Source organism: Bidens hawaiensis, unplaced genomic scaffold (genome assembly GCF_021521415.1).
Source record: "Bidens hawaiensis isolate Kalapana, Puna unplaced genomic scaffold, B.hawaiensis_p1.1 tig00006295_1, whole genome shotgun sequence".
NCBI classification, from domain to species: Eukaryota; Viridiplantae; Streptophyta; class Magnoliopsida; order Asterales; family Asteraceae; genus Bidens; species Bidens hawaiensis.
The window spans coordinates 120,416-192,504 of NW_027491420.1; the positions used below are offsets into that span (position 1 = coordinate 120,416).

The 72,089-nt window shown below is 40.4% G+C and overlaps 4 protein-coding genes across 5 annotated transcripts; 1 reads left to right on the forward strand and 3 right to left on the reverse strand.

Annotated features, from left to right (window-relative positions):
- Nucleotides 1-7,503: 7,503 nt before the first annotated feature.
- Nucleotides 7,504-9,169, forward strand: LOC143631960 (uncharacterized). The gene is made up of 2 exons (XM_077100570.1): nucleotides 7,504-8,298; nucleotides 8,853-9,169. The coding sequence occupies exons 1-2, from the start codon at nucleotides 7,504-7,506 to the stop codon at nucleotides 8,928-8,930; spliced, it is 873 nt and encodes a 290-aa protein (XP_076956685.1). The 3' UTR covers nucleotides 8,931-9,169.
- On the reverse strand, nucleotides 9,158-16,718 carry LOC143631956 (uncharacterized). 2 transcript variants are annotated; one of them, XR_013153462.1, is made up of 6 exons: nucleotides 16,508-16,718; nucleotides 16,314-16,436; nucleotides 11,708-11,745; nucleotides 10,632-11,631; nucleotides 10,433-10,485; nucleotides 9,158-9,458 (listed from the first exon to the last, which is right to left on the reverse strand). XR_013153462.1 is itself a non-coding variant. In XM_077100567.1 (4 exons), the coding sequence occupies exons 1-4, from the start codon at nucleotides 16,679-16,681 to the stop codon at nucleotides 10,674-10,676; spliced, it is 1,293 nt and encodes a 430-aa protein (XP_076956682.1). In that variant the 5' UTR covers nucleotides 16,682-16,718; the 3' UTR covers nucleotides 10,618-10,673. The 2 variants fall into 2 exon arrangements, 1 of the variants encoding a protein (XP_076956682.1); XM_077100567.1 differs by lacking the exons at nucleotides 9,158-9,458; nucleotides 10,433-10,485 and having other exon boundaries at nucleotides 10,618-11,631.
- A 3,754-nt stretch (nucleotides 16,719-20,472) lies between these two features.
- On the reverse strand, nucleotides 20,473-36,697 carry LOC143631962 (uncharacterized). Its single transcript, XM_077100571.1, has 7 exons — nucleotides 36,635-36,697; nucleotides 36,354-36,554; nucleotides 36,160-36,282; nucleotides 33,315-33,352; nucleotides 33,119-33,238; nucleotides 21,199-21,772; nucleotides 20,473-20,478 (listed from the first exon to the last, which is right to left on the reverse strand). The coding sequence occupies exons 1-7, from the start codon at nucleotides 36,695-36,697 to the stop codon at nucleotides 20,473-20,475; spliced, it is 1,125 nt and encodes a 374-aa protein (XP_076956686.1).
- Nucleotides 36,698-39,577: 2,880 nt separating this feature from the next.
- On the reverse strand, nucleotides 39,578-40,823 carry LOC143631948 (transcription factor LAF1-like). The gene is made up of 3 exons (XM_077100561.1): nucleotides 40,625-40,823; nucleotides 40,245-40,374; nucleotides 39,578-40,067 (listed from the first exon to the last, which is right to left on the reverse strand). Exons 1-3 carry the CDS (start codon nucleotides 40,758-40,760, stop codon nucleotides 39,581-39,583), a joined length of 753 nt encoding a protein of 250 aa, XP_076956676.1. The 5' UTR covers nucleotides 40,761-40,823; the 3' UTR covers nucleotides 39,578-39,580.
- Between the last annotated feature and the right edge of the window lie 31,266 nt (nucleotides 40,824-72,089).

Below are 72,089 nucleotides of genomic sequence, written 5' to 3' on the forward strand. Positions count from 1 at the left end.
TATTCAAAACAATAGTTGTTTACATAAACACAATCAACAAAACAAAAAAATTAGAACAATTACTCGCAAGTTGTTTGTTATTTGTGCTTAACCGATGCAACCTTATATAGCCTAGGTAAACGGAGCAGGCGCTAGAATAAAACTAATCATCCAAAAGGTGTGAAGAGGTATGCACCCGCCCTAACATCGAGCGGGGCGGGTCAACCCACAAGATATAGACAAGAGGCTTGAAATCAAGATGTCATGAAGGCACAAAGCCAAAACCTATGCGCGTGGCGCATATCACATATGCCCACGCATCAAACATCTGCGCATGAAACATCTGCGCGTGAGAATAAAGAGAAGACCTCGCGCATCCTCAGGATATGCGCATATCACACATGCACATAATCAACCTCGTCCTTATCCAAATCAGGATAAGGACAACCCTGATTGTGCTCATCAGACAACCTTCCAGAAGGTATCCTTTAAGGAATAAAGAATATGCTGATGTTGACAGCTGCCAATGAAAGGTGGACAACTCAGCAAAACCCATGTGCTACCACGTGATTGCATATGGGTCAGGTGAAATACCTTGGTCAGAGAATAATCAATGAAAAAGCACCAGGTGTCCTAAGGACACGTGGCGCGAAGCAATAGGAGGAGGCCAAAAAAGGCCCTAATGGGACCTGAGCCCAATGATTGGAAACCCTAACACTATAAATACCACACCACCTCTACAAGGGGAGGTAAGCAAGAAAATACACTCTAAATCCTTACTCACTCTCAGATTACTATTATCTTCTCTTACAATCTCTTATTCTCACACCGGAGGGTTACCCCAAAGAGGACCCCTCTGTCCCTTTCTGAGGGGTAAGTTTACGGTGCTGCTCATTTTGTAGGTGGAAGAATTCATACTCCGGAGAACCATCGGTGATATAGCACACTCATACCCGAGGAAAGTTGATCGTCTACCAGTGAGCCGATCCACGTTTCTTCATTGGCGCCATCCGTGGGACAATGGCAATCTAACCACTATTTCATCAGTTCTCTCTAAAAACTTCACCATGGTTTCCGGTGTTCGAAACAGCGATCAAGTTCTGGAGGATAATGAGGTTGAGGGTGTTAATGAGGGACAGCAGTTTCTGAGGGCGCCGCGTGATTCTGCGCGCACCACCAGTAACCATCCCTTCATCACAACTCCTCATAGCCAGACTGAAACTCCTCCAGACGATCTCACATTCCAAAATCTGACTGGTGCAAAACAAAACGGACCAATGGGTCCGGAAGCTGAAACAAATGACCCTAAAGAATGGCTCATAAACGAACAACGGCGTTTAATGGACAAATACAACGAGCTGGTCAAACACAAAAAGTGAGCCGATCCACGTTTCTTCATTCAGGGAACAACAAAAAGGGCGCGCGCGCCAGAAGATGGTCACTCTGTTCACACTGAACACGCTGATTTTAGTGATGAAGAAGTGCACAGCATGAGGAAGACGCGAGATACTCATGCAGGAGGCTCACAGCTCCGCGCGCACATGAACATGGCGCCTGGAGCCAAAGCCGATCTGGATCTGTACACACCGTACAACCCACCAGCGAGAGGGCAAGTGGACGTAACCACACCGTACAGGCCAGCCATCTTGGTGAAACATTCAAAATTCACTGAGCGCATCGCGAAGGCTCCCATTCAACACAAAACCAAGATGCCAAGTGGGTTGGGCAAGTACGATGGTACAACAGATCCAGACGATTTCTTACAAGGTTTTTACAACACTGGAAACCTAGAAAGCTGGACGATGCCAACATGGTGTCACATGTTTGCTCGCTGCCTCACGGGCGCGGCGCGTGTCTGGTTCTAAAGCTTGCCGACTGGACAAATCGATGGGTTCAAAGAGCTATTGGAGAAGTTCCAGGCTCACTTCGTACAGCAGCGCAGACACACGCGCGACCCCGATGACATCATGCACTGCGTGCGCAGGAATGATGAAACAATTGAAGACTACATAACTCGTTTCAACCAGGAATCTCTTGCAATTGGAGGTATCACTGAGCAACTCTTGCGCGTGGCCTTTATACAAGGTGCGCGCAGTGATCAACTCCGCAGAGCTCTCGTGAGCAGAGATGGCATGCCAACCACTTGGGCCAAGCTAATGGAAGCATCGCGAGTCTTCGCGCGAAATGAAAAACAAATTGCCCAAGATAGAGCAAGAGACAGAGGGCATCAAGCAGAAGCACCGCGCAACAACGAAAGGAGGGGCAAACAAAACTCTGTATGGTCTAGGTTGCAACAAACCCGTTTTTCTCCCGCAGAAAAGCAGGCGCAACCAAGTTCACCCCAGCCCCAAAAAGACATTCGTAATCGCGGAGAGGGTGACAAGAGGTGTAACACCCCGACCAAAGGCGGATTATACATCGGGGCGCCACATATTGTTTCATTACTCGTGACACTATTGGGTGTCAATATTTAATAAATACACTCATTCGCGCACGCGCAAAGTAGACATAAGATAACATAAATCATCATAAATCAATATATTATAAATCATAATATTCGAACAGCAAAAACTCGTCTTGATACATTTTAATCTAGGTCCAAAATAAAGAAAACTTCCTATGTGTCCACAAGCTCCAAAACAGCTACTGCAAACCTGAACATGTGTTAAAATAAACGTCAAACACTTGCGTGTTGGTGAGAAATCAAGTTTAATAGTTAATACATAGATAACAATAAATCTGCGCGCAACATGTGTATGTCTGGTTTTCAACAAGGGTGTAATCTGATCGGGACCAACTCTAAGATTCATAAGACTGCCAGTGCTCACAATTGAGCTCACAAACAAGACAAACTGTGCATGTGTAAACAAAAGAGAAAATCATAAACGATAGTTCTCCCGTGTTCATCTAATGGTACCATGAAAACTGCGGAATAGACCGACAAGACGGTTAATGATCCACACATACAAATAAACAGCCAAGTCTACGTCCTCAACACATGGGATACTGCGCGACTAAAGCTCATAAACAAGTTTAAGACTCTAAGTTTGTATGAACACATGAACATCCCAAAACATTAAAAGCCAAAAAGGGATTAGGTACGAGATTACTCACTTGATAAACGATGCGGTGTAAGATAAAGCAAGAACCAACTTTTAACAAGCACAAGTTAACCTATAAATAAGATTATTGTTTTAACGATCTGTTTTAAGTCTTGATTATAAGTTAGCATAATTAATATATATATTACCGGAAAAACAGGGCAGAACAGGGAGGAAGACGGAGGCAGAGAGGGAGGCGGCAGAGAGCAAGGAAAACAGGAGAGATTAAGTGTTTTGTGTGTGTAGTGTTATGAAAATATTATTATTATTATTTATAGGGAAACCCTAGGAGACATGAATCCAGAAAAAGGGGAAAAGATCTTTAACAGGATCAAGCAAAAGATATCAAAAAGCATAAGAATCCAAAAGCAAAAGATATGGAAAGATATGGCAGCTGCAGAGGCAAGATAAAGCTGACAGGGAACAGTAAAAAGCATGGGCGGGTCAGATAAAGGTACTGGTCAAGCATGGCAAAAGCAGATCTCCAAAGATAATGTCAGTCACTTTTTCTGCCAACCAATGGGGTTGGTGCGCATGCTGCGCTGAAAGTAACTTTTCAGACATAAAGCAGATTAGGTCAACAGCACAACAGATAAGACAACACAAAAGCAAACGGCTAGATTAAACAGAAGAAAACTCAAAGGGTTTAGCGCGAGAAGGCTCGAGCGCGAAGGCAGACACAGAAGGTCAAGAGAGCGCGAGCGCGAAGGCGGACAGAAACAACCTTAACGCGTCGCGGAAAGAACTACATTTCCAAGCGCGTCGCGGGAAGAATCACATTTCTTAGCGCGCCGCGGGAGGAACTATAATTCTTCGCGCGTCGAGGGATGAACTACAATTCTTAGCGCGCTGCGAGAAGAGTTCGTCTCGCGTATCGCTGAAACAGGTGGTCTTCACGCAGGCTTCCTTGTAAGGGGTCTGGCGCGTGGAGCTGCGCAGACAACCTTAGGCGGGAAGGAACAAAGGACAAGCAAAGAGTTAGAAGGAAAAGAGGGAAACAAGGCGACAAGAGGGAAAAGAAGACGGAAAGAGAGAAGGAGAGGGACGGGACGGCGGAAAGAAAGAGAGAGAAAGAGGCGGGAAGGAAAAGTATATTATTAAAAGTAAAATATAAGTATAAATAAATATTAAATCATAAAAGAAAGAGATCGGGTCAGAGAAACGGGTACCTGGGTCGGGTCGGATCGGGGCAGATGTCACAAGAGGGAAGGCGGCAGAGAGCCTAACAGACCTCTACCAAGAATATGGACTCCTCTCACTAAAACGCCTTCACAAGTGTTAAGCACAGAGAATGTCCAGTTTAAAAGCCCCAAGCCACTACACTATAAGGGACCACCAAACAGTGGCAAGTATTGTGAGTTTCACAAGTCCACAGGGCACAACACCGATGCATGCCACCATTTGAAGGATGCGATTGAAAGAGATGTGAAATCAGGCAAGTTGGCTCACCTGGTGAAAAACCCAATACCAGAGAATGAACAACCAGATGGAGCCTCAGCCAGTAAAAAGTTCAAAAGAATCTGTGTAGCCGAGGGAGGAAGGCTGGGGCAAAGATCGAGAAAGAGAAGCGCGCAAGTCCAAGGAGATTGGCGCGAGCAACAGGTAATCTTCCCAAGAATCAGAGGAGGCCCGTCTATCAGCAGTCCTCTAGTCATCACTACACACATTGCTCATTATGAGGTGTCAAAAGTCCTGGTGGACACCGGCAGTGAATCAGACATCATGTATGAGCAATGTTTCAGGAAGTTGGATCCAGCAGATCAAGCAAGGCTCGAAATTGTGAATGCACCAATCTCGGGTGTTTCAAATGAAATTATTCACCCCCTAGGTCAGATACAATTTGAACTAACTATGGGGGATGAGAAACACAAGCGAGCTGAAATTGTCAACTTCTTGGTCTTGCCCACCACTTCATGCCACAATATGATCTTGGGTAGAGGAACGATTGCCCAATTCAACGCCATACCGTCACCAGCGCACGGCGCGTTGGGGTTCCCAACACCAACAGGTGTAACATTTGTATACCGAGATCATTTGTGCGCAGTGACAAGCATACCGCGGGAAGGGAGAATGAAACTTCCAATGGCAAACAACGCGCCAGAGGAATGGATTCTCAACCCAAAATTCCCAGAGCAAACAATCACAATTGGAGCTACGATATCAGACGACACAAGGTTGAGAATGAAAAGATTGCTCACAACGAATATGTCGGTCTTCGCGTGGCAACATTCTGATATGACTGGGGTTCCGCGAGACCTGGCGCAACATTCTCTCAACACGTTCAAGTCTGTAGAGCCAATTGCTCAAAAGAAGAGAGTCATGGGGAATGAGAAGGCAAAGGCCATGAATGAGCAAGTAGAGGATCTACTGCGCGCAAACATCATCCGCCCAATACGATACCAGACATGGGTAGCCAATCCTGTGATGGTAAAGAAGAGCAACGGGTCATGGAGGATGTGCATTGACTTCAAGGACCTCAACAAAGCATGTCCAAAAGATTGTTACCCCCTCCCAAACATTGACGCGAAGGTGGACTCTGTGGCGCCATTTAAGCTCAAATGTTTCCTGGATGCCTATAAGGGCTATCACCAAATTCAAATGGCACCACAAGATGAGGACAAGACTGCCTTCAGAACTGACAAGGGTGTTTTCTGTTACACAAAAATGCCCTTTGGTTTGAAGAATGCAGGAGTCACTTACCAAAGACTCATGGATGCGGTTTTCAACGAGCAAATTGGAAGAAACCTAGAAGTCTATGTGGATGATTTGGTGATTAAAAGCAGGGAGGAAAAACAAATGCTCAAAGACATCGAAGAAACCCTTTGGCGCCTAAAGGAAGTAAACATGAAGCTCAACCCGAGCAAATGCACATTCGGCGTAGAAGAAGGGAAGTTTCTAGGTGTAATGGTCACCAAGGATGGTTTCAAGGTGAACCCAGAGAAGGTGGAGGCTATCCTTGACATGCCCTCACCATCCACCATGAAAGAAGTTCAAAAGTTGAATGATAGATTGGTATCAATCAACAGGTTCCTGGCGAACCATGCAAGCAAATCTACCCCATTTGTTAACACATTGAGAAATTGCTTAAAGAAAAGCCAATTCAAGTGGACGCCTGAGGCCGAGCAAGCTTTCAATGAGATAAAAGAATGTCTGATAAATCTGCCCGCGCTCACAGCTCCACTTCCTGGTGAAACTTTAACGTTGTACCTGTCAGCAGGAGAGCGCGCCATTGGCGCAGTGTTGTTGGTGGATCGCAAGGGAATCCAAACACCAATCTATTATGTAAGTCGGGTGCTGACAGATCCTGAGACGCGCTACTCCATCATGGAAAAGTTAGTTTTATCACTAACGCATGCGTCGCGCAAGCTTCACAGATATTTCAATGGTCATCCTATTGAAGTCCTGACTGGTTACAACATCCAGCAAGTCTTGCGGCGTCCCGCGCTCTCAGGAAGGCTGACAAAATGGGCGCTGGAATTAGGAGAGCACACGATCGCCTATAAGCCCCGTCCAGCAATAAAGGGACAAGTCTTAGCTGATATCATCGCAGAAATCCCCGAAGGAAAAATTGAAGAGGCTCAGCGCGAAGTAGACCCTCCGCAGGCCAATAATGAAGAAAATGTTTGGAGATTATTCACTGATGGAGCTTCAAACAACAAGGGGTCCGGCGCAGGCCTCAAACTGGTGGATCCAGAAAATCATGAGTATACTTACGCAATCAGGTTGGATTTCAAGAGCACCAACAATGAAGCTGAGTATGAAGCCCTGCTGGCTGGCCTGCGCATCGCGCACAAGTTCGGAGTTACAAAGCTAGAGGCCCATGTTGATTCATACTTGGTAGCAGCACAGGTCAATGGCCTTTATGATGCCAAGGAGAACACTATGCCTCTGTATTTAGAGCAGGCAAAGAAGCTCACCGAGCAATTTGACTTCTTCAGAATCATACATATTCCGCGCAGTGAAAACAAGTCCGCCGACGCGCTGAGCAAGATGGCATCAACCAGCTTCGATCACTTTGGCAAAGATGTCAGGGTGGAAGTAATGAGCAACCCGTCGGTGGGAGCGAAGTCTGTCCTTGTAATTCATACGACACCTTCATCATGGATAACTCCATTAATGGAATTCTTGAAGGAGGGAAAGGTACCGGACGATCGCGCGCAGGCGAGGAAGATAAGACACAAGTCGCAGAACTACGAACTGCTTGATGGTACATTATATCGACGCTCTTATCTTGGACCGCTCATGAAATGCCTGGATGCCGAGGAAGCAAGCTATGTGATCAGAGAGATACACGAAGGAATCTGTGGAATACATGCTGGCCCGCGCATGGTGGTGGCCAAGGCAATGAACGCAGGTTACTATTGGCCAGGCATGTACTTGGACGCGTTAAAAGAGATCCAAAAATGCAAGGCGTGTCAGAGCTATGCGCCAAACACCATGCGGCCAAAGAACATCATTTGGTGATGAGATATCTGATGCCCGTTTGATGCTGAATCAAACTAGTTTAACCAAGACATCATTTGGTGAACGCAAGAAAGCGCATATGCCCATTGATAAGGGGGAAATTATTGACATTGATGGGATTTACTTTAGTAAAAATCAAAGATCTGATACCCGTATGGTGCTGGATCATCCTAGTTTGACCGAGACATCATTTGGTCAACGCAAGAAAGTGCATATGCCCATTAATAAGGGGGAAATTATTGACATTGATGATGATGCTATGTCATCTGAGTGGTTCAATTTGCCAACTTTTTCTCCAACTGTTGATATTAACTCTGATTTAGATTCATGTATTCCCGCCAAAAATATATGTGAATCTTTTAGGCAACGATTTATACAAAATTCACAAACAGATTTAATGAACAATTTCACACCACTATCAAAAGCCATATCTTCTGATCAACCACAAAATAATTCACCTTGGACTATAGATTTTCTTAACAGAATGAAGGAAAAGAGCAGGATGAGACAACAATCTATGCCAAACATACCATCTGCCCCGTGTTTTGGGTCCTTGGGGAATTCAGCAAAGTTTAGAAAGAGGAAAAGCCCGTCTATACTCGACTTCTACAGGTACACGAGTGGCAGTACTGTGAAAAGTATGGAACACAAAGCGCAAAAAGGTCATTTACAACCACCAAGTTCATCAAAAGTTGTACAGACAGCACCTTCCTTATCACAGACATGGACTCCAATTGATAAGAGGGCAAAAAGGGTGCGTTATCTGTACAGTCTGTACAGCCGTACTTCTATTTAATGGGTTGAAATTAGGGGTGTTTTTTGGTTTATTCGGTTTTGATTTTTTTATTTCCCTAACTGATAACCGAACTTATCTGAATTAGAAATGTGTCAACCGAACCAAATCCAACTGATTAAACCGATTTATTCAGTTCGGTTATTCGATTAAACCGGTTATTATTCGGTTTGTTTGATTGGATTTGATTATCTGTAAACAAGATTTGTGGAATCGGTAACCAAACTGAAACCTGAAAATTCACAATATGGTTCGGTTTTCTGATTTTTTCGGTTTTTTTTCACCCCCCTAGTTGAAATGGGTTTGGGTTGAAACAGGTTGGGTTGGGTTGAGGTGAATTTTTTTTTTCCAATTTTTTATTTTGTAATAATCAAATATGATATTATGATATTTTGATAGTAATATACTTTTTGATAAAATGCAGGGAGTTTATTAAAAATACACCTTGGATGGTCTGTGTGTGTGTGTGTGTGTGTATTAGATCTAACTAAAAGTTGTTTTTACTTATGTGACAGAAGTTAACTTTTGTCACCAATGGAAGCAAGGGCCAAAGCAAGTTGATCTGGAGTGATAAGGCTAATCAAACTCTGTAATGAAGATTCTAATCTTACATCATTGAGAATGAAGGACAGGTAAACCTGTTTAGATATCAGTTCATCATCTGAATATGTTGATTTTATTACAAGTTTAAACCTGTAACGGGTACTATTGATCGCTCACTGATTTTTCAACTTGATCATAAAAGAAATGTTGGTATGGCATAAACTGTTCCATGAGATGACATGTTTAAAACAAATAATGTTGAATTAAATCTGTTATTGAGTCCTTGACCTATCTTATTTCCTTGTCTAAACTGCTACAAATCTATGCATCTAGAATAGTGTTATTTCATCCTACCATTTCGCAGATTACGTATGGTCATTACAAGTTCTTGTCTTTCACTTTCCACCTCAGCAAATCTAAGACTTACTTCTGAATATTTTTCATGCATTTCTTTCAGCTCATTTTCCATGTGTTTGTTCCTTTCATCCATTGATGATATTTCACACAATAAGTTGTTCAGTTTTTGCTCCTCACTATATTTAAAAATGTGCATTGACTCATAGCATCTTCCTTCATTGCTGGAAAGCATAAAAGATCAAGAGTCTTTTAGTTTATATTTATGCAGTAAAATGAGTATGGATCAAAATGACTAACTTTGGTACGGGTCAAAACGAGCTGTGTTGGGTTAACACTTGTTGTCCAAAATTTGAACTTTTTTTTATATATACAATCAGCTATCAAATTCGAGCCGGGGGTCTCACCGGAAGCAGCCTCTCTATTCCTACAGGGTAGAGGTAAGGCTGTCTACATCTTACCCTCCTTAGACCCTACCATAGTTTTGCTATTGGTGGGATGTACTAAGTACGATGGTGAATCAACTATCAAATATGATTACAAAAATCATATTCTTTTATTAATAATCTAAAAATAAGCTAGTTGAATAAACGAGCCTGGGCCCGAGCTTGAGCTTTCACTTGTTGAGCTCAAGACGAGCCCATAATTTATATAATTTTTCTTTCATTATTGATCATATATTAATATAATAAATATTTATAGAAAATTATGATAAAAAGAACTAAATAATATATATTATGTTATATATAAAATTGTAGAGTGAACTACGATTGCGTGATTTGGCCAAAATAACCCTTTTAGTCCAAAGTAATATGGTTTCATTTTCGTTTCTATGAAAGTCAAACGTCTAACATTGCTAAATGGAGGAGCCTAGGTTGAGCTTTAAAAATAGAACTTGAAACGAGCTCGAGCTCGGTCAGGCCCGTTTATACTCTAGCCGAAATGGGCTGGGCCGGGTTAACACTTTTTGTCCAAAGTTTATATATAATTAACGTGTAAAATATGATTATAAAATTTGTATTATTTCAATAATAATCTAATCCTTTAAAGGTAATATACATTAGAAGTACACTTATGACAACTTTCAAGCAGTTTAACACTATGGGATAGATCATAACCCTATTACCCATTCTTTTAAGTGAACCGATTTATAAGTAAATGGGTCAAACACACATTTTTCAAAGTTAACTATGTGTACCTTTTGCTTTCATCATGCTTGCCATTGGTGACATCACAAGCTACTTTACTTTGCTGCATATTGAAGATCAATCACGAGGTGAGTTTAATACTAGTTATTCTGAATTTGTGCTATTCATGTAGAAAGATATATTTTTAAAGTAACTTCAATTTTTTTAAGAATATGTTCAATGCATGTCTGATATCTGATGGATATTTACCCTAACCAGGTTCTGATGTTTTTTCTCTAATTTAGAAACCTCTTATTGTAAATTACCCTTCTCGGATTCGATAACCGACAACTTTTCTTTCAATGCACAATAATCGCCTCTTACCATTTTCAGTTCCAACTTCAAAGTTCTAATCATAACATTCTTTTCACTCACCGAGCTTTTCCAACTCGTCGATTCCTTCTTTAACGAATTAAATTTCTCCAAATTATAGTTACATTCTCCATGTTCTTTAGAAGCTTCAATCTCTAATGCCATTTGATCAATTTGGTCACAAAGCTTCTGTGCTTCTTGCTTGTGTGCATCTTTTAACTTCTCAACCGCATCAGCATTGATCAACGTTGACTTTCTCAAAGCCTCTTCCGCTTGGTCAACCCTTTCCTCCTGGTCTATTTTGATTTTCAGTAGCTTTTGTACATCATCTTCAAACTCATGTCTTTGTTCCTCTAATTCTTTCTCTAATCTCTTAATCTGAAGTTCATATTCTTTAATTTTTGTTAAATACTTTGAATCCATATCATTATTTTCTTGCAGTAAATAGTTATAATCGAGTGACATATCTTCAATATGAATCTTTAACTCCTCCTTCTCTTTCCTTTCAACCTCTAATCGAGCATGCAAATCGTCAATATTTTTATTTAAACTCTTTTCATGATTTAACTCTTCCTTTATTTCACTCATTTTTCTCATCAAATCTTGTGATCTTTTACTCTCTTTAATGATTTGTTTACGAAGAGACTCTAATTCCAGCTCAGAGAATTCTGCTCGTCTTTTCAACATGTGTACTTCATTTTTTGATGATTCAGTGTAGTTGTAATCCGGGCTTTTTATTATATCAATCATGCTTCTGTCTGAACGAGAACCGAATGACCAGTCAGTGCTTGATCTTTGTTTGTTCACACGGTTTGAGTTCCCATTTTCAGTGCTGTCACTTGCTTGACTATTTGATCTGAATGATTCAGACAGTTGAGACTCGTTTTCTCCGAAAACCCTAAAATTCCCCTCAAATTTATTCAACATAAAATCGATGTTTAGATGAATAGATTGAGTAATTACACTACTTATACCTTGTTTCATCTGTTCTTTGCATCTTTTGAACGAAAACCTGTATCATGTTACATGTATTACAGTAGACGTGCACAAAAAAACCGGTTCCGGAACCTAACTGGTGGAACCGAACCGGAACCGGTTCCAGTTCCAACCCCGGTTGGAACAATACCCGGTTTGGGTATTTTTGTACCCGAAAATCGTACCCGGTTCTCCTATTTGTATGTCAGTACCAGTTCCAACCCGGTTCCTACCCGGTTCTTAATTGGAACCGGTTCGGTTCGTACCCGGAAAAACCGGTTCCGACGGGTTTTTTTTGAATGGTCAAACAAAAGTCAAACTAGCCGTTGGAACCGGTTCCAACGGTAATATAGCCGTTGGAACCGGTTTTTTAGACACCAATTAGCCGTTGGAACCGGTTCCAACGGTAATATAGCCGTTGGAACCGGTTTTTGAGACAATAGATCCGTTGGAACCGGTTCCAACGGTAATATAGCCGTTGGAACCGGTTTTTGATGCCCAAACCTATATATAACTTGTTTCCATTACTTGTTTCACCACCAAACTCAAAAACAAACTAAAATACTACTCCTTTAGCAAACCCGTTCATTTACCCGACCATCCAACTAAATATTATTATGGCACCCATCAAAAAAACTAACAACAAGGCTAAGAAGAGTGTTTTTGTTGCCCCCGTTCCTGTTACGGAGGACCCAAGGGTTGTTACGGTAGTCAACCATAACCGCAACCAAGACATATGGAAGAATTGGGATTTGATTGTGGATGACGAAGGTTATCAAAAGGCTCGTTGCAAACTATGTGGTTCAATATTAAAGCACGATTCCAACTCTACTTTGAGAAAGCACATCGAGAAGCCATATTGCAAGGCGTTGAAAGGGATTGGCGCGACCGATCAAATTGACTTGGGTAAAGATGGTATACTATTTCGTTACAACACGACTCAAGTTCAAGATAGAATGGCAAAGTTCGTTATTCAACGAGGTTTGCCGTTTAACCACTTTGATGACCCGGAGTTGACGTCGTTGATTCGCGAAACTCTACAACCGAGATACACACATGTAAGTCGTACTACCTTAAGACGTCATTGTATCAGGTTGTGGGAGTGTGCTAAAAAAGAGTTAATCGAGTCTTTTCATTCTTTAGAAGCCATGGTTAGTTTAACTACCGATGTTTGGTCGGCACCACACGGGTTGCCCGAATCATACATATGTGTCACCGCTCATTGGGTTGATCCGGTGACATGGCAATTGATAAAACGCACCATCGCTTTTGAAAACTTCCCGTTCCCACATACCGCCGAAAAATTGTTTGAATTACTTGATGAAGTTATAACGACTTACAACTTGAGAAATAAAATATTTTCGATTTCGTTTGACAACGCTTCAAACAATACTAAGGCGGCTGAAAAATTTATCATTAAATATTCACCACCTTGTTTCGGGGATTTTTTTCATGTCCGATGTGTTGCACATATCATCAACTTGGTTGTTCAAATAGGTCTTGACAATGAACACATTTGTGATGATTTAAAATACTTTAGACTTATGTTACAAGATGTCTTCAAAAGTGGTAAAAGAAGACATCTTGAATATAAGAACTATTGCAAGTCGGTTGAAAGAAAGTATTTGGGGCCGAATTGGGACGTTCCAACCCGTTGGAACTCAACTTGTCATATGTTAAAGTGTGCTTTTGCCCAACGCCAAACTTTACAAGCTTTTCATAACAATCTTGTTGAAGAACGCGAGGCCGATATGTTTCCGGAAAGTGTTTGGGTCCAAGTCGGTTATTTGTTGGAGTATCTTGATGTGTTCAAAAAGTCAACAACAAAATTATCGGGAGTCTATTACCCTACTAGTTGTTGGGTTTTGCAAGAATTGTACTATATGTCTTGTGTTTTTAAAAGCTTTGCGGAGAAGAACAAACTCTTCGAAAATATTGTTGCGGTGATGAAAGAAAAGTTCATAAAATATTTTGAAATCATACCGCCGGTCTTTACTTGTGCCGCCGCATTAAACCCCTATTGGAATGTTAATGGGGTTGAAACAACGATTGAGGAAATATTCGACAACTTAGGTATGCACGAGATTGACCCGAAGTTGTCGACGGAAGCGAAGGACAAGTTCAACAAAAACCTTCAAGACCTTTATGACCATTATTTTTAAATGTATGGTCCAAGCACGAGATCGTCTTTTGTGAAAAAAACAACTGGTAGGCCGTGCAATGACCCACTTATAAACTTGATGAATGGGATTCGTGAATCGGCATCTAAGAGGCAAAGAGGAAACACACCAAGTAGCGAACTTGGTCGATATAGTGGAGCAAACTATGTTGAGGGCGCAACGGTCGACGAAATTCGCAATATTGATTTGTTGGCTTGGTGGAAAGGTAAACAAAACGAATTTCCCATTCTATCCGCCATGGCTCGTGATTTGCTTGCCGTACAAGCCTCAACGGTTGCTTCCGAATCGGTTTTTTCTCTTAGTGGGAGGGTGTTATCTATGCGAAGAACAAAACTAACTCCTGAGTCTCTAGAGGTTTGCATTTGCCTAAAGGACCATTTGGATGCGGTGGATCGTGTACAACACAAGGCGAACTTTGAAGACGAAATACCAATAGAGCGTCATATTCATGATGAGGAGGCGGAGGACGGGGTTTCTTCCGATAACGAAGACGAGGGTGAAGACGAGAATGAAGACGAAGAAGAGTTGTAATTATTTGTTTTGGTAAAATTATTTGTAACTTGTTCAACTAATATTTAGTTTTGATTTGTTTTATTATAATTACTTTTTTTACTCATGATTAATTTTTGTTACTTTTTTAATAACGACGAACATTTTATTTATTTAAAAACTAACTATTACAAACATTATTAAAACATAAACGATACTAAACATAACAACTAAAACATAAAAAACAAAGTCCGTCGTTTTAATCCGGGAATACTTATTTTTGGGTTGTAGAGCCGGACGACTCTCCCACTTCCGTTTTTTTAGCTTCCAATCTTCTTTTCTCTCGACAATACTTATTCGTATGTTTTCGTAATGTCGAGTTAGACCCTGCTTTAAGAAACTTCGAGCAATATTTGCAACGTGCCAACTCATGTGAGTCGGTCATGAGACACAAATCGTAATGAACCCAAACATCGGGGCATCTTGTTGTTTCGATCACCATAACAACGTCATCATTGGTTGCCATTTGTTGTCGGTTTAAGGTTAATTGTGGTTTGGAGTGTGTTTTATAGTTTTGGAAGTGGTTTAACAAGTAAACAAACAAACCTTGCTATTCATAGTAAGAAAATAACCTATTTATAGTTAAAAAACCGGTTCCAACGGTCAAAAACGGCTATATAGCCGTTGGAACCGGTTCCTAACGGCTCTAATTTTTAAATTTCAAAAAAAACCGGTGGAACCGGTTTTTACGTAAAAACCGGTTCCGGTTCATACCCTACCCGGTTCTTAAAAGTTCGCATATCTGGGCATCGGTTCGGGTCGGGAACCGAACCGGTTCTTGATTGGAACCGGTGCCATTTTACAACCCGGTGTAAAAAAACCGGTTTGGAACCGGTTCGGGTTTTCCATTTGAACCCGATTTGTGCACCTCTATATTACAGTATTAGTAAATTTCTACAACATTCAAATCTGTTCATATAATATATTGACCCGTCAGCCTGTTTAAATTTAGAATAAAAAAGTAAAATAAATAATTCATAAGTTCAACTCTTTATGGCCTGTTTAACTCATTTGTTACAACCTGTTTACGACTCTCCAACCAATTGAACCTCTTTAAAACTTGATTTCAACTCATTTACAACCCGTCAACCCATTGGCAACACAGCGACCCATTTACAACCTCGTTTAGATAAATGGGTTTTGCGTGCGGGTTTGACATGTTTAATCCTTTCAATTAAACAGGTCGGCCGGTCAACCCGTTTAAATTTAGCTTAAAAAGGTAAAAAATAGAAAGAAAAAACTAATTTATAGAGTCAACTATTTATACAACTCGTATATAATCTGAAAACTAGTTTAACATATTTACAACTTTATTACAATCCATTTACCAACCTTTTTACAACATCGTTTAATAAACAGGTCGAGTTCTGGTTTGACATGTTTAAGTCATTCAATTAAATAGGTCGACCTCTTAACCCATTTAAATTTAGCTTAAAAGAGGTGAAAAAAACTAATTCATAAGGTCAACCCGTTACGACAGGTTTAACTCATTTATACAACTTGTTTACAATCATCTTAACCCATTTACAGACAAGTCAACCCATATTTACGACAAGCTATAACCCATTTACAACCTCATTTAGATAATCTAAATGGGTCGTGTTCGGATTTGACATGCTAAACACATTTAAGTAAAAAGGTCGACCCGTCAACTTGTTTTTAGAATAAAAGAAGTAAAAGAAATACTTTATAAGGTTAACCTCTTTAGGACGCGTTTAACTTATTTGCTATAGCCAGTGCACAACTCTCCAACTAGTTGAACTCATTTACAGCTTGATTACAACCCGTCAAGCCATTTGCAATACGCCAACTCGTTTACAACATCGTCAACCCGACTCGATCATAGTGGCAATAATAAGCGCAAAATAAAACTTACATGTAGAATTGCACCATTGTCTGAAGTTGTTAGTGGCAAAGAAAGCTGAATAGGTTCAGCAATATCCACAAAGTTAGCAAAATCAACTCCCACTTCTCCTACAAACCCTGATTTTGAAGATCCCTATGAGAATAAACCCACAAACACATCACAACAAAATTCAATAAACCCTTTTTCAGAAATAAATATATTACTGTTTCCACACTAAAGTAATAGATTTTGTTTTTGTAGGCTTCTGTCTTTTGATCCTTAACCAATTTAACCATCTCATAAACCTGTTCTTCCCATGTACAAGTCCCATCAATTACTGGAACTCTCTTCAGTTTGGCCACCGGTTTTCCGGTATCTGCCGGAATCAAAGCTAACATCAGACCTTTTCCTTTAATCTTTGGCACCTATAATCACCCACAGGTAAATTACGTATGATTTTCTGTTTTTGTGAATACATGCACATGAATAATAATATGATTAATACCTGTGTTGCTTGAAACATGATTTTGACCTTGTTTTGATTCTTCCGTCTTCCTGATTTGAACATTTTTCACTTGTTTACATCACGATCCACTTTTTCAGAGGGCCTTTCTTTCTGATTACAATTTGGCTTTTGGATCAAACTTTTTCATAAAATATATATACCTTTTGGGTTGATTTATAAGAATGGAATGTAGATTTAGGAGGATAATTTTAATCAGCAATTAATCATACCTGTTAATCTGTTATGGATGCTTTCCGACGATGAACCCTTAAAATCTAGCATGAAGTCTCGACTTAAGTGTTAATACACACACGTAACCTAGATTTATTATTAGCCTCTTATCGAATTAAGAAGTCATGCGATAATAGTATCATATATGTATTTCCGTTTGGTATCTATCAATTGAAAAATCTTAATTATATCTCTATGCGCTTTTTTTGTTTTAATATAACACGGATCGATAATAAGTAAACAAAAAAGTTAAATTTAATAATATCTATAATAACATATCTTATGGATTTATAAGATATAAATAATTTTCTAAAATACATAGACTAGTAAGAATATTTTGTATTTATATTTTAAAAGAAATCAAAATGGAAGGTTGTGAATCTATACTAGTTAAGAAAAATAAAAAGTTAACATCAATTCATCCTAGTTGAGTTGGTAAGTCACAAACATTTTAAAATAGTTAAAGCATTGTGTTTAATTCCCACCAACAACATATTTTTCATTTTATCATTCATTAAATATGGGTAAAGTTAAAATACAAATGGTAACAAAACTGAGAAGAGTGATACTGAATCTAATCTATTGATCTTATATTTGAATGGTGGAGATTAATTTAAGAATATAAATTAATGAAAATGGCATAAAGGTAATAATTCACTTTTGTTGACTTTTTTTTCCACATGCAAGGCACATGTCAATTCCCCCACCATTTTAAAACGTCAATAACTTTTTCATGCAACATTATTTTTTTTAAAAAAAAACTTCACCATAATAACAAGCGTTTTTTTATCTTTAATATGAGTACTATATTGTTATATAAAAATAAAAAAAATTAGTGAGTTTTTTATATTGTGTTATTAATTGTTTATTATGATTTTTAATTGGGTTTTTTCTATGCATTGTGTTATAGATTTTGGTCATTGTGTTATCAATTGATACTCATATTAAATAAGCAATATTAAAACAAAGATTACGTCATTGTGTCTTTTTGTTTATTATTGTGTCTTTGTGCTCATCATTTGTCTTACTACTTATCATTGTGTTTTAGTCCTTGTGTATTACGTTCATGTCCTTGTGTAATATGTAATTTTCATTGTGTTTTACGTTTCATGTCATTGTGTTATATGTATTCACCATTGTGTTTTACGTTTCAGGTAATTGTGTTATAATAACATTTTATTAGTCCATATAATAAAATAAGCCAAACATAATAAATTTAGGGTCGTAAAACCGGGTTTAGTACCATACCCCTACAAGCCCCCCCAAGTCCAGTGTTGCTCCTGGACGCGCAAGCGTCTAGGTGGAGCGCTGGACTTTATGAGGTGTGTTAGGCTATGAGGCGGTTTTTTCCCTGTTCTTTGGCCTTGTCTTTGAGTTTTGGGAGGTTTTCTTCATGATGGTGACGAGCTGTAAAAATAATGAAGCCTGCGCGCGAGGCGACTTATGGATCTATGAGAATAATGAAGCCTGCGCGCGTGGCGTCTTACAAGCTATAAGAATAATAAAGCTTGCGCGCGAGGCGTCTTACGAGCTATGAGAATAATAACAGCTTGCGCGCGAGGCGTCTTATGAGCTGTATGAATAATAACAGCTTGCGCGTGAGGCGTCTTATGAGCTGTATGAATAATAAAGCTTGCGCGCGTGGCGTCTTACGAGCTATAAGAATAATAGCAGCTTGCGCGCGAGGCGTCTTATGAGCTGTATGAATAATAACAGCTTGCGCGCGAGGCGTCTTATGAGCTGTATGAATAATAAAGCTTGCGCGCGTGGCGTCTTACGAGCTATAAGAATAATAGCAGCTTGCGCGCGAGGCGTCTTATGAGCTGTGTGAATAATAAAAGCTTGCGCGTGAGGCGTCTTACGAGTTATAAGGACAATAACAGCTTGCGCGCGAGGTGTCTTATGAGCTGTAATAATAGTGGAGCTTGCGCGTGAGGAGGCTTACGAGCTATAAGAATAATAACAGCTTGCGCGCGAGGCGTCTTATGAGCTGTATGAATGATAAAAGCTTGCGCGCGAGGCGTCTTACGAGCTATAAGAATAGTAACAGCTTGCGCGCGCGGCGTCTTATGAGCTGTATGAATAATAAAAGCTTGCGCGTGAGGCGTCTTACGAGCTAAAAGAATAATAACAGCTTGCGCGCGAGGCGTCTTATGAGCTGTATGAATAATAAAGCTTGCGCGCGTGGCGTCTTACGAGCTATAAGAATAGTAACAGCTTGCGCGCGAGGCGTCTTATGAGCTGTATGAATAATAAAAGCTTGCGCGTGAGGCGTCTTACGAGCTAAAAGAATAATAACAGCTTGCGCGCGAGGCGTCTTATGAGCTGTATGAATAATAAAGCTTGCGCGCGTGGCGTCTTACGAGCTATAAGAATAATAAAGCTTGCGCGCGAGGCGTCTTATGAGCTGTAAGAATAATAGCAGCTTGTGCGCGAGGCGTCTTATGAGCTGTGTGAATAATAAAAGCTTGCGCGTGAGGCGTCTTACGAGTTATAAGGACAATAACAGCTTGCGCGCGAGGTGTCTTATGAGCTGTAATAATAGTGGAGCTTGCGCGTGAGGCGGCTTACGAGCTACTTTATGTCCCGCGCCACGCGCAGATGTTGCATGCGCGTGCGCGTAGACTTTGGTTTTGTGTTATGCGCCACGCGCAGATGTTGCATGCGCGTGCGCGTAGGCTTTATGTTCCGCGCCGCGCGCAGATGTTGCATGCGCGTGCGCGTAGACTGTGATATGTGTGAGCATGTGATGCGTAAGCATGTGTAATATGCGTGAGCATATGTGATGCGTGAGCATGTGGTATGAGGATTCCCAACCCTTAAGTTTGGCGCGTGTCCATATGGGATATTATGAGGATTCCCATCCTTTAGGTTTGGCGCGTAGCCATATGGGATATTATGAGGATTCCCAAACCTTGAAGTTTTGACGCGTAGCAATATGGGATATTATGAGGATTCCCAACCTTTAAGTTTGGCGCGTAGCCATATGGGATATTATGAGGATTCCCAACCTTGAAGTTTGGCGCGTAGCCATATGGGATATTATGAGGATTCCCAACACGAAGTTTGGCGCGTAGCCATACGGGATATTATGAGGATTCCCAACCTTGAAGTTTGGCGCGTAGCCATACGGGATATATGAGGATTCCCAACCTTGAAGTTTGGCGCGTAGCCATATGGGATATTATGAGGATTCCCAACCTTGAAGTTTGGCGCGTAGCCATATGGGATATTATGAGGATTCCCAACCTTTAAGTTTGGCATGAGGCCTGATGCGCGCATGCACGGCGATGGAGTGGTGACTCGCGAGTGCGCGTGCATGGCGGAGGTCTCTTGCGCAAAACCCACATGGTGGTTTCCGCGGTGGCACATGCACGGCTGCGGAATGAGAACCCGCGGGCGCGCGTACATGGCGGCGGAAGTCCGGTAATTTTTGGATCTGTAATTTAAGAGTTAGACCTGCAATTTTAAACCTAAAATCCAGGTCTGTAATCTAGAACTAGATCTGTAAATCAGATCTGGATAGATCTGAAGCTCGGAGCAGATTTAAAACCATCACAGATCCGGAGACTTGATCATTCGAGTCCGGCAGTTTCTTTTCGCACAGATCTGGAAGCCTCTTTTAGATCTATGGATCTTTTTGAGCTTTAATAGAACAAGCCTTGAAGCCTTTTTCTGTAAACTTCCAGATCTGGGTTTTTCCTGGGAGAGATCTGACAGCCGAGATGAAGATCGGAGGGTAGTTCGTTGCCGTCCCACGGATGGCGCCAATGTCGAAGCATGAAATGAATCTGACCTGATCCATGACGATGTTTCTACGGTTTTTCGAGATGAACGAACCACATCTTGATCTTCTTCTTCGGCTGCTTGAGACCTGCAATGGTTTTTCGGGGGTGTGGAGGTGACTGCTAAGAAATCCTGAGGAATATCTTGTTTACAGACATAAAAAGTGGTGGTGGCTCTTATTGAGCATGACCCCTTAATAAGGAGGTGGAGACCTCCTTATATAGAGAGTCTCATGGCCACCATCATGGTACCCTAATGGGCCTAGCCCAGTTAGGGTTACCTCCACAAAACCCCCTCAGCCCAATAACATTGTATTAGTCCATATAATAAAATAAGCCAAACATAATAAATTTAGGGTCGTAAAACCGGGTTTAGTACTATACCCCTACATACATCATCTTCAAACTCATGTCTTTGTTCCTCTAATTCTTTTTCTAATCTCTTAATCTGAAGTTCATATTCTTTAATTTTTGTTAAATACTTTGAATCCATATCATTATTTTCTTGCAGTAAATAGTTATAATCGAGTGACATATCTTCAATATGAATCTTTAACTCCTCCTTCTCTTTCCTTTCAACCTCTAATCGATCATGCAAATCGTCAATATTTTTATTTAAACTCTTTTCATGATTTAACTCTTCCTTTATTTCACTCATTTTTCTCATCAAATCTTGTGATCTTTTACTCTCTTTAATGATTTGTTTACGAAGAGACTCTAATTCCAGCTCAGAGAATTCTGCTCGTCTTTTCAACATGTGTACTTCATTTTTTGATGATTCAGTGTAGTTGTAATCCGGGCTTTTTATTATATCAATCATGCTTCTGTCTGAACGAGAACCGAATGACCAGTCAGTGCTTGATCTTTGTTTGTTCACACGGTTTGAGTTCCCATTTTCAGTGCTGTCACTTGCTTGACTATTTGATCTGAATGATTCAGACAGTTGAGACTCGTTTTCTCCGAAAACCCTAAAATTCCCCTCAAATTTATTCAACATAAAATCGATGTTTAGATGAATAGATTGAGTAATTACACTACTTATACCTTGTTTCATGGAACAAAAGGCAAACGTTTGACAAGCAAAACGTCCATGGAACAAAAAGGGCGCGCGCGCCGGAAGATGGTCATTCCATTCACACTGCACACACTGAGTTCAGTGATGAAGAAGTGCACAGCATGAGGAAGACGCGAGATACTCATGCAGGAGGCTCACAGCTCCGCGCGCCTGTGAACATGGCGCCTGGAGCCAGAGCCGATCTGGATCTGCACATGCCGTACAGCCCACCAGTTAGAGGGCAAGTGGACGTAACCACACCGTATAGACCAGCCATCTTGGTGAAACATTCAAAGTTCACTGCGCGCATCGCGCAGGCTCCCATCCAGCACAAAACCAAGATGCCAAGTGGTTTGGGTAAATATGACGGCACAACAGATCCAGACGATTTCTTGCAAGGTTTTTACAACACGGGAAACCTAGAGAGCTGGACGATGCCAACATGGTGTCACATGTTTGCTCGCTGCCTCACGGGCGCGGCGCGTGTATGGTTCGAGAGCTTGCCGACTGGGCAAATTGATGGGTTCGAGGAACTATTGGAAAAGTTCCAAGCCCACTTCGTACAGCAGCGCAGACACACGCGCGACCCTGATGACATCATGCACTGCGTGCGCAGGAATGATGAAACGATTGAAGACTACATCACACGTTTCAATCAGGAGTCTCTGGCAATCGGAGGTATAACTGAGCAACTCCTGCGCGTGGCCTTTATACAAGGCGCGCGCAGTGATCAACTCCGCCGAGCTCTCATAAGCAGAGATGGCATGCCCACCACGTGGGCCAAGTTAATGGAAGCATCGCGAGTTTTCGCGAGAAATGAAAAACAAATTGCCCAAGATAGGGCAAGAGAAAGAGCGCATCAAGCTGAGTCACCGCGCAGCAAAGAAAAGAGGGGCAAGCAGAACTCCGTATGGTCCAGGTTGCAACCAACCAGTTTTTCTTCCGCAGAAAAGCAGGCGCAACCAAGCTCACCCCAGCCCCAAAAAGATGTTCGTAATCGCGGGGAGGGTGACAAGAGGGAGGGTGGCAGAGATCCTAACAGACCTCTGCCAAGAATATGGACTCCCCTCACTAAAACGCCTTCACAGGTGTTAAGCACTGAGAATGTCCAATTCAAAAGCCCCAAGCCACTACACTACAAGGGACCATCAGACAGTGGCAAGTACTGTGAGTTTTACAAATCCACAGGACACAACACAGATGCATGCCACCACTTGAAGGATGCAATTGAGAAGGATGTGAAATCAGGCAAGCTGGCTCACCTGGTAAAAAACTCAAGACAAGAAAATGAACAACCAGAAGGAGCCTCTGCCAGCAAAAAGTATAAAAGAATCTGTGTAGCCGAGGGAGGAAGGCAAGGGCAAGTATCAAGAAAAAGAAGCGCGCAAATCCAAGGAGATTGGCGCGAGCAACAAGTCATCTTCCCAAGAATCAGGGGAGGCCCTTCCATCAGCAGTCCTCTTGTTATCACTACACACATTGCTCATTACGAAGTGTCAAAAGTCCTGGTGGACACTGGCAGCGAATCAGACATAATGTATGAGCAATGTTTCAGGAAACTGGATCCGGCAGACCAAGCAAGGCTTGAAATTGTGAATGCACCGATCTCTGGTGTTTCCAATGAAATCATTCATCCCCTAGGTCAAATACAATTTGAACTAACCATGGGGGATGAGAAACACAAGCGAGCCGAAGTTGTCAACTTCTTGGTTTTGCCCACCACTTCTTGCCACAATATGATCTTGGGTAGGGGAACGATTGCCCAATTTAACGCCATACCGTCGCCAGCGCACGGCGCGTTGGGGTTCCCAACACCAACAGGTGTAACTTTTGTATACCGGGATCATTTGTGCGCAGTGACAAGTACTCCGCGGGAGGGGAGAATGAAACTTCCAATGGCAGACAACGCGCCAGAGGAATGGATTCTCAACCCAAAATTCCCGGAGCAGAAGATCACAATTGGCGCAACGATATCAGACGACATGAGGGTGAGAATGAAAAGATTGCTCACAGCATATATGTCGGTCTTCGCGTGGCAACACTCTGATATGACTGGGGTTCCGCGAGACCTGGCTCAGCATTCTCTCAACACCTTCAAGTCTGTAGAGCCAATTGCTCAAAAGAAGAGAGTCATGGGGGATGAGAAAGCGAGGGCCATGAATGAGCAGGTTGAGGATTTACTGCGCGCAAACATCATCCGCCCGATACGATACCAGACATGGGTAGCCAATCCTGTGATGGTAAAGAAAAGTAACGGGTCATGGAGGATGTGCATTGACTTCAAGGACCTCAACAAAGCGTGCCCAAAGGATTGTTACCCCCTACCAAACATCGATGCAAAGGTGGACTCCGTGGCGCCATTCAAACTCAAATGTTTCCTGGATGCCTACAAGGGCTATCACCAGATTCAAATGGCACCACAAGATGAGGACAAGACCGCCTTCAGAACCGACAAGGGTGTTTTTTGTTACACAAAAATGCCCTTTGGTTTGAAGAATGCGGGCGCCACCTACCAAAGACTTATGGATGCCGTTTTCAGCGAACAAATCGGAAGAAACCTTGAAGTCTATGTGGATGATTTGGTGATCAAGAGCAGGGAGGAAAAGCAAATGCTCAAAGACATCGAAGAAACCCTTGGGCGCCTAAAGGAAGTTAACATGAAGCTCAATCCGAGCAAATGTACTTTCGGCGTACTAGAGGGAAAATTTCTAGGTGTAATGGTCACCAAGGATGGTTTCAAGGTGAACCCTGAGAAGGTGGAGGCCATCCTTGACATGCCCTCGCCATCCACCATGAAAGAAGTCCAGAAGCTGAATGGTAGATTGGTTTCAATCAACAGGTTCCTAGCGAACCATGCAAGCAAATCTACTCCATTTGTCAACACATTGAGGAATTGCTTAAAGAAAAGCCAATTCAAATGGACTCCTGAGGCCGAGCAAGCTTTCAGGGAGATAAAAGAATGTTTGATAAATCTGTCCGCGCTCACAGCTCCACTTCCTGGTGAAACTTTGACATTATACCTATCAGCAGGAGAGCGCGCCATCGGCACAGTATTATTGGTGGATCGCAAGGGAATCCAAACGCCAATATACTATGTGAGTCGGGTGCTGACAGATCCTGAGACGCGCTACTCCATCATGGAAAAGTTAGTTTTATCACTAACACACTCGTCGCGCAAGCTTCATAGATATTTCAATGGTCATCCCATTGAAGTTCTGACTGGTTACGACATCCAGCAGGTTTTGCGGCGCCCCGCGCTCTCAGGAAGGTTGACAAAGTGGGCGCTGGAATTAGGCGAGCACACGATCGCATATAAGCCCCGTCCAGCAATAAAGGGACAAGTCTTGGCTGATTTCATTGCCGAGGTCCCCGAAGGAAAAATTGAAGAGGCTCAGCGCGAGGTAGATCCTCCGCGAGCCAATGACGAAGAAAATGTGTGGAGATTGTTCACTGACGGAGCTTCAAACAACGAAGGGTCCGGCGCAGGCCTAAAACTGGTGGATCCAGAGAATCATGAATATACTTACGCCATCAGGTTGGACTTCAAAAGCACCAACAATGAGGCTGAATATGAAGCCCTGCTGGCTGGCCTGCGCATCGCGCAAAAATTCGGAGTTAAAAAGCTAGAGGCCCATGTTGATTCATACTTGGTAGCAGCACAGGTCAATGGCCTTTATGATGCCAAGGAGAACACCATGCCTCTATATCTAGAGCAGGTGAAAAAGCTCATCGAGCAATTTGACTGCTTCAGAATCGTTCATATTCCGCGCAGTGAAAACAAATCTGCAGACGCGCTTAGTAAGATGGCATCAACCAGTTTTGATCACTTTGGCAAAGATGTCAGGGTGGAAGTAATGAGCAACCCGTCGGTGGTAGCGAAGTCTGTCCTGGTAACTCATACAACCCCTTCATCATGGATAACTCCAATAATGGAATTCTTGAAGGAGGGAAAGGTACCAGATGATCGCGCGCAAGCGAGGAAGATAAGACACAAGGCGCAGAACTATGAACTGCTTGATGGTACATTATATCGACGCTCTTATCTTGGGCCGCTCATGAAATGCCTAGATGCTGAGGAAGCAAGCTATGTGATCAGAGAGATACATGAAGGAATCTGTGGAATACATGCTGGCCCGCGCATGGTGGTTGCGAAGGCAATGAGCGCAGGTTACTATTGGCCAGGCATGTACTTGGACGCTCTAAAAGAGATCCAAAAATGCAAAGCATGTCAGAGCTATGCGCCAAACACCATGCGGCCAAAGAACAACCTAATTCCAGTGACCTCTGCATGGCCTTTCCACAAATGGGCAATCGACATTGTGGGTCCCCTACCGCAAGCGCCAGGGCGAGTAAAATTTTTGGTAGTGGCAGTAGACTATTTTACAAAATGGGTCGAGGCCAAGCCACTAGCAAAAATCACAGCCGAAGCGATGAAGTAGTTTATCTGGAGCCACATCATATGCCGTTTTGGCTTGCCCATGGAAATTGTGAGCGATAATGGCAAGCAATTCACAGACAAGAAGATATCCAGCTGGCTCAAGGAATTGCGCATCAACCAAATCTTCACTTCGGTATATCACCCTCAGGGGAATGGCCAAGTGGAGCGCGCGAATCAAAGCTTGTTAAATGGGCTGGAGAAAAGGTTGGAGGGAGAATCCCATTCGTGGGTTGAAGAGCTACCTAATGTCCTGTGGGCACACAGGACATTAAGCAAAACCAGCAATGGCGAATCCCCGTTCAGCCTAACCTATGGAACAGAGGCAATGATTCCAGCAGAAATTGGATGCCCATCCCATAGAGTGCTCATGATGAACAAGACTGATAACGAGCGCGAAAGGAGGTTGGATCTCAACTTACTTGAAGGGCGCAGAGAGGCGGCTATTATCAGTGAAGCCAAGTACAAGAAAAAGCTGGAAAAATATTACAACCAGCGCGTGAAAGAATGCCACTTCAAGAAAAATGAGTTTGTCCTTCGAAACAATGAAGCTAGCCGCGCGATACCCTCGGGAAAAATGTCCCCCAATTGGGAGGGACCTTATCAAATCTCAGAAGAATTGGGGAAAGGCGCATATGCTTTAAAAGATTTGAATGGAAAGAAGATCCCGCGCGCATGGAACGCGGCACAGCTTAGAAAATGTTTCATGTAAATGTCAAGTTTGTAATCAAGGCTTTTTAAGCCATTATGAATAATGATACGCGCTATCTTCTATTAATGTGGATTCTATTACCTTTTGCATACATGTTTCACACTTCCCTTTATTAGTTTTGAGCAATATGACAACATTGTATTGACATCAAAACGAAATAAAACGAGGTAAAACATACATGCGCCAGCTTCAAGCTCAAACGCGTTAAGGAGTCTTAACTCTAAAGCGTCAGGGCCTGAGCCCAATTCTATTACCTTTCGCATACATGTTTCACACTTCCCTTTATTAATTTTGAGCAATATGATAACATTGTATTGATATCAAAACAAAATAAAACGAAGTAAAACATACATGCGCAAACGCGTTAAAGAGTCTTAACTCTAAAACGTCGGGGCCTTAGCCCAATAATGTGAGCCTTAGCTCAAATCACTCACAACATCCATCCTACATACTGCGCAGCCTGACCATAAAACACCTAAACACAACTAAGGCAAAGCAAATGCCAAAACATAGTTGTTAAGGTCTCAGGTTGGGGTCGCGCATAAAACTGTAATGGATATCTGAGTAACACATATTGACACGTAAAGGCTAAAAAACTCATAATTCCATAAACGCGCGACAACGTCGCGCAAAAGAGGAATAATGAAAGCGCCAAGACACGTGTCAACATAATCAAGATATGGCAAAATCACTTACAATATGACAAGGGTTAAGTATAATAAATTCCTTACAACCTTGTTCTTATTCCAACGTGCAAGCATATCTTATATTCGACAAGCAAACATGCGATATAAAGAGATGAATGCGAATGCGCAAGATGCGAAGAAGGGAAAAACAAAATTTCATTCCAAAGCATTGAAATTTACAAGTTTACAAGATGAGATACAAACTACAAAAAAAAAAAAAAAAAAAAAAAAAAAAAAAAAAAAAAAAAAACATGAAGGGCTTCTCAAGTCTCCACGTTGACATCAGCCTCTTCATCATCCTCATCATCGCCCTCGGCATCTGGCGCATCCTGCTCCTCGTCATCTCCAAACTGACCATAGTCAAGTTCTTCGTCTTGAAGGGAGTCTTCTAGCACAACAGTGTCAGGAGCGGATCCTTTGGCCACGCCAGAGCCGCTAGCAACGCCAGCATTCGCCGCGCCATCATCGCCGCCGCCAGCCCCCTCGCACTCGTCAAGTAATTTCTTTAGCGCGACGAGATCGGGCTGGTCAGCAAGCGCGGATATCTGCAAATCATAAGCGAAAATATGAGTACAAAGATACGAGAAAAATAAATCAAAGTAATCTCATTAAAGTTAAAATACCTGCGCAAGGATGGGAATGGGAGTATTCATATACTTCTCCCCCATCGCGGCCATGTCCGCGCAGGCAACGGAGCTCTGATAAGGGTACTCGGATGGGTTCTTCTTCAGCATGCCATATTCATAGTCATCCGTAAACCCTTCAGCTCGCCCCACCAAGCGCGCGGCAGCGTTGCAGTCCATCACAAGGGCTTGAAACTCGTCTGAGTATTTCATCGCGAAAGCGCAACGAGTCATGCCCTGTGAGACTAGCCAGTGGCGATCCTGCGCGAGGCCAGCAACAGACGTCTCGAGGGCAGGAACCTGAGAGTTTAATAACTCAACAGTTTCCTTAGTCTTTTTTAGCTCCTCTTTGTCGGACGCTGCTGCCGCCAAGATTTCTTCTTTTTCCGCCCGCGCAGCATCAAGTGCTTCCTGGCTAGACGCTGCTGTCGCCAGGGCTTCATCTTTATCGGCCTGCGCGGCCGCCAGCTCCCTCTTCAGGCGCGCAACCTCACTCTCCAGTGATGATTTTTCAGTGATAGACTGGACAAGAGCTTGGTCACGCGCCTCCGCCTCCAGCTCCAAGTCGCGCGCTCTGCGCGCGTACTTGGCCGCATCCGCCTCCGCCGCCTGCAGCTTCTCCCGCGCCGCCTGAAGCTCATGCCCGCGCTTCACGAAGGCGCTGTTGGCACTTGCTCTGTTCTCACTGAGCTCGGCTTGGAGCTTTTCAGCTCTCTCGCGAGCATCAGAAAGATGCCAAGCAGACACCTTAGCCTCTTGCTTGGCTTCCGCAAGAGCATCACGTACTTTTACGTAATCAGAGCGAAGCTCTTGGGAGGCAGCAATGAAGGCCGACCCAGCAAACATATGATCATTGAGCAGGTCGTCGCGAGCGCGGTCCTCCTGGAACCTCCTTTCAGATGGAGGCACAGCATGAGCCCAGAATTCCGCACACACCCCCATGGACTGAAATGTGCTATCTTCAGTAATATTCCATCTCGGGCGGTAAGTGTGATCGGCTTCCTGCAAAAACAAAAAAATTATCTAAGTCATCAAAACATTAAGATGGAAGTCCGCGCAGCGAAGCAAAAAAGAACCTATACCTGTGGGGATGAAGCAGAAAAGTCAGCGCCAGCCCCACGAGAAGGCTCCGCCGCGAAACCTCGTGGCGCTGCAGGGCTGGCGTGGGCGCCATCGGAGTCTTCAGCATGAACCTCCTCATCCTCCTCTGAAATAGGCCTCTTCTCTTGCGACCTAGAATCAAAATCGGTCTCGCGAGGAGGGCTGTGCGCAGGAGGAGGTGAGGGAGGTCTTGGCGCCGCCAGGTCGGCGCGCAAAACGGCCTCCTGCTCCTTAGTAATCCCAATGAGGGGAGATTCATCGCTTGCAGGAGCAGGAGCAGAGCCAACGGCGCTGGCGCCGGCGCCAGGAGTGCCGCCAGAAGCTTGTACGCCAGCTACGGCTTCTGTGAAAAAATCAACAAAAAGAAATGGTTCATGACTTGATCTAAAAGAAAGTCAGAAAATAAGAGCGAAATGCGTACCTTGGCGCAACTCCGTTCGCGAAGCGAACATCGCCATGAAGTCCATTCTACCCTTCTTTGAGGGTAAAACAGGGGACTTCGAAGCGACCTCCGGCGCAGCCTCGGCATCTCGTTGCGCGGTCGCCGGATCTACAAACATTTGAGTGAGCAAAGATTCATTAGTAATTCTATCTGAATCGCGCTCATAGAACCATAAAAGATAAGCAAAAGACAAGGAAAGTATACCTGTCGAGGGCGCAATACCGCTTCCCTTTTCCGCCGCGGGAAGGGAGGAGGTAGCGCCACCATACCTCAAGTGGACAGGAGGTCTGCCCACTTTTTGAGGCAGGGAAGCCAAGGAAACCTTGGTGGTAAATTCCTGGGTTTTCCCAAATCCCCCCGCCTGAGTAGGAGGATCCTGAACAACAGGGGCAACATCTTTTTTCTGTTTCTTACTGGCCCCTGCGCCAGTTTTCCCCTTAGCTTTACGCTTTAGTTGGGGCGCCTCCTCTTCCTCCTCCTCTTCCGCGAGCTCCAGCTCGTAATTTTCGAGCGCATCTACAATACACACAACAGAAGTGTTAGCAAAATTTGGTATTATAAGGGAAAATGCATAACTACAAAGGCTTACCAGGCGCATCGCTGTCGAAGACAAATCCCAGATCAACAGGGATGAACATGTCATCAAAGCGATCAGGGAAACCAACCTCCCCAGCGCCGAGCGCGACGGAACCACCCTCCATATGCTCATCATATGCGGCGTGGATATACTCCTTGGTGACTGCACACAACAACTCAAATGATATCACAAAAAAGGAATTATATTCGCGCAAAAGTAAAGCAATGAGATTAACTTACATAACCCGTCGACTTGGATAACGGGCTCAAGCGCGCTGTCCGCCCACCTCTTGCTCATACCAACCCCCACCAGCGCCTCCTCACAAATGTTCTTGGCGGGGGATGGTTCAGCGGTCAGCTTATTAACCCAGGCGCCAGTTGGGTTCTTGAGGACACCCACATCCGCAGGCGCAGAAGAGATCGAGCGCATGGCCATACGGATGGGGATTACACCAGCCCTTATGTAAAAAAACCTCTCAGACCAGTCATGAAGGCTCTTGAATGAAACAGTGGAGCACTTCACCTTCTGACTGCGAGGAATGAAGGAGAACCAAGAATCTTGGATCTTGGGCTTGTAAAAAAATTGAAAGCGCCGAGGGGTGGGCTCCTCGCGCTGGGATTTGCACATGAACTCAAAGTGAGTCATGCGCACAAGTCCAAACGGATGGACTTGGGATATATGAATCCCATAGAACTTAAGCAGTGCACCCACAAACCTTGTCATCGGGAGACGAAGGTTGCAGTGGGTGAAAAAATGGCTATATAGGGATATATAGCCGGCAGGCGGGTCCGCCGCCGTTTGCCCGGATCCAGGTAACATGCAGCCAAACAGGGGGGGAAAACCCTGAGAGGCGATGAGGCTGTCAAGATCCGCCTGCCTCAGTTTGCAGGGGATTTCATTCCACCTCTTCACGGCCTTGGTCCTCCCTACCTCCTCCGATGAGCCCTCAGCAGCCTTCTTCCCCTTGCCGGTCTTCTTCAATGTAGACATTACTAACGATTTTCTGCGGCAATGGGTGGGGGAGATTGTGTTGTCTGAACTATCAGACATACAATTGTAAAATCGAACAGGGGAAACTTCTGAAGAACAGATATTTGGAAGCAGAACAAAGGTAATCGGAAGACAAAGACAGAAAGAAAGAGCTCAAAATGATAAACAAGAAGATGAAGGATAAAAAAAAACTCTAAGGGCTGGCTTTTATAGGCCCAGGAGAGAGAAATATGGGTGCTGATCGGACTTCACGCGCCCCCACTCGCAGGTGTAAGCCAACGCGAGCGCGACACGTGTCCCTGACACTGTGTGAGGGGACACGAAAAGAAACTCTACAGCTGTTGCCAGAGTTCACGCGCCGCCACTCGCAGGAATGACCAATGCGAGCGCGACACGTGTTCCTGACACTCTGTGAGGGGACACGAAAGGCAACTGTAGCACCTCGAGCACACGAAAGGTCTGACACGTCTCCATCACGTACATAGACGATTCGTTTTCAACCAAAAGGATAGAATTCCGCGCAATGACAAGGAATAAGAAGAAAAAGACAAACCCCTACTAAAAGACCAAACAGTGAAGTCTAATATCTATCTTGCCTCGCTCGCGCGAGACAAGACACACATTAGACTGGGGGGCCTTGAAGAGGTATGTACCCGCCTCAACACCGAGCAAGGCGGGTCAACCCACAAGATATAGACAAGAAGCTTGAAATCAAGACATTATGAAGGCGCAAAGCCAAAACCTACGCGCATGGCGCATATCACATATGCTCACGCATATCACATATGTTCATGCATCACATGCTCAGGCATCATATGCCCAGGCACCACACATGCTCAGGCATCATATGCCCAGGCACACATATGCTCGCGCATCACATATGCTCACGCATATCACATATGCGCGCGGCGCATTAGCGCGCGGCGCATATCACATCTGCGCATGAAACATCTGCGCGTGAGAATAAAGAGAAGACCTCGCGCATCCTCAGGATTGGCGCATATCACACATGCACATAATCAACCTCGTCCTTATCCAAATCAGGATTAGGGCAACCTTGATTGTGCACGTCAGACAACCTTCCAGAAGGTATCTTTTTAAGGAATAAGAATATGCTGATGTTGACAGCTGCCAAATGAAGGGTGGACAACTCAGCATAAACCATGTGCTACCACGTGATTACAACCAATGAGAAAGCACCAGGTGTCCCAGAGGACACGTGGCGCAGAGCAGTTGGAGGAGGCCAACAAGGCTGAGCCCAATCAGTGGAAACCCTAGCACTATAAATACAGCATCAACTCCACAAGGAGAGACATTCATTCATTCACATTCAAGCAGATTCAATTACATTCACTCACAGACAGTTACAGTCAGTAACACTCACAATCACAGCAAATTACAGAGTATTCAGCTATTAAGCAATACTCTTCAGATTTCCTTACTCACACATTATTATCTTCTCCCACAAATACTTATTCTCACACCGGAGGGTTACCCCAAAGAGGACCCCTCTGTCCCTTTCTGAGGGGTAAGTTGACGGTGCTGTTCATTTTGTAGGTGGAAGAACACAGATCCAAGAAAACCATCGGTGAAATAGTATAATCACACCCGAGGAAAGTAGATCGTCTACCAGTGAGTCGATCCACGCTTCTTCAATATCAATCATGCTTCTGTCTGAACGAGAACCGAATGACCAGTCAGTGCTTGATCTTTGTTTGTTCACACGGTTTGAGTTCCCATTTTCAGTGCTGTCACTTGCTTGACTATTTGATCTGAATGATTCAGACAGTTGAGACTCGTTTTCTCCGAAAACCCTAAAATTCCCCTCAAATTTATTCAACATAAAATCGATGTTTAGATGAATAGATTGAGTAATTACACTACTTATACCTTGTTTCATCTGTTCTTTGCATCTTTTGAACGAAAACCTATATCATGTTACATGTATTACAGTAGACGTGCACAAAAAAACCGGTTCCGGAACCTAACTGGTGGAACCGAACCGGAACCGGTTCCAGTTCCAACCCGGTTGGAACAATACCCGGTTTGGGTATTTTTGTACCCGAAAATCGTACCCGGTTCTCCTATTTGTATGTCAGTACCAGTTCCAACCCGGTTCCTACCCGGTTCTTAATTGGAACCGGTTCGGTTCGGGCCGGGTTAACACTTTTGTCCAAAGTTTATATATAATTAACGTGTAAAATATGATTATAAAATTTGTATTATTTCAATAATAATCTAATCCTTTAAAGGTAATATACATTAGAAGTACACTTATGACAACTTTCAAGCAGTTTAACACTATGGGATAGATCATAACCCTATTACCCATTCTTTTAAGTGAACCGATTTATAAGTAAATGGGTCAAACACACATTTTTCAAAGTTAACTATGTGTACCTTTTGCTTTCATCATGCTTGCCATTGGTGACATCACAAGCTACTTTACTTTGCTGCATATTGAAGATCAATCACGAGGTGAGTTTAATACTAGTTATTCTGAATTTGTGCTATTCATGTAGAAAGATATATTTTTAAAGTAACTTCAATTTTTTTAAGAATATGTTCAATGCATGTCTGATATCTGATGGATATTTACCCTAACCAGGTTCTGATGTTTTTTCTCTAATTTAGAAACCTCTTATTGTAAATTACCCTTCTCGGATTCGATAACCGACAACTTTTCTTTCAATGCACAATAATCGCCTCTTACCATTTTCAGTTCCAACTTCAAAGTTCTAATCATAACATTCTTTTCACTCACCGAGCTTTTCCAACTCGTCGATTCCTTCTTTAACGAATTAAATTTCTCCAAATTATAGTTACATTCTCCATGTTCTTTAGAAGCTTCAATCTCTAATGCCATTTGATCAATTTGGTCACAAAGCTTCTGTGCTTCTTGCTTGTGTGCATCTTTTAACTTCTCAACCGCATCAGCATTGATCAACGTTGACTTTCTCAAAGCCTCTTCCGCTTGGTCAACCCTTTCCTCCTGGTCTATTTTGATTTTCAGTAGCTTTTGTACATCATCTTCAAACTCATGTCTTTGTTCCTCTAATTCTTTCTCTAATCTCTTAATCTGAAGTTCATATTCTTTAATTTTTGTTAAATACTTTGAATCCATATCATTATTTTCTTGCAGTAAATAGTTATAATCGAGTGACATATCTTCAATATGAATCTTTAACTCCTCCTTCTCTTTCCTTTCAACCTCTAATCGAGCATGCAAATCGTCAATATTTTTATTTAAACTCTTTTCATGATTTAACTCTTCCTTTATTTCACTCATTTTTCTCATCAAATCTTGTGATCTTTTACTCTCTTTAATGATTTGTTTACGAAGAGACTCTAATTCCAGCTCAGAGAATTCTGCTCGTCTTTTCAACATGTGTACTTCATTTTTTGATGATTCAGTGTAGTTGTAATCCGGGCTTTTTATTATATCAATCATGCTTCTGTCTGAACGAGAACCGAATGACCAGTCAGTGCTTGATCTTTGTTTGTTCACACGGCTTGAGTTCCCATTTTCAGTGCTGTCACTTGCTTGACTATTTGATCTGAATGATTCAGACAGTTGAGACTCGTTTTCTCCGAAAACCCTAAAATTCCCCTCAAATTTATTCAACATAAAATCGATGTTTAGATGAATAGATTGAGTAATTACACTACTTATACCTTGTTTCATCTGTTCTTTGCATCCTTTGAACGAAAACCTGTATCATGTTACATGTATTACAGTATTAGTAAATTTCTACAACATTCAAATCTGTTCATATAATATATTGACCCGTCAGCCTGTTTAAATTTAGAATAAAAAAGTAAAATAAATAATTCATAAGTTCAACTCTTTATGGCCTGTTTAACTCATTTGTTACAACCTGTTTACGACTCTCCAACCAATTGAACCTCTTTAAAACTTGATTTCAACTCATTTACAACCCGTCAACCCATTGGCAACACAGCGACCCATTTACAACCTCGTTTAGATAAATGGGTTTTGCGTGCGGGTTTGACATGTTTAATCCTTTCAATTAAACAGGTCGGCCGGTCAACCCGTTTAAATTTAGCTTAAAAAAGGTAAAAAATAGAAAAAAAAAAACTAATTTATAGAGTCAACTATTTATACAACTCGTATATAATCTGAAAACTAGTTTAACATATTTACAACTTTATTACAATCCATTTACCAACCTTTTTACAACATCGTTTAATAAACAGGTCGAGTTCTGGTTTGACATGTTTAAGTCATTCAATTAAATAGGTCGACCTCTTAACCCATTTAAATTTAGCTTAAAAGAGGTGAAAAAAACTAATTCATAAGGTCAACCCGTTACGACAGGTTTAACTCATTTATACAACTTGTTTACAATCATCTTAACCCATTTACAAACAAGTCAACCCATATTTACGACAAGCTATAACCCATTTACAACCTCATTTAGATAATCTAAATGGGTCGTGTTCGGATTTGACATGCTAAACACATTTAAGTAAAAAGGTCGACCCGTCAACTTGTTTTTAGAATAAAAGAAGTAAAAGAAATACTTTATAAGGTTAACCTCTTTAGGACGCGTTTAACTTATTTGTTATAGCCAGTGCACAACTCTCCAACTAGTTGAACTCATTTACAGCTTGATTACAACCCGTCAAGCCATTTGCAATACGCCAACTCGTTTACAACATCGTCAACCCGACTCGATCATAGTGGCAATAATAAGCGCAAAATAAAACTTACATGTAGAATTGCACCATTGTCTGAAGTTGTTAGTGGCAAAGAAAGCTGAATAGGTTCAGCAATATCCACAAAGTTAGCAAAATCAACTCCCACTTCTCCTACAAACCCTGATTTTGAAGATCCCTATGAGAATAAACCCACAAACACATCACAACAAAATTCAATAAACCCTTTTTCAGAAATAAATATATTACTGTTTCCACACTAAAGTAATAGATTTTGTTTTTGTAGGCTTCTGTCTTTTGATCCTTAACCAATTTAACCATCTCATAAACCTGTTCTTCCCATGTACAAGTCCCATCAATTACTGGAACTCTCTTCAGTTTGGCCACCGGTTTTCCGGTATCTGCCGGAATCAAAGCTAACATCAGACCTTTTCCTTTAATCTTTGGCACCTATAATCACCCACAGGTAAATTACGTATGATTTTCTGTTTTTGTGAATACATGCACATGAATAATAATATGATTAATACCTGTGTTGCTTGAAACATGATTTTGACCTTGTTTTGATTCTTCCGTCTTCCTGATTTGAACATTTTTCACTTGTTTACATCACGATCCACTTTTTCAGAGGGCCTTTCTTTCTGATTACAATTTGGCTTTTGGATCAAACTTTTTCATAAAATATATATACCTTTTGGGTTGATTTATAAGAATGGAATGTAGATTTAGGAGGATAATTTTAATCAGCAATTAATCATACCTGTTAATCTGTTATGGATGCTTTCCGACGATGAACCCTTAAAATCTAGCATGAAGTCTCGACTTAAGTGTTAATACACACACGTAACCTAGATTTATTATTAGCCTCTTATCGAATTAAGAAGTCATGCGATAATAGTATCATATATGTATTTCCGTTTGGTATCTATCAATTGAAAAATCTTAATTATATCTCTATGCGCTTTTTTTGTTTTAATATAACACGGATCGATAATAAGTAAACAAAAAAGTTAAATTTAATAATATCTATAATAACATATCTTATGGATTTATAAGATATAAATAATTTTCTAAAATACATAGACTAGTAAGAATATTTTGTATTTATATTTTAAAAGAAATCAAAATGGAAGGTTGTGAATCTATACTAGTTAAGAAAAATAAAAAGTTAACATCAATTCATCCTAGTTGAGTTGGTAAGTCACAAACATTTTAAAATAGTTAAAGCATTGTGTTTAATTCCCACCAACAACATATTTTTCATTTTATCATTCATTAAATATGGGTAAAGTTAAAATACAAATGATAACAAAACTGAGAAGAGTGATACTGAATCTAATCTATTGATCTTATATTTGAATGGTGGAGATTAATTTAAGAAAATAAATTAATGAAAATGGCATAAAGGTAATAATTCACTTTTGTTGACTTTTTTTTTCCACATGCAAGGCACATGTCAATTCCCCCACCATTTTAAAACGTCAATAACTTTTTCATGCAACATTATTTTTTTTAAAAAAAAACTTCACCATAATAACAAGCGTTTTTTTTATCTTTAATATGAGTACTATATTGTTATATAAAAATAAAAAAAATTAGTGAGTTTTTTATATTGTGTTATTAATTGTTTATTATGATTTTTAATTGGGTTTTTTCTATGCATTGTGTTATAGATTTTGGTCATTGTGTTATCAATTGATACTCATATTAAATAAGCAATATTAAAACAAAGATTACGTCATTGTGTCTTTTTGTTTATTATTGTGTCTTTGTGCTCATCATTTGTCTTACTACTTATCATTGTGTTTTAGTCCTTGTGTATTACGTTCATGTCCTTGTGTAATATGTAATTTTCATTGTGTTTTACGTTTCATGTCATTGTGTTATATGTATTCACCATTGTGTTTTACGTTTCAGGTAATTGTGTTATATGTATTCATCATTGTGTATTACGTTTCATGTAATTGTGTAATATGCATTAATCATTGTGTTTTATGTATTAGATAATTTGTTGTTATTTTATCATTATATTTACATATTATTATTACACAACAATATTATTAGCATTTAAAAAAAACATAAGGATAATTTGAAAGACATAATGACAAAAAAAAAACACAATAACAAACAGAAAAACACAATGACGATTTTTTTTTTAATTTTTATATAACAAAGTGATACTCATATTAAAGATAAAAAAACGCTTGTTATTGTGGTGAAATTTTAAAAAAAAATTAATGTTGCATGAAAAAGTTATGGGCGTTTTAAATTGATGGGGGAATTGACATTCGACTTGCATGTGGAGAGAGAAAATATGTACTATTACTTTTATACTCTTTTACCTTTGGTCCCCACTTGACACATGCCAATCAACTATGACTTCTCACACTTCTCATTTTTGTTGGCCTTTGTAGAATTACTCAACCCTCTATATAATTGTCTACCATAGGACTATCTATATAATTGTCTACCATAAAATCCTACGTATCGCTCTTACGTTGCTCCCCGCCCCTTTTAGTAGAGCTACCAGATTGCTTGATTTCAAAATGGAGAGCTCTCATTAATTTAGCTTGTTGATAGTCTACAGGTCGACTATGATTGCAATAGAGTACGCATTACGGTTTATGCCAAGTATTGTCGCTAGACAACATTAAAGGAAATCTAGCAAAGCTGCTACTCCAAGACCAAATGCAGTGGCTTGTCCATGAATGAGTCAAGCCATTACTTATTTTTCTCAACAATGAGTCAACCCTAGTGAACACAATCACTATCGATGAAGTTATGATAAAAGTGGGATCCCCCCCCCCCCAACACACACACACAAAAACACACATATGGGTTTGATAGTTGCATCCTTTATTGATTTTAGTCAACCTCATAAAATCACGAATGTGATGGGAGGGATAGGGAGGGCCTATTTAGATGTGGAAGAGAGGGAAAACTTATCGATTTTTCACCATATACAGATCTATTGGAGAAGTTAGTTGTTTTATGTGAAAATGAGAGAGAAAGTTAACAATTTAGTTCATAAGGCTCTTAGGTGATATGTCCTTGACACCAGAACTATCTTAAATCTTTATGCATCGCCGTTATTGTTTGTTTTTATGTAACTTATGTCACAAAATTTTATAAAGTGTATTTTTTTAGCACGGAAAAAGAGATTGCTATGAAGTTCATTGATTCACATATGAGGATCTCCTTTCTTGAACAAATCTTACTTGGCAATTGTAGCGAAAGATCTTGTTTTAATTGTTCAAACAACGGGGGCCAGGTAATTTTCTGATGACGAATTTCATCGATAACTTGTCATATCACATGTCATCGAAATTTCTCGTAGGAAACATATAATTTTAATAGTGAAATAGCCGGTGATGGATTTCTTTATATACATAAAAATTATATGCATAAACATATACAAGATATTATTGATGGATGGCAGTCACTTTGCTAAATTGCATAGTTGTTGCTCTCCCTCCTTACATATACAAGAACTCTTCAATGTTGAAATCTCCACCATTAAAATTGAAAGCTTGATCTGGATTTATTTGGGTATGATAGATATCGTCATTTGAATAATTACTTAGACAGTTGATTGTCTCACTACTATATGTGAATCCTTCATTTGATAGCATACCATTCACATGGGCATCTTGGTAGTTTGACCCATTGCTAATCTCATCCTTGCACACTAACCTCTCATGTCCATGGAATTCTTCCAGGCTAAGCCAGTCTGCAAATAAAATCTTGGGTAGTTTGTTGTTTTTCGAAAAATCTGATGAATCAAAACTCTGGTTTCGTGTAAATGATGATTTTGTATGTCCTGTGTTGGAGCTCTTGCATTCGGGCTTGCTTTGATCCTCAAGATCTTCTGATTTTGGCATTTTCTTTTTAAGATAAGAATGCCAATGATTCTTTATCTCGTTATCCGTCCGACCAGGCAAATGTTGTGATATTAGAGACCACCTAATTATATAATTATGATTAAAATGATATCTTTTTATTGCCACTAAATGCATTTAAATGAAAATAAAAAAATGATTAGTGCATGCTAACAAGAGGGCTCTCTCGTCCACGCCTATGGTCGGTCCATTGTGAAGAGAGAGCCATGCCCTTTGTTTGCACCATTGGAGTAGGTCTTACTTGTTGCCTAAAACGCCATGAAGGGTTAGGATGGTCTCTTCCTCTTGCATAGAAAATGACTCTTTCTTTAACCCCGGTCTAAGATAGTTTATCCACCTTAATCTACAGCTTTTTCCATTCCTTTGCAGTCCTGAATGTGTTAGTATAAACTATCAGGATCCATACGCATATTGCTCCAAAACAAAAACCAAACAGAATCACAATGCATGCCCCTAGTTTTACAGTTAGTATATTAATTCACTTGCCACGCATTCTTAAATTTAACTTTGCAGTCCTGTATTAACCATCAACTGTTATATACAGCGGAGATCAACTTGAACACTAACACAGTCAAAGTCAAATCTACGGTTGGAAAACAAACGCATTTAGATTTAAGTTACCTGCATTAACCGGGACAGCGCTCCAGCAACCATGACCATAGTTCATCACATAATCTCTTAGTTTTTGGTCCTCATCAGGAGACCATAACCCTTTCTTATGTTTCAACTTTGCCTTCTCTGATGGCTTGCACCGCATGTTTCCAGAGAATGATGAGGGAATGAATTTGATGATGGATGATGTTATGAACAACTGACTTTATATACTTTGGAATTTAAATAGACCAACGGCCGTCTACGCATTATCTAAATATTTAAATTTTGCTACCAGACCCCACGAGAATTAAATAAAGGTTCATACGAAGACTTTAAGTTAAACTAATATAGATTAATTTCCAACGTCTAAACTGGACTTTTCAAGGCACGTATTTTGTATATATATGTCCCACAATTTTAAGATGTGTTTACTATTATAACATTTATCATTTCATATATTTCATACAATGAATTAGTTAAGCATTATTTCGGTTCTCACTAAATAATTAAGAGATGGAAATTATAAGGTTTACTTCATATTTATGATTATTATTACATATAGTTGATTAAGAGCATTCTCAGCCTATGCCCGATAATTATGTGAGCGAGCTTTATAAATTATATGTTATGCTTATGCTTATTAGTGGCTGTAAGTAGAGAAGATAGAATATATGTTATACGAGAAAGTTAAATTTGGGGTTACACTTTCATATCGTATAATTTTTTAATATATTTTAAAAGTGGCTGTGAGTTAAGGAAAGAGAAAATATATGATAAAGGTATAAAAACGTATTATTCAACCGAGAGGGAAATATATTGATTTTTTTTAGTATAATCACATTTATATGATTCTTTTAGTGTAATAATACACATAAGTTCCTTATAGGGTCTTTGTTATTATGAATGACATTATAGACTTAGGATTCTTGACTTCTAGTGTTCATTCATCATGGTCGTGTGTCACAAGCATAGCTGTAGGCGTGTAGCTCATGTCACCATAATTCTATAGATGTGCCTCTTGTCAAGGATGCTATGGCCTTATATCTGTTACGTACCGTCATTTTGTCTCCACAAAACAACCTACAAATCATGCATTGACCCTACCTTAAAAACCCAAAACCAATTCAATTGAGGCACCGATCCATCATTATCGTGAGATGCCATGTAACAAATTATAAATTAGTAACTGACCCCGATTTTTAAAAACCTAACAAATTCAAATCAGACACCAACCCGTCATTGCCATTTTCCACCAGGCAACACATATAAATTGTGTTGGAGATTTTGGACGAAATTAAATATTAGTGTGTTACTAACTAATTAGTTAATTAACGTCTCCAAGTTGGAGTAATAATGAATGTAAAATCGATACTCTAAATTGTATGTTTGAGAATGTAAACTTTGGAAAGTGGGTTTATCCTGCATTGGTTAAATGGAAAATGGGTTCATTCCACACTGATAGAATGATAAACTTGTGAGCCCTTAATAAAGAGGAGGGCTCATAAGATTATATTCTTGTATGACATGACACACTTGGTGGCATTAGCAAATACGCGGAGCACCCGACGCGTACACGCACGAGTACGAGCTAGGGAGATGTGCATAATATGGCACTTTGATAGCACACTTTAAGAGTCGCCTTAGTATTTTTGTTGTGTAGTGGGACTGGGTATTGAGACACTTATCATCGTCAGTAATGAATCAGCACGCTACCTGTCAACACCTAAACGAAACAGGTCTGTTGCGTGACACTTGTCATCAACAGTGATGTGTCACCGACTTATGTGTCATCACCCTTGATAAACAGCGCTGATCTGTTACAAGTGTATGATGAGTCAATAATGGTTGTCGCTATAAGTAGAAGGCGTTATGGAGCAGCTATCATGACACAATTCACAAGAAGACTCATGCATACAAGTCGCCTGATCATACACCACAAATATATTCACCAAACTCATTTTCAAGATGTTCGCTCCGGCAATCGAACTCGTCACTCTTGTTTCAGGTATAGTTTGTGTACTAGGTTAACCCCAGCAGTACACACTACTTCGGCTATTGTATCATGGGAGATAGACGGGTTCACTTGGGTAGCGCGAAATCTGTTTTAAAGTACCTCCGGTTAATAGAAACCCTTAGCCAACGCCCGCTTTGTTGTTTTTCACCTTCTCTTTTTTTGTAATTTTGTTTCATGTTATTTCCTTGTTTTATTATATTATTCTTCAATGCAATTTCATTTCTGTAGTATTATGTATTGTAATCAATTTTAATGAATAATTATTTGTTTATTGTTGTTGATTAATTTTGTGAATGGTGGTTTTATAAATTAGGGACCGCCCCTGAGGTCAATCATGCATAAACCATGAGTTTTTAAAAGCCGGTGTTTTCTTTTTTTCTTTTTAAGTTTATAAGTTTATAAGTTTCAACGTTCATTGCTTTTCATAAATCATGAGGTACAATGTATTACATGTGTTTATTCTATTGTAATTACGAGATTTATTAGTCTTTTTTTAATTACTATAATTTTATTTTATGTAGATTTCCTTTATAACAATTCTTATTATGTTCTCTCTCTCTTCTCTTTCTTTATTTAACCCTTCGTGTTACGGAGGTTTATTTAAGTTTTTGTTTTAATCTTTTGCTATTTTATATTTTGTAACAATATGTTTTATTTTTTAACGTAACCTTGTTTTGATTTAATACGTATATATTAGTTTGTTAAGTTTATTATACTTTTTAATATTTGGGTGTTTTTGTTGGATCTAAAGGAAAGATTGAAATCTTCTCAACCTTTTAGAAATTGTCTAAGTAAAGAACTTGAGCAAACTCAAACACTCCGAGCAAGGTTTTTACTTCCTCGAGCAAGATATCCTATCCAAGCAGGATTTTACTTCAGAAAATATTTCAAGTGTTAGTTTCGAGCATGCTGCACTTCTTCGAGCAAGGATATTCTTGCATCAAGCATGGTTTACTACCGAGCAAACCCTTGATGTACCTTTGCTTAAACTAAGTTCCCGAGCAACTTAGTGGGCCGAGCAAGGATGGAATAAAGATGAATCTTAAGTATCCTGGTAGGGAGTTTATGAAATTCTACTAAGTCTTACTCTCTGCAAAGATGAGTCTCGAGCAAGCTACAGTACTCGAGTATACTAAGTTTTCTCTAATAATCCTAAGTGAAGGCTGAAGAGATTCGAGCAAAACATGTTTTCTCGTGGGAGAATTCTGAACAAAGTTTGGTATGCTCGATTGCTTGTGAAAACTGAAGCCTACTTGAGAGGAATATTTTCACTTAAAAATATTCTAAGTATAAGTTTGTTCGAGGTAACATTCCGAGCATACTTAGTTTCCTCTGATCTAGTACACTTTTCATATGAGCACATTGTATTAAGAGCCGACATTCCTTAAAACCCTAGCATTTCCGTTGTATTTCGTTGAATATTATTATTAATGGAAATCTTTTGAGTTGAATATGTTATTTAGTCCTTTCCTAATTTAGCAACTTACTATTTATGGTTCATTCCACCGGCCACATTCTACAGGTCTTCATACTTTGTGTTTCATGTGATCTTGTCCGATTTCTAATTGTTATCAAGAAATCCAATCCTGATAGATTTCAATTGAGATGTGGAGGATTTTTTAGATTTTTAATGAACGAACATAAATGAACATGCATACGTCGATTTTTTTAAACGAACAAACATGAACACAAATATTTGTTTTATTAAAAAAGGGTGATGGATGTATGTGATGATAGTGGTTGATGCATGAGAGGGGAGGTTGACAATGATAAGTGATAATCGGAAGTTAGCCGGTTATGGAGGGGCATGGAGAATATGTAGAGGAGATAAATTAAATTAGGGTTTGGTGATGAAAATGTATCACAAATAAATGAGATGTTATAACCCGTTTAAGGGTTATTCGGGTTTGGTGAGACCAATGACCAATGAAAATTATTGTTTGATGATTAAGAGATTATTTCACAAATAAATTAGATGTTACAACCCAGTTAAGGGCTATTCGGGTTAGGTGAGACCAATGACCCGTGAAAATTATTGTTTGATGATGATATGTTTTTTTTTTTCCAAATAAGTGATGTGTTATAACCCATTTAAGGACTATCTGAGTTTGGTGAGACCCATACCTACGAATTCAGGTCCAATACATAAGAAGTCTCAAAACACAAAACAAACAACCTGGTAGCTTGAGAGGGCATGCCAGGATGGAGAACAAGAAGAAAGTGACATATTGGATTTTTTGATACACACACACACACACACACATATATATATATATAGGATCAGGAGAAAATTCCTCATAAAGTGAGAACTCATAAATAATAAAGAATTATAGTTAACTTTTTTAAAAAAATATGTTATAATTTGTTTTTTCGTTTATCCTTCTTATATGTTGATACCGTCAGTGTAGCGTATATGTGCAACGGTGTATATTAAATATATGCAATAGTGTTATATTGCATATAATACAACACTTTTGCACATTACAATGCACAATATCGCATATATGCAATATAACACCGTTGCACATTATGGGATACACACTATTTCATATATGTAATAAAACGTTATTGCACATATTCATTACATCAAATTTTATTTATTATTTTTATATTTTTGCATATAATACAACGTTATTTCACATATATAATACACACTATTGTTATGTATAATATCACAACATTATATATGTGCAATAATCGACCTATTAAAAAAATATTTTTATTTTTCTTTTCTGGTGAAGAATAATAATATGTAAGAATAACTAAAGAAAAAAATTTGAAATATTTTATTTAAAAAAATTAAAAATATTTTTCTTTATTAGTTCTCGAGTTTTTAATTTTAAAAGAGATTACGATTGGGTTTTCATTATTGTATGATTACAATTCTTGAATGTCTAATTATATATCAAGTCATCATCGTTATTAAAAAGTCAAATTTGTAATAAAAAGAATACTATTGTGTAAAAGTTTAATATTTATTATACAAAATGCCTATACTATTATACGAATATCTAATTTTCTAAGTCTAAATTTGACAATTGCTATAAGTTTTTGAAAACCATAATTATTTTTTTACAAGCGCACATACACCATTTCATCCATATTCCATTCTTATGGCTTAACGGGCCCTAACTCCATCAATGACGCATGCAAACTTATGCCCTCTTTTGAGAGTTTACCGACTATCAGGAAAACTTGGTATCTCATTAGATGTGTTTGGATCAAGGAATATGCCAATATAAACTTTCAAAACCCGAAAGCAAACAAAATCAAAGAAGCTGCACATGGAATTGATATATTATATGTTTTGACAATCGTAACAGGAATGATAGTTTATTGCAATGATTCCCATTTTATGAAGTCCAACAGGTCGTTGCCAATCAAAAACTTGACTTATTTATTTTTTTTTGCAAATTCAATTGAATATTAACTTCCCTGCCTCTTTTTAATATAAACAATATCTTGGTGAAATAGACAGTATACAATTTAATTAAAATCAATCTCTTTAGCGTGCGATCTTCTCTCTCTTTTGTTTCAAATAATTTTGTCGTATTTTAATCATATTAATTATTAGATTTTTAGATGCAATAGATTATTAAATGTAGAGTGCGTACATGTGATTATTATTCATGATTTCACATTCTAGATTGTTAGCGAGATTAACTACTGACCACTATCCTTTAGTGTAGTAGGGTAAAATCATATCATGATAAACAATGGTTAAACCTCAAACGTGGAAATGGTAACGTATCCTTTGCCTCATCAATTGTTACCTAGGTCCTTTATTAAATTGTAGAAACTAATCAGCGTGTTGTTTCAAGACCCCAATTTTAAAGATCAACTCAACAAGTTCAGTAATTCACAAAAGGGGCAAAGTAGTAGTAGGGATGAAGATGAGGTTGAAGACGATGACAGCAAGGAGGACAACGATGAAGATTAGTTGTTTAGTTTTTATGATGTTTTAAGTTTAGGATGAAGATTAGTTGTTGCGAGGATAAGGGTGGACACAAAAACTAACACATTATGTTCTAATTTTCTATGTCAAGATTTGTGTAATTTTGGCCTAGAAATTGGAAAACACACAGGTTTTGCAGTTATGGGAAACTAGAAATATCGAAAATACGGGGCGAAAAATTAAAACGTTCAGAGGAGCATTAGTGGTGGCGCAATAGCGGCGGCATATACGTAACAAAGCCCATGTTCCTTGTAATGCCTTCTCATAATGTTGAGGGTTCGAGTGGTAATGGTGCAGATTTAATAGTAGGGTGTAGAGGGTGTGAACTAGTCGTTAAAAAGAATGATTATTCCGTGTAAGATATATGCATGCATTACACTATTACCTAGAAAATAGCTGGTAAACTATACCCATGCGTTTGGTTAGTATATATATAAATACATAGCTGCATATTTACTTTTTACTATTTTATTGGCAAAGTGTCCAACTACAAGTAAGCTAGAGTGTTGGATATAACTCCTCAAATGTACAACAAACCCTACTCTAGCTCGTTAATTAAGTAAATAGAAAAAACGATCACATCTCAAAATTCTGTCGGCATTCTTTATTTTATGTATTTTTAAATAAAATAAAGAGATGAGCATGCTTCCTTTAACAAGAACCAGTTTCTTTGACAATTATGATTCAAAAGCTAGCTATAATATTGAATGTATAAAATGTACGGGTACCAATAAAAAGGATTTGGAAAGTCAATGGCTTTAATTTAATATAGTCCAACAGCCATTGTCAACCAGTAAACAATGGCCTTCTGTTCTGAACTATGGAATCTCTGATGGCAAGTGTCGTTGAAAGTATTTAAATATTAGCTTCAGAATTCCATCATCTTACCGACGGAGGCCTGAAGCTTGAGGTCGGCATTTCTCAGAATCGGAAATAGGGTGTTAATCGGATCGGATAACAGATTATTCGGTTTATTCGGTTCGGGTTATTCGGATTTAAAAACTTTAGGTCCCTATCCGAAATCCGATCCGATTCGAATTAGGAATATTCATATCCGATTCGAATCTATCCGAATCAATTCGGATCGGATTCGGATAATATATGAATAATCCGAAATAAATCTAAAAAAATTTCCTAATATTTTATTCCTAACAATTAATAGTTTAGAATCAAAATAAATATACAAACCAGAAAATACGAATTACTCTTGAACACAAATTTAAAATTAAAACTTCATATAATAGTTAAATAAATATACCAAACAGGAAAATATCACTAAAAACATATTTTTTATTCGGATTAAATGGATATCCGAATAATCCGAATTTTTTAAAATTCCATATCCGAATCCGATCCGAATCTGAATTATTTATTCGGATATTCGGATTGATCAGATCAGAATATCCGAAATAGAATTCGGATAGGTTTATTTCGGTTTCGGTTCGGATTTCTTGAACATCCCTAATCGGAACTTAAACATGATTATTCATGTTTTTCTGAATGGGTTAAAACGGAATTAAATAGTTGTATTATAAATTGAACAAACTATACCAGAAGATTGGGTAGATTTCCTTTTATCATATTGAATCATCGTAATGATTCTTTCTAACTTTGATATGTTTGCGTCATCAAATCAAGATCTCCATGCATTTATTCAAAACAATAGTTGTTTACATAAACACAATCAACAAAACAAAAAAATTAGAACAATTACTCGCAAGTTGTTTGTTATTTGTGCTTAACCGATGCAACCTTATATAGCCTAGGTAAACGGAGCAGGCGCTAGAATAAAACTAATCATTCAAAAGGTGTGAAGAGGTATGCACCCGCCCTAACATCGAGCGGGGCGGGTCAACCCACAAGATATAGACAAGAGGCTTGAAATCAAGATGTCATGAAGGCACAAAGCCAAAACCTATGCGCGTGGCGCATATCACATATGCCCACGCATCAAACATCTGCGCATGAAACATCTGCGCGTGAGAATAAAGAGAAGACCTCGCGCATCCTCAGGATAGGCGCATATCACACATGCACATAATCAACCTCGTCCTTATCCAAATCAGGATAAGGACAACCCTGATTGTGCTCATCAGACAACCTTCCAGAAGGTATCCTTTAAGGAATAAAGAATATGCTGATGTTGACAGCTGCCAATGAAAGGTGGACAACTCAGCAAAACCCATGTGCTACCACGTGATTGCACATGGGTCAGGTGAAATACCTTGGTAAGAGAATAATCAATGAAAAAGCACCAGGTGTCCTAAGGACACGTGGCGCGAAGCAATAGGAGGAGGCCAAAAAGGCCCTAATGGGACCTGAGCCCAATGATTGGAAACCCTAACACTATAAATACCACACCACCTCTACAAGGGGAGGTAAGCAAGAAAATACACTCTAAATCCTTACTCACTCTCAGATTATTATTATCTTCTCCTACAATCTCTTATTCTCACACCGGAGGGTTACCCCAAAGAGGACCCCTCTGTCCCTTTCTGAGGGGTAAGTTTACGGTGCTGCTCATTTTGTAGGTGGAAGAATTCATACTCCGGAGAACCATCGGTGATATAGCACACTCATACCCGAGGAAAGTTGATCGTCTACCAGTGAGCCGATCCACGTTTCTTCATTGGCGCCATCCGTGGGACAACGGCAACAAAACCACTATTTCATCAGTTCTCTCTAAAAACTTCACCATGGTTTCCGGTGTTCGAAACAGCGATCAAGTTCTGGAGGATAATGAGCTTGAGGGTGTTAATGAGGGACAGCAGTTTCTGAGGGCGCCGCGTGATTCTGCGCGCACCACCAGTAACCATCCCTTCATCACAACTCCTCATAGCCAGACTGAAACTCCTCCAGACGATCTCACATTCCAAAATCTGACTGGTGCAAAACAAAAAGGACCAATGGGTCCGGAAGCTGAAACAAATGACCCTAAAGAATGGCTCATAAACGAACAACGGCGTTTAATGGACAAATACAACGAGCTGGTCAAACACAAAAAGTGAGCCGATCCACGTTTCTTCATTCAGGGAACAACAAAAAGGGCGCGCGCGCCAGAAGATGGTCACTCTGTTCACACTGAACACGCTGATTTTAGTGATGAAGAAGTGCACAACATGAGGAAGACGCGAGATACTCATGCAGGAGGCTCACAGCTCCGCGCGCACATGAACATGGCGCCTGGAGCCAAAGCCGATCTGGATCTGTACACACCGTACAACCCACCAGCGAGAGGGCAAGTGGACGTAACCACACCGTACAGGCCAGCCATCTTGGTGAAGCATTCAAAATTCACTGAGCGCATCGCGAAGGCTCCCATTCAACACAAAACCAAGATGCCAAGTGGGTTGGGCAAGTACGATGGTACAACAGATCCAGACGATTTCTTACAAGGTTTTTACAACACTGGAAACCTAGAAAGCTGGACGATGACAACATGGTGTCACATGTTTGCTCGCTGCCTCACGGGCGCGGCGCGTGTCTGGTTCGAAAGCTTGCCGACTGGACAAATCGATGGGTTCGAAGAGCTATTGGAGAAGTTCCAGGCTCACTTCGTACAGCAGCGCAGACACACGCGCGACCCCAATGACATCATGCACTGCGTGCGCAGGAATGATGAAACAATTGAAGACTACATAACCCGTTTCAACCAGGAATCTCTTGCAATTGGAGGTATCACTGAGCAACTCTTGCGCGTGGCCTTTATACAAGGTGCGCGCAGTGATCAACTTCGCAGAGCTCTCTTGAGCAGAGATGTCATGCCAACCACTTGGGCCAATCTAATGGAAGCATCGCGAGTCTTCGCGCGAAATGAAAAACAAATTGCCCAAGATAGAGCAAGAGACAGAGGGCATCAAGCAGAAGCACCGCGCAACAACGAAAGGAGGGGCAAACAAAACTCTGTATGGTCCAGGTTGCAACAAACCAGTTTTTCTCCCGCAGAAAAGCAGGCGCAACCAAGTTCACCCCAGCCCCAAAAAGACATTCGTAATCGCGGAGAGGGTGACAAGAGGGAAGGCGGCAGAGAGTCTAACAGACCTCTACCAAGAATATGGACTCCCCTCACTAAAACGCCTTCACAAGTGTTAAGCACAAAGAATGTCCAGTTTAAAAGCCCCAAGCCACTACACTATAAGGGACCACCAAACAGTGGCAAGTATTGTGAGTTTCATAAGTCCACAGGGCACAACACCGATGCATGCCACCATTTGAAGGATGCGATTGAAAGAGATGTGAAATCAGGCAAGTTGGCTCACCTGGTGAAAAACCCAAGACCAGAGAATGAACAACCAGATGGAGTCTCAGCCAGTAAAAAGTTCAAAAGAATCTGTGTAGCCGAGGGAGAAAGGCTGGGGCAAAGATCGAGAAAGAGAAGCGCAAGTCCAAGGAGATTGGCGCGAGCAACAAGTAATCTTCCCAAGAATCAGAGGAGGCCCGTCTATCAGCAGTCCTCTAGTCATCACTACACACATTGCTCATTATGAGGTGTCAAAAGTCCTGGTGGACACCGGCAGTGAATCAGACATCATGTATGAGCAATGTTTCAGGAAGTTGGATCCAGCAGATCAAGCAAGGCTCGAAATTGTGAATGCACCAATCTCGGGTGTTTCAAATGAAATTATTCACCCCCTAGGTCAGATACAATTTGAACTAACTATGGGGGATGAGAAACACAAGCGAGCTGAAATTGTCAACTTCTTGGTCTTGCCACCACTTCATGCCACAATATGATCTTGGGTAGAGGAACGATTGCCCAATTCAACGCCATACCGTCACCAGAGCACGTCGCGTTGGGGTTCCCAACACCAACAGGTGTAACATTTGTATACCGAGATCATTTGTGCGCAGTGAAAAGCATACCGCGGGAAGGGAGAATGAAATTTCCAATGGCAAACAACGCGCCAGAGGAATGGATTCTCAACCCAAAATTCCCAGAGCAAACAATCACAATTGGAGCTACGATATCAGACGACACAAGGTTGAGAATGAAAAGATTGCTCACAACGTATATGTCGGTCTTCGCGTGGCAACATTCTGATATGACTGGGGTTCCGCGAGACCTGGCGCAACATTCTCTCAACACGTTCAAGTCTGTAGAGCCAATTGCTCAAAAGAAGAGAGTCATGGGGGATGAGAAGGCAAAGGCCATGAATGAGCAAGTAGAGGATCTACTGCGCGCAAACATCATCCGCCCAATACGATACCAGACATGGGTAGCCAATACTGTGATGGTAAAGAAGAGCAACGGGTCATGGAGGATGTGCATTGACTTCAAGGACCTCAACAAAGCATGTCCAAAAGATTGTTACCCCCTCCCAAACATTGACGCGAAGGTGGACTATGTGGCGCCATTTAAGCTCAAATGTTTCCTGGATGCCTATAAGGGCTATCACCAAATTCAAATGGCACCACAAGATGAGGACAAGACTGCCTTCAGAACTGACAAGGGTGTTTTCTGTTACACAAAAATGCCCTTTGGTTTGAAGAATGCAGGAGCCACTTACCAAAGACTCATGGATGCGGTTTTCAACGAGCAAATTGGAAGAAACCTAGAAGTCTACGTGGATGATTTGGTGATTAAAAGCAGGGAGGAAAAACAAATGCTCAAAGACATCGAAGAAACCCTATGGCGCCTAAAGGAAGTAAACATGAAGCTCAACCCGAGCAAATGCACATTCGGCGTAGAAGAAGGGAAATTTCTAGGTGTAATGGTCACCAAGGATGGTTTCAAGGTGAACCCAGAGAAGGTGGAGGCTATCCTTGACATGCCCTCACCATCCACCATAAAAGAAGTTCAAAAGTTGAATGGTAGATTGGTATCAATCAACAGGTTCCTGGCGAACCATGCAAGCAAATCTACCCCATTTGTTAACACATTGAGAAATTGCTTAAAGAAAAGCCAATTCAAGTGGACGCCTGAGGCCGAGCAAGCTTTCAATGAGATAAAAGAATGTCTGATAAATCTGCCCGCGCTCACAGCTCCACTTCCTGGTGAAACTTTAACGTTGTACCTGTCAGCAGGAGAGCGCGCCATTGGCGCAGTGTTGTTGGTGGATCGCAAGGGAATCCAAACACCAATCTATTATGTAAGTCGGGTGCTGACAGATCCTGAGACGCGCTACTCCATCATGGAAAAGTTAGTTTTATCACTAACGCATGCGTCGCGCAAGCTTCACAGATATTTCAATGGTCATCCTATTGAAGTCCTGACTGGTTACAACATCCAGCAAGTCTTGCGGCGTCCCGCGCTCTCAGGAAGGCTGACAAAATGGGCGCTGGAATTAGGAGAGCACACGATCGCCTATAAGCCCCGTCCAGCAATAAAGTGTGACATTCATGACAAAACGAGGTACACTATATTCATTACGTAACAAGTAAACGATAAATCGGTTAATTCGTAGTGCTTAAACGAGTAACCGACTGATACTAATTATGACCCGTATACATATTGAGGGGTCATATACGAGTCATATATATGCTAACATATTGATATTTAGGCCTCGGTACGTTTAAAACTCTTTAAACGAAAAAGGTTTCGTTTATCGATACGCTATAAGCTTAAACGCAATCGTTAATATCAAAACAAGCATTGTAGCATCCGTTAAGCCGAAAAAGATTTACAAAACACTTATATGACATGTTCTAAGCAATCCGTGAAAATATTTTGGAATTTTACAACGAGTCAGTACGTTTTTCTTATTTTACAAAAATAAGCTGAAAAACACTCGTTTTTACGCTATCTCTTACACCCGAATTAATTTTCTTGCGAAAAACCGGACCCGAACTAAATTTGAAGTGGGCTTTTCATGTTTGGGCTTGTATGTATAGTTTAATGGGCCAAAACAGCCCATTAAGGGCCTCTAAGAAGCTCCGATCGGCCAGCATGGGGATACCCCACATATTTTATACAAAGCTTATGCTTTAAGCTTTACTATCCAATTTAACTTTCAAATATTTCAAGTCCAAAGCAGCTCTAGTTCTGCTCTTCCAAACCCTTGCCCAAAACCCTCAAGTAAGTTTCATTTACATGAATTTTTAACCATCCTTTAACTAAGTTATAATCTTATAAACATGTTTTAGTTAGTTTTAAACATGTTTAACCATCCAAAAACCCTAAAAATCAAGTTCTGCTGCAACTTATAAACTAAAGTTGAGTATGGCTTATGAGCCAAGTTCTGCTGCAACTTATAAACTAAAGTTGAGTATGGCTTATGAGCCAAGTTCTGCTGCAACTTATAAACTAAAGTTGAGTATGGCCTACGAGCCAAGTTCTGCTGCAACTTATTAAACGAACTAACTTGATTATGACATGAATGTTAAGAAAATAATGTGATTATGCGTATTGTGGGTGGACGGGGAGCCACAGTATTTGGTGATACGTGATAAATACTATATGTGTATATGTGTCTATATACATGCTACGTGATTAGCCGTAGGAAATACTATGTGTAGAATATATTAATTAATTGCGTGTATACTACATAATGTTTGAGTTACGTGGAATCATTGTGTGTGGAAGGGGGGGACCACAGTGGTTGATGTTAACACGGAACCGTTGTGGGCGGAAGGGGGGCCACAGTGGTAGATTAAACACGAAAATTGGAAACAGGTAGTACGAACAAACAATCACGATTTTACTGAAATTTCGAATTTATATTATAAACTTACCTGTGTGCATATGCACACACAAGGATATGGCTGTATATATTTATACAAACGTAAATACATATTTTTACATACGCGCGTACATACAAACTATGACTGTGTGATACGCAGAACTGATTTCGTTAAACTTACGAAACTCACCAACTATTCGTAGCTGACCTATTTTAACATGCTTTTCAGGTAATCAGATATGAGAAGTAATTTCCTGTGCGTTACGTGTCTGATTGGTGATTGATGTCATGGGCATTTGAGTTAGAAGTAAAGTACTTGAAGAACCGGTTTGATTGTATCACCTAGTTTGTAAAAGATGTTAGAACGATATAATATATTGTAAATTAGTTAGTAATGTTTCTTTATGAACAATGTATTTGATACCAGTTGTATCTGTTGCATTTTCCGTTTTACGCTTCCGCAATTCGCTTAACGGGGTGTGACAGAAGTTGGTATCAGAGCCATTGGTTATAAAGGATTAGGTTATCCCTTAGGATACCTATAATGTAACCGTAGGCTCGATTATCACTGGGAAACTTATTAATGAGTAACGATAGATACTGATGGATGCCGGGATGAACTCGTAGGGCAAGTGAGTTATTATGGTCCGGAACGTAATAACAGACTTGCTTGTACGAGGGAATTCGGGGTGAAGTCGCGGAACATATTGATAGGTAAAAATGGCAACATACGTGCATAAAGGTGACGTGAAGTATATATGAAATGTGCATACGTGCTTATCTGATATGAGATATAGGGATATGTGTGCGTACGGTACTACCGATGATATTGAATCTTATTGTAACGAATATTATATTCGGTTATAATTAATATTAATTTATATTATGATTAAAATTATATCGTATCAAAATTTATATTATACCTGTTTGTAACAAAATAAAATATTTAACTTCGGTATTAATTAATAATATCCTTTACGATGATCTAAGCTACCGAAAAACGTTTTCTTCTGATTAACGATTGCACCGAAAGATGTCGAGATCGGGTAGCTTTACGACAGATAAAGAACCGGTGTTTCCTGTAAACGAGAATACGAGAGCGCTTAACCGACTTCAAACTAAATCTGGTGATATGACGAAACCACTAAGGAACCTAATATACAAGGCCCGAGAATGTATCACGAGAGGCGTGTCCTACAGATAATGATTTCAAGAATATATATACACGTAAAATACCTCTCAGCTTGGGTCTAACCTTTATTTCATGTACTCGTTTCTTTGACACTAAACTAAACTATTTTCTGGTCATCCTTCGATTTCTGTTGTTTGAAAAACAAACACCATCCCGGGGGAAATACTTAGTGATGAATTCAACTTATTGAATTATAAATATAATAACTACTTTATTGATTCCCCAATTCTATAAACAGACCGTGACTACCAGTACAGATAATATACTAATGATATTTCAAAAAGAAATATTAATAATAATAATTTCCTTTACAATGTACCAGTACAACTAACTCTGATGAACCTCTTTAACTAGCAAACTCTTTGAACCATCTATGAACAAGAACATCCAACCTCTCCTATATTTTTCCTATTCCAATTGGTTACTGTAGGAGAGAAATCTCATGCTCACAAAATGATAACGTGCCCCGACTGGAGTGAAACCTAATTACCTCCAACCAGCAAACTATTACTTTTATTAAGTCCGACATGCCTACGAATACAGAATGACCTGACGAAAGAATGTATTTTACAATATTAGTTAACAACATTTAGAAGTCAGGTGAAATATACACGTGCATTCCCATTATAACATACGGATTAAACTCGTAACGAGCAAATATCTACCTACGGGAGAGACCGAACAAAAACAGCTTCCCAATAATGGGATCATATTGGAACAATTGTCGTACAAGTTGTGAATTATTTATAATTGTTATAACGCGTGCTTTGATAGATAAGGATAGTACGGTATTGTTGTGTATAGTTTCTAATACTCCATACAAGCATATGGTGGTGCGCTATGTTAATATGGAGGACGATTTGGGCATTTTTAATACAAACATTGACCCCTATTGGGTTAAAATTTCTTGTCATGAGATAACAACTTTTAATATATATACAAACTTTGGTGTTTGTTAGGCTAATTTTATATACTATCCTTAGTATTCAGACTCGAGAACAAACCCGTGTGATACATACGTGTTAATTGAAATACCTGATTACTTGTTATTGTAATTCCTTTTTGTGATCATTAGCGTATGTGAATTGTGTTAATTGTGAGATAACTGGTTTTTATATTAGAATGGCCCCGAAGAAAGTAAACATGTTGTCTAAGGCGGATATAGCCGAGATGATCGCTCGACAACTACAAACAGTACTTCCGACAATAGCAGCACAATTCGCTGCTGGTACCCATACAACTATGAATACAAATCAAGTGTCGAACGCTAACGCGGTTGTAAATACTAATCCCTCGACAAATACTAATACAACCACAAATGCTCCCCCGAAAAATACTGATTCTATCACAACTAATACTCCCCCGTTGAATACCAATATTACTTTCAATAATGATAATCTCCTACCGAACTTGAACAATAGTTGTAACAATCAAAATCCCCCGCAACACGGATATCAACTTAAGAACTTCATGCTATGTAAACCTATGGAATTTAGTGGTACTGAAGGACCAAATGGACTGGTAAAGTGGATCGAAAAGACTGAATCCATCATTAATATCACTAACTGTCCACCAGCTTGTATTGTCAAATTTGCGACTTCTACATTTGTAGACCACGCGCTAATGTGGTGGAATACTGTTGTGCAAATTCAAGGACAAGAGGCAACCAATCGTATGTCTTGGACAGAACTTAAAAATCTTATGATAACACGCTTTTGTCCGATAAACGAAATTCAGAAATTAGAGCAAGAACTTTGGAATCTGGAAATGAAGGGTGCAGATCACTTGGAGTATACCCATCGCTTTAACGAACTGGCTCGTCTAGTCCCATGGTTAGTTACCCCAGAATCTAAACGTACTGAACGCTACATTTGGGGTTTAGCCCCCAAAGTCAGGAGTTTGGTTAATTCAACTGGCCCTGTAACTTTCGAAAATGCCGTGTTACAAGCCGGCATTGTAACTTCTGATTTGATTAGAAGTGGTTCATTAAGAATGCCCGGGGAATCATCTGGTACAAAACGAACCAATTATGGAGCGGGAATACAAGAAAGACAACGGAATAAATGCGTGCGCCTTGCAATACAAAATTACGCTATGATCAGTTCCGATGTGAAGCAAAATAAGTATAACGGGCTTTTGCCTAGATGTGGAAAATGTGGTTATCATCATGTTGGTGAATGTCGGACCAATGTGTGTCACAAATGTGGGAAGGTGGGACACTATGCCCGAAATTGTAGAACCGTCATGAATACTATAAATCCACCAACCCAACTCCAGGACTCACAACTACCCCAACCGCAACCAACACGACAACAACCAGTCTACCAAAACCAACCCATAATAAACCGTAATGCCTGTTATGAGTGTGGTAGTATGGAGCACATCAAGAAAGACTGCCCTAGATTGAACCCAATTGCGATGGAAAGACAAAGGCAAGGACCGACATCGACGTCCAACTCGACTAGGGGTCAAGTATTGTGAATAAACCGGATAGAACAAATGTAGTAACAGGTACGTTCTTAGTAATGCCTAATATACTTTAGTTTATTTATTATGGACACTGATAGACGTTTCGTTCCTACAAGTTATTATCTTGGAAAATATACCGTCTAGTAAAATAACAATTCTGCATACTATAGAAACCACCAAAAGTAAGACTATAAATACTAACCATATTACTCGAAAAACTACCCTCTTAACCTAAATAACTAGCTATTCCCTATCAATGCACTCCCGGTGAAAGTGAGGAGTCATTGTGTAATAGTCAGTATGGACTAGTTAATTGAGTTCAAATGAAGGTTATATATAGAAATAAAACTGTTATACTACCTCTTCTAGATAAAGAAGTGATCCGGTACACGGAACAAAACCTAGTACCCCAATGACGAAACACGGATGAGGAAATCTACACTATCCGTACCGAAACTTGAACTTTAAACTTTTATAGCAAACTGAGTGATGAACAAGGAAAAGCCAGGCCAGATGTACGGATAAACTGAGTAATAGTATATAGATGCAAGCGAAATATATGAAGGAATCATAGGCACATATGTTGTAAAGTGTGCACTATTATAAGTTAACGGGGAATACAAAAGATCCTCGGAGATGCTACAACAATTCGAGATACCCCATTGGAAGTGGGAAACAAACTACAATGGATCTCTTAACACATATTCCTAAAACATCCCGAGAAAGCAATACCAGCTGAATGATTGTTTCTTGACTGATCCACTCCGAATACTTTCTTCCGAATGGTAACAACTATCCAACTGAAACTCGCCTTAACAAAATCTTACTCTTGGTGAATTGGGTATGAAATTTTAGATCCCTAATTGGCCTAAGCACAATCTATAATCCTCTATAAAACAATCAAATCAAATAAACTATTCAAACATTAGAGGAAAGTAAGACCGGTAATTTCAATCCTCGTACATTAACAATCATCGTAATATTATGCAAACGCCTATATACTATATTATACGAGCAAGAATGTAACTCGCCATCTTATTGAAATTGAAAAATTGGCGACATCCAAAATACAAAATCCGATTCGATTTCGATAACCATAAATAAAGCTCGTAATATTAATAACAAACCGAAGGCCGCCTAAGGCTAACAAGAGGGCTATACTGAGAAATACGAGAAGTTATCAAATTTTGAAAGTTGTTAAGTTGAGTTGAGGAAAGCGATGAGTTGATTCTAAAATACATGGAACTGTACAAAATTGCCTCGAACCGTAACGTATTAAGCAAAATTATCTCATTTCCATTATATATATATATATATGTATATATATATATCGAATCAAAATGAGTGCCTTACTGACATGGCGGAATTAGTATTATTTGAAAACTTTTATACAGCTAAACTCTATAAAGAGACTCATGGAAATACTGAGTGGGGAAAAATCAAACAGTTGTGACACAATAAAATCTTATTGAATAAAATCCAGTGGAATCCACAACGGGGAATCAAACGTGTTCGGAAACAGAAAAACGAATCCCAAAACAAATGATTATAAAATTTTCCCCAAAAAGAGCATATTTGGCATATTGAATTTCGGGGACGAAATTTCTTAACGGGGGGAGAATGTGACATTCATGACAAAACGAGGTACACTATATTCATTACGTAACAAGTAAACGATAAATCGGTTAATTCGTAGTGCTTAAACGAGTAACCGACTGATACTAATTATGACCCGTATACATATTGAGGGGTCATATACGAGTCATATATATGCTAACATATTGATATTTAGGCCTCGGTACGTTTAAAACTCTTTAAACGAAAAAGGTTTCGTTTATCGATACGCTATAAGCTTAAACGCAATCGTTAATATCAAAACAAGCATTGTAGCATCCGTTAAGCCGAAAAAGATTTACAAAACACTTATATGACATGTTCTAAGCAATCCGTGAAAATATTTTGGAATTTTACAACGAGTCAGTACGTTTTTCTTATTTTACAAAAATAAGCTGAAAAACACTCGTTTTTACGCTATCTCTTACACCCGAATTAATTTTCTTGCGAAAAACCGGACCCGAACTAAATTTGAAGTGGGCTTTTCATGTTTGGGCTTGTATGTATAGTTTAATGGGCCAAAACAGCCCATTAAGGGCCTCTAAGAAGCTCCGATCGGCCAGCATGGGGATACCCCACATATTTTATACAAAGCTTATGCTTTAAGCTTTACTATCCAATTTAACTTTCAAATATTTCAAGTCCAAAGCAGCTCTAGTTCTGCTCTTCCAAACCCTTGCCCAAAACCCTCAAGTAAGTTTCATTTACATGAATTTTTAACCATCCTTTAACTAAGTTATAATCTTATAAACATGTTTTAGTTAGTTTTAAACATGTTTAACCATCCAAAAACCCTAAAAATCAAGTTCTGCTGCAACTTATAAACTAAAGTTGAGTATGGCTTATGAGCCAAGTTCTGCTGCAACTTATAAACTAAAGTTGAGTATGGCTTATGAGCCAAGTTCTGCTGCAACTTATAAACTAAAGTTGAGTATGGCCTACGAGCCAAGTTCTGCTGCAACTTATTAAACGAACTAACTTGATTATGACATGAATGTTAAGAAAATAATGTGATTATGCGTATTGTGGGTGGACGGGGAGCCACAGTATTTGGTGATACGTGATAAATACTATATGTGTATATGTGTCTATATACATGCTACGTGATTAGCCGTAGGAAATACTATGTGTAGAATATATTAATTAATTGCGTGTATACTACATAATGTTTGAGTTACGTGGAATCATTGTGTGTGGAAGGGGGGGACCACAGTGGTTGATGTTAACACGGAACCGTTGTGGGCGGAAGGGGGGCCACAGTGGTAGATTAAACACGAAAATTGGAAACAGGTAGTACGAACAAACAATCACGATTTTACTGAAATTTCGAATTTATATTATAAACTTACCTGTGTGCATATGCACACACAAGGATATGGCTGTATATATTTATACAAACGTAAATACATATTTTTACATACGCGCGTACATACAAACTATGACTGTGTGATACGCAGAACTGATTTCGTTAAACTTACGAAACTCACCAACTATTCGTAGCTGACCTATTTTAACATGCTTTTCAGGTAATCAGATATGAGAAGTAATTTCCTGTGCGTTACGTGTCTGATTGGTGATTGATGTCATGGGCATTTGAGTTAGAAGTAAAGTACTTGAAGAACCGGTTTGATTGTATCACCTAGTTTGTAAAAGATGTTAGAACGATATAATATATTGTAAATTAGTTAGTAATGTTTCTTTATGAACAATGTATTTGATACCAGTTGTATCTGTTGCATTTTCCGTTTTACGCTTCCGCAATTCGCTTAACGGGGTGTGACATAAAGGGACAAGTCTTAGCTGATTTCATCGCAGAAATCCCCGAAGGAAAAATTGAAGAGGCTCAGCGCGAAGTAGACCCTCCGCAAGCCAATAATGAAGAAAATGTTTGGAGATTATTCACTGATGGAGCTTCAAACAACAAGGGGTCCGGCGCAGGCCTCAAACTGGTGGATCCAGAAAATCATGAGTATACTTACGCAATCAGGTTGGATTTCAAGAGCACCAACAATGAAGCTGAGTATGAAGCCCTGCTGGCTGGCCTGCGCATCGCGCACAAGTTCGGAGTTACAAAGCTAGAGGCCCATGTTGATTCATACTTGGTAGCAGCACAGGTCAATGGCCTTTATGATGCCAAGGAGAACACTATGCCTCTGTATTTAGAGCAGGCAAAGAAGCTCACCGAGCAATTTGACTTCTTCAGAATCATACATATTCCGCGCAGTGAAAACAAGTCCGCCGACGCGCTGAGCAAGATGGCATCAACCAGCTTCGATCACTTTGGCAAAGATGTCAGGGTGGAAGTAATGAGCAACCCGTCGGTGGGAGCGAAGTCTGTCCTTGTAATTCATACGACACCTTCATCATGGATAACTCCATTAATGGAATTCTTGAAGGAGGGAAATGTACCGGACGATCGCGCGCAGGCGAGGAAGATAAGACACAAGTCGCAGAACTACGAACTGCTTGATGGTACATTATATCGACGCTCTTATCTTGGACCGCTCATGAAATGCCTGGATGCCGAGGAAGCAAGCTATGTGATCAGAGAGATACACGAAGGAATCTGTGGAATACATGCTGGCCCGCGCATGGTGGTGGCCAAGGCAATGAACGCAGGTTACTATTGGCCAGGCATGTACTTGGACGCGTTAAAAGAGATCCAAAAATGCAAGGCGTGTCAGAGCTATGCGCCAAACACCATGCGGCCAAAGAACAACCTGATTCCAGTGACCTCCGCATGGCCTTTCCACAAATGGGCAATCGATATTGTGGGTCCCTTACCACAAGCGCAGGGGCGAGTAAAGTTTTTGGTAGTGGCAGTAGACTATTTCACAAAATGGGTTGAAGCCAAGCCACTAGCAAAAATCACAGCCGAGGCGATGAAGCAATTTATTTGGAGCCACATCATATGCCGTTTTGGCCTGCCCATGGAAATTGTGAGTGACAATGGCAAACAATTCACTGACAGGAAGATATCCAGCTGGCTCAAGGAATTGCGCATCAACCAAATCTTCACTTCAGTATACCACCCTCAGGGGAATGGCCAAGTGGAGCGCGCGAACCAAAGCTTGCTGAATGGGCTGAAGAAAAGGTTGGAGGGAGAATCCCATTCATGGGTCGAGGAGCTACCTAATGTCCTGTGGGCGCACAGGACATTAAGCAAAACCAGCAATGGCGAATCCCCGTTCAGCCTAACCTATGGAACGGAGGCTATGATTCCAGCAGAGATTGGATGCCCATCCCATAGAGTGCTCATGATGAATAAGATGGATAACGAGCGCAAAAGGAGGTTGGATCTCAACTTACTTGAAGGGCGCAGAGAGGCGGCTATCATCAGTGAAGCCAAATACAAGAAAAAACTAGAAAAATATTACAATCAGCGCGTGAAAGAATGCCACTTCAAGAAGAATGATTTTGTCCTTCGGAACAACGAAGCTAGTCGCGCGATACCCCCGGGAAAGATGTCCCCCAACTGGGAGGGACCTTATCAAGTCTCGGAAGAATTGGGAAAAGGCGCATACGCTTTAAAAGATTTGAATGGAAAGAAGATCCCGCGCGCATGGAACGCAGCACAGCTTAGAAAATGTTTCATGTAAAAATTGTCAAGTTTGTAATCAAGGCTTTTTAAGCCATTATGAATAATGATAAGCGCTATTTTCTCTTAATGTGTGTTCTATTACCTTTTGCATACATGTTTCACACTTCCCTTTATTAATTTTGAGCAATATGACAACATTATATTGACATCAAAACTAAAAATAAAACGAAGTAAAACATACATGCGCGAGCTCCAAGCTCAAACGCGTTAACGAGTTTTAACTCTAAAACGTCAGGGCCTTAGCCCAATAATATGAGCCTTAGCTCAGGGCCTTAGCCCAATAATACGAGCCTTAGCTCAAATTACTCACAACATCCATCCTACATGCTGCGCAGCTAGACCATAAAAATACCTAAACACAGCTAAGGCAAAGCACATGCCAAAACATAGTTGTTAAGGTCTCAGGTCGAGGTCGCGCATGAGATTGTAATGGATATCAGAGTAACACATACTGACACATAAAGGCTAAAAAACTCATAATTCCCTATAATAAATGCGCGATAACGTCGCGCAAAAGAGGAATAATGAAATGCCAAAGCACGTGTCAACATATTCAGAATATCGCAAAATAACTTGAAATATGACAAGGATTAAGTAAAATAATTTCCTTACAACCTTGTTCAAATTTCAATGTGCAAGCATATCTTATATTCAACAAGCAAACACATGCAATATAAAGAGATGAATTGGGAATGCGCAAGATGCGAATAAGGGGAAAACAAAATTTCATTCCAAAACATAGAAGTTTACAAATTTACAAAATGATGAGATACAAACTACAAATAAAAAAAAAACATGAAGGGCTTCTCAAGTCTCTATATCAACATCAGCCTCTTCATCGCCCTCATCATTACCTCCCTCAGCATCTGGCGCAGCCCGCTCCTCGTCATCTCCAAACTGACCATAGTCAAGCTGTTCGTCTTGAATGGAGTCCTCTTCTATCACGATAGTGTCAGGAGCGGGTCCTTTGGCCACGCCAGAGCCGCTATCAGAGGCAGCATTGCCCGCACCATCATCGCTGCCACCAGCCCCTTCACACTCGTCAAGTAATTTCTTTAGCGCGCCGAGATCGGGCTGGTCAGCAAGCGCGGCTATCTGCAAGTCACAAGGAAAAGTATGAGTACAAAAGACCAGGAGAATAAGTCAAGGTAAACTCATTAAGGTTAAAATACCTGCTCAAGGATGGGAATGAGAGTATTCAAATACTTCTCCCCCACCTCGGCCATGTCAGCGCAGACAACGTCAAGCTGATAAGGGTAGTCGGATGGGTTCTTCTTCAGCATGCTATATTCACAGCCATCCTTAAACCCTTCAGCTCGACCCACCAAGCGCGACGCAGCGTTGCAATCCATCACAAGGGTCTGAAACTCGTCTGAGTATTTCATCGCATAAGCGCAACGAGTCATACCCTGTGAGACTAGCCATAGGCGATCCTGCGCGAGGGAAGAAACAGACGTCTCAAGAGCAGGAATCTGAGAGTTTAACAACTCAACAGTTTCCTTGGTCTGTTTTAGCTCTTCTCTGTCGGACGCTGCCGCCGCCAAGGCCTCATTCCTTTCCGCTCACGCAGCATCGAGCTCTTCGCTGTTAGACGCTGCTATCGCCAGGGCTTCATCCTTTTCTGCCCGCGCAGCTTCGAGCTCTTTCTTCAGACGCGCAACCTCACTTTCTAATAAAGATTTGTCAGTGATAGCCTGCACAAGAGTTTGATCACGCGCCTCTGCCTCTAGCTCCAAATCACGCGCTCGCCGCGCATACCTGGCTGCATCCGCCTCTGCCGCCTGCAGCTTCTCCCGCGCAGCCTGCAGCTCATGCCCGCGCTTCATAAAAGCAGCGTTGGCACTTGCTCGGTTCTCGCTGAGTTCTGCTTGGAGTTTCTCAGCTCTCTCTCGAGCGTCAGAAAGATTTCAAGCAGAAACCTTAGCCTCTTGCTTGGCCTCCACAAGAGCATCACGCACTTTTACATAGTCATAGCGAAGCTCTTGGGAGGCAGCAAAGAACGCTGACCCAGCGAAAAGATGGTCGTTGAGCAAGTCCACGCGGGCGCGCTCCTCCAGAAACCTCCTTTCAGCTGGAGGCACAGAGTGAGCCCAGAAGTCTTCACACACACCCATGGACTGAAATGAGCTATCCTCAGTAATATTCCATCTCGGGCGGTATATGTGATCGGCTTCCTGCAAACACAAAGCAACGTTCTAGTCATCTAAACACTAATATGGAAGTCCGCACAGCGGAGCAAAACGAACTTATACCTGCGGGGAGCAAGCAGAAAAGTCAGCGCCAGCCCCACGAGAAGGCTGCGCCACGAAATCTCGTGGCGCTACAGGGCTTGTGCGGCCGCCATCGGAGTCTTCAAAATGGACCTCCTCATCTTCCTCTGTAACAGGCCTTTTCTCCTGCGACTTGGAAAAATCAAAACCAGTCTCGCGAGGAGGGCTGCGCGCAGGAGAAGGTGAGGGAGGTCTCGACGCCGCTAGATCAGCGCGTAAAATAGTCTCCTGCTCCTTAGTAATCCCAATAAGAGGAGATTCAGTGCTTGTCAGAGCAGGAGCAGAGCTAACGGCGCCGGCGCCAGCAGTGCCGCCAGCAGGTTGCGTGCCAGCTATAATTCCTATGAAAAAACCAACAAGGAGAAATGATTCATGACTTGATCTAAAAGAAAAAAGTCAGAAAATCAAAGCGCAATATATACCTTGGCGCACCGCCGTCCGCGAGTCGAACATCTCCATGAAGTCCATTTTCCCCCTTTTCGAGGGTAAAACAGGGGACTTCAAAGCAACCTTCGGCGCAGCCTTGGTACCTTGTTGCGCCTGAGGTTGATCCACCAAGGTCGCCGGCTCTACAAACATTTGAGTGAGCAAAGATTCATTAATAACTCTATCGGAATCACGCTCATAAAACCAAAAAATATAAACAAAGTATACCTGTTGGAGAAGAGGAAACAGCAGGCGCAGCGCCGCTTCCCTTGTCCGCCGCGCGAAGAGATGAGGTGGCGGCACCATACCTCGTGTGGACAGGAGGACTGCCCACACCTCGAGGCAAAGAAGACAAGGAAAACTTGGAGGTAAACCCCTTGGTTTTCTCAAGTCCCTTCGCTTGAGTAGGAGGATCCTGAGCAACAGGGGCATCATTTTTCTTCTGTTTTTTACTGGCCCCTGCGCCAGTTTTGCCTTTAGCTTTGCGCTTGAGTTGTGGCGCCTCAGCTTCTTCCTCCACCTCCTCTTCTGTGAGCTCCAGCTCATAGTTCTCGAGCGCATCTACAATATGTGCAACAGAAATGTTAACCAAATTTGGTATTATAAAGGCATAAGCATAAGTACAAAGGCTTACCAGGCGCATCGCTGTCAAAGCAAAATCCCAAATCAACAGGGATGAACATATCGTCGAAGCGATCGGGGAAAGCAACTTCCCCAGCGCCCAGCGCGACAGAGCCACCCTCCATATGCTCATCATAGGCGGCGTGGACGTATTCCTTGCTTACTGCATAATACAAGACAAATGATATCAGCAAAACGAATTATATTCGCGCAGAAATAATGCAATGAGCTAATAACTCACATAAGCCATCAACTTGAATGACAGGCTCAGCCGCACTGTCGGTCCACCTCTTGCTCATGCCAACCCCCACCAGCACCTCCTCGCAAATATTCTTGGCGGGGGATGGTTCAGCAGTCAACTTATTAACCCATGCGCCAGTTGGGTTTTTAAGAACATTCTCATCCGCGGGCGCAGAAGTGATCGCGCGCATGGTCATGCGGATGGGAACCACACCAGCCTTAATATAAAAAAATTTCTCAGACCAGTCATGAAGGCTTTTGAAGGAAACAGTGCAGCACTTGACCTTCTGACTGCGAGGAATGAATGAGAACCAAGAATCTTGGATTTTTGGCTTATAAAAATATTGAAAGCACCGAGGGGTGGGCTCCTCGCGCTGAGCTTTGCACATGAACTCAAAATGAGTCATGCGCACAAGTCCGAAAGGATGGACTTGGGATATGTGAATCCCATGAAATTGAAGCAGCGCACCCATAAACCTTGTCATCGGGAGACGAAGGTTACAGTGAGTGAAAAAATGGCAGTATAAGGAGATATAGCCGGTGGGCGGATCTGCCGCCGTTTGCCCGGCCACCGGGAGCATACAGCCGTACTCAGGGAGAAAACCTTGAGAGGCGATGAAACTGTCGAAAACAGACTGTTTCAGTTTGCAGGGAATCTCATTCCATCTTTTCACTGTTTTGCCCTTCCCCACCTCCTCCGAGGAGGCCTCGGCAGCCCGTTTTCCCTTGCCGGTCTTCTTCAAAGTGGACATGACTAATGATTTTACACGGCGTTTGCTGGGGGAGATTGTGGTGTCTGGGTTATCAGACATACAACTGTGAATCAAACAGCGATTACTTCAAGAACGGAAATCTGGAAGCAAAAGACAGGCTCTTAATCGGAATGAAAATGGAAGGAAAGAAAAAGCTCTGAAATAACAATGAAGATGAAGAATAACAACTCAAAATGCTTGCTTTTATAGGCCCAGGAGAGAGAAAGAAACAGGTACTGATCAGAGTTCACGCGCCCCCACTCGCAGGTGCAGGCCAACACGAGCGCGACACGTGTTCCTGACACTGTGTGAGGGGACATGAAAGGCAACTGTAGCACCTCGAGCACACGAAAAGTCTGACACATGTCTCCATCTCTGACGCGTGTCAGCACCAACCAACCACGTACATGGACGATTCATTTCAACCAAAAGGATAGAATTTCGCGCAACGATGAGAAATAAAAAAGAAAAGACAAAACCTATTAAAAGAGCAAACTATTAAGTCTAATATCTATCTTACCTTGCTCGCGCGAGACAAGACACACATTAGACTGGGGGGGCTTGAAGAGGTATGCACCCGCCCTAACATCGAGTGGGGCGGGTCAACCAACAAGATATAGATAAGAGGCTTGAAATCAAGATGTCATGAAGGCACAAAGCCAAAACCTATGCGCGTGGCGCATATCACATATGCCCACGCATCAAACATCTGCGCATGAAACATCTGCGCATGAGAATAAAGAGAAGACCTCGCGCATCCTCAGGATAGGCGCATATCACACATGCACATAATCAACCTCGTCCTTATCCAAATCAGGATAAGGACAACCCTGATTGTGCTCATCAGACAACCTTCCAGAAGGTATCCTTTAAGGAATAAAGAATATGCTGATGTTGACAGCTGCCAATGAAAGATGGACAACTCAGCAAAACCCATGTGCTACCATGTGATTGCACATGGGTCAGGTGAAATACCTTGGTCAGAGAATAATCAATGAAAAAGCACCAGGTGTCCTAAGGACACGTGGCGCGAAGCAATAGGAGGAGGCCAAAAAGGCCCTAATGGGACCTGAGCCCAATGATTGGAAACCCTAACACTATAAATACCACACCACCTCTACAAGGGGAGGTAAGCAAGAAAATACACTCTAAATCCTTACTCACTCTCAGATTATTATTATCTTCTCCTACAATCTCTTATTCTCACACCGGAGGGTTACCCCAAAGAGGACCCCTCTGTCCCTTTCTGAGGGGTAAGTTTACGGTGCTGCTCATTTTGTAGGTGGAAGAATTCATACTCCGGAGAACCATCGGTGATATAGCACACTCATACCCGAGGAAAGTTGATCGTCTACCAGTGAGCCGATCCACGTTTCTTCAAGGTGCACCGAAGTTTCCATAAGTAGTTGATGGAGCTTCCGTAGAGTGTGCCAACAACGTGTTAATATGACTTGGAGGAAGTAAGCGGATCAAACAAAAAAGCAGTTCAAATAATTAATTTGTATTTCTAGGTGGTTTAGGAAAATCAAGGTTTCTAAGTGGTTTGCTTAAAACATTGTAATAATAGTCAAGTGGCAATAGGGGTATGAGGAGTAATTTTAAACTCACAACATGGGATATCGAGGTTACATTGAATTTGGTGGAACCCTTAAACTCGCAAGGGGGATTATAGGTTTATGTCTTATCAAATCAACCAGAGATTATTTTGGTCAAAAAATGGAGCAACTTTTGGATTTACCCTAAAACTCATTTTTAAAATGCTAGTTTAATTAGAAAAGACAATTTTAGAATTTGTATGGAAAGTTTATAGATTTTTTTAAAGCAAAACAGCTTTTAAAAATGTCTGACAATTATGCACAAACTGGTTTCGGATATAACCCTGTGAATTCACACCTATAGACAGCAGATCCACTAGGAAACAAATATATATATATATATATATATATATATATATATATATATATATATATATATATATATATATAAAAGGTTTCAAACGCTTTTTCAAGCTATAGTACACTTTAAAAGGTTGTTTTACACCAAAGTGAGTTTGTGGGTAAATCCAAAAGTTGCTTCATTTTTTTTGACTAGAGAATCTCTAGTTGATTTGATAAGTCACAAGCTCGCAACACCCCCGCTCCCCCGGCTTCATTAGATTCCGTGTAACCTCGATGTCCCCTGTTGCAAGTTTAAGACGACTCCTCAAAGCTCGCACATCCCTATAGCGAGTAATACTTTTAAAAACTTTTTAGTAAGCCACCTAGAAACTCGAATGCTTTCATAAACGTCCAAGGTAAAGTCCAGTCTTGAAGCCCATTACTCAATATAAGCCCACTATGCAAGAATAAGAAAAAATGTTAGAACATCATAAAAGAAAGGAGGATTATAAAATTGAAATGACTAAATAAAAATTTAACAGCTTGTAACTACAAAACCATATTGGTTATGGAGTTTTGTTTTTTTAAACTATTTCTTAAAAGTATACATAAGTTCTAATGTGTAACAATTTTTTTAAAAGAAAAGCTCTTTCGATGGTTCTGAACCACAATTAACAATAACACTAATGAACAGAACTCGAAAACACCAAAGAAACAATTAAGAGAGGAATTAACTCACCTAGGGGCAATCATACGAACAATTATCTATTCACACTCTTTCAGAAACGGTTCCAGGTCCATCTGCATCATTTTAATTAATAGAAAGTTATTGGCTTTGAGAGAATTGAAGAAGTTATGAATCAAGTCCCGGATGGCACTGGGTTTGAAACGGAAGAGAGAACGAAGTAGAGTTAGGGTTTGTGGAAAACAGAAGAGAGAATAAGAATCGTTGATTTCATAACATACAGAAGCATTGAATTACTGGTGGATGAATCATCCAAGCACCACATAGACATTTTTCGGCAGGTGATAATTATTATAACGACGTCTCACCATTTTCTCCTCCTAAATGCTTAACAAGTAATATAGATATCGATACATAAGTTCTAATGTTTTAACAATTTTTTTAAATGAAATATTATTAAAAACCAAAGAATCACTTACAAGACGAAAACAACCTAATTAAGTATGAAACATGCGGAAAAATACAAATAAAATTAAACAACCAAATACTAGAAAAAACAACCAATTAAATTGGGAAATTCATGAAGTTGAACCTGCACCAAATCTCCTATTCTAATCTCTTCCATTTGCTCCTTTGCTTAATCCATTAAAATGAAGTCGATTTGATGTCCTTCACTGTTTTGGGCACGAAGGGGACATTATTCTCGAGATCATTCCTAGATAGCAATATCATCCAACACGCAATCGATTGATTGAACCACTTGATACAACTTCTTGTTTTTTATGATCTTACTAGGATATTCTAACATAAAGAGACGTTGATAGTGACAAAAAAACTCGTATTAAAAATTGACGAGTAACATGAACCGATATACATCTCAACTTAACTCTATCCATTCACTCTTTGCTTAATTACAAACTTAGATGTGTTTTTAAAGAACAAATTGAAAAATAAAATAAAAATTTAGCGGGTATTGTCAAAGTTTCGGAAAATAAAATAAAATAAAATAGCTAATTTAAAACTAGACAGCTTAAAGATTACACGAACATGTAAACCCATACCTTATTTATCTGATTTACAACTAAACAGAAAAGAGAAAAACTTGAAAATGACTAAATTAAGATAAATTAGCCCATAGCACCTCATAAATGAAATCGTGCCTGCGCTCATACCAACAAACAAGTAGGCTTCATAACTCTAAATTGATTATGAACTGAATTATTAACTACGTGTTTTCATTTCATCCATATACCCATTAGAGGGGCTACAAGCTCCAATGTGCTCCGTGATACATGTTGTGATTAAATATTTAAACAAAGTTCCAACATCTTAGCCTAATGTGAAAAGTATGTAATCACGGAAACTATTCTAATTGTTTAATAACTCGTAAATCACTGCTTATCCACTATGCGAGACTAGACCCATGACAATGAAAAAGGTTAAATACATTAGTGTGTCACAAATTTTTCTACCATGGTCTCAAATTTATGATTGAAAGACGGATTTCTGATAACATAGAATCTTAAAATAAAATAAATGTATAAAATACGACATTTATTCAATATGTTAAATGAAACATAAATTGTGTTGCGTCTATAGGCTCTTTAGCATATCCAAATTAATGTTATAACAAGCGACGTATAAATATGGATATGTGGCTTCTTGTGTGCCAAATGAAGTGTACTTACTTTTCCATCAAAAAGATGCTTAATAAACTTTATTAAAAAAGAAAGGACCACAATAGATCTTAAAATTTTTCATATTCTTTATAAATATTATATTTTTATAGTTTCAAAACTAGTTTTGGTTGTTTTAATATTATTCGTTACCTTAAAGATAATAGCACTAAAAGAAAATTGTTCTGACAGGACAACCCTTATACCGACCACAATTGTGGTCGCTGTAGAGCACCTGTAACGATCATATGTGGTCAGTATAGGGTTTGACCAGATTTCACTTACGACAAACCCTTTACCGCCCACATGTGGTCGGGATATATTTAGCGGAAATTCCGGCACTTCGTGAAAATTTGTTCCAACCACATGTGGTCGGGAAAAACTAAATATCTTTTATTTTTTATTTTTTTAATCGTTCACTATGTATATATGTTTTTACAATACCTATACCGACCACATGTGGTTGGGATATATTGGTTTA

What these genes read in the sequence shown, in the direction of transcription:
- LOC143631956 (XM_077100567.1), bottom strand. Translation starts at nt 16,681, where the DNA reads ATGTTAGCTTTGATTCCGGCAGATACCGGAAAACCGGTGGCCAAACTG. An exon ending in ATTACTTTAGTGTGGAAACA is followed by an intron (nt 16,437 to 16,507) that starts GTAATATATTTA and finishes TTATTCTCATAG; the next exon opens with GGATCTTCAAAATCAGGGTT. An exon ending in CAAAGAACAGATGAAACAAG is followed by an intron (nt 11,632 to 11,707) that starts GTATAAGTAGTG and finishes GGGGAATTTTAG; the next exon opens with GGTTTTCGGAGAAAACGAGT.
- LOC143631960 (XM_077100570.1), top strand. Translation starts at nt 7,504, where the DNA reads ATGCGCCAAACACCATGCGGCCAAAGAACATCATTTGGTGATGAGATA. An exon ending in TTGATAAGAGGGCAAAAAGG is followed by an intron (nt 8,299 to 8,852) that starts GTGCGTTATCTG and finishes CTTATGTGACAG; the next exon opens with AAGTTAACTTTTGTCACCAA.
- LOC143631962 (XM_077100571.1), bottom strand. Translation starts at nt 36,697, where the DNA reads ATGTTCAAATCAGGAAGACGGAAGAATCAAAACAAGGTCAAAATCATG. An exon ending in CAAAGAACAGATGAAACAAG is followed by an intron (nt 33,239 to 33,314) that starts GTATAAGTAGTG and finishes GGGGAATTTTAG; the next exon opens with GGTTTTCGGAGAAAACGAGT. An exon ending in CAAAGATCAAGCACTGACTG is followed by an intron (nt 21,773 to 33,118) that starts GTCATTCGGTTC and finishes GGGGAATTTTAG; the next exon opens with GGTTTTCGGAGAAAACGAGT.
- LOC143631948 (XM_077100561.1), bottom strand. Translation starts at nt 40,760, where the DNA reads ATGCGGTGCAAGCCATCAGAGAAGGCAAAGTTGAAACATAAGAAAGGG. An exon ending in CGCTGTCCCGGTTAATGCAG is followed by an intron (nt 40,375 to 40,624) that starts GTAACTTAAATC and finishes TAACACATTCAG; the next exon opens with GACTGCAAAGGAATGGAAAA. An exon ending in CATGGCGTTTTAGGCAACAA is followed by an intron (nt 40,068 to 40,244) that starts GTAAGACCTACT and finishes TTATATAATTAG; the next exon opens with GTGGTCTCTAATATCACAAC.